Source organism: Ochotona curzoniae, unplaced genomic scaffold (assembly GCF_017591425.1).
Source record: "Ochotona curzoniae isolate NIBS_2020 unplaced genomic scaffold, NIBS_Ocur_1.0 contig_1071, whole genome shotgun sequence".
In the NCBI taxonomy this organism is placed as follows: Eukaryota; Metazoa; Chordata; class Mammalia; order Lagomorpha; family Ochotonidae; genus Ochotona; species Ochotona curzoniae.
This window is the reverse complement of record NW_024464939.1, coordinates 4276464-4348552: the sequence shown is the minus strand read 5'-3', so window position 1 is coordinate 4348552 and position 72089 is coordinate 4276464. Positions and strand designations below refer to the sequence as shown.

Genomic DNA, 72089 nt, shown 5'->3' with positions numbered 1-72089 from the left:
TGCTGACATTGGATCCTGGATTCCGTCATGGTTTCCCTGTCCAGACATTGCACTTGCCTTTCCTGTTATGACATGAGCTACATGGGTTGCTACAATCAGAAAAGCTCCACCTTTTCCACAATTATATCTGTGCCTATCCAAGATAGAATGCTAAAAACTATACTAAAATTATAATCTGTTTCACAAGGTACCCTCCTGAGGTTTAAAAAAAAATACGTGTGTGTAAACGGAAAAGTAATCTAAATTAGTATGTTTTGCTTATAAACTAGGAGAGACTGGTAAGAAAAATTTTGACTTTTGAAAAGAAACTTAAAAAGCAAAACACCCTGTTAAATTCAGGAGCTGAAATTTTAAAATGCGAACTGAGCTACTAGTTGTGTGTCTTTCCACATTCTTGGAAACCTGTCAAGTTAAATATGAAAGGAAATGGAATTTCCCATGAAAACTGTACTACTAATAAATCTTTGTCTGCAATTGTTATTTTTTTGATAGTTGGGAAATCCCCTCGTTACTAAATTTCTCAGACACTATTTATAAAGCGAAACTGAAACTGGAACAATTCACTCACTGGATTCAAGCAGTTCCGGGAAAGATTGGAGTTGGATTTTAAACAAATTTGTCCAGGTATGCTATCTCTGTGATCTACAAGCCATAACTTCCGTCAATTTACCTACTCTCTTTAAAACTCACTTTCATTAAATACTGCCAAGAGCCTTCTGGAAAAGAGCATGTCTCTCTCCTCCTTTATCTAAGGGTACCAGGGACTTCCCCAACAGGTCCTGCACTTCCTTATCAGTACATCTATCACACTGTAGTTATATATTTTGGAGCCAATTTCCTTTAGAATACAAAAAAAAAAAATTTTGAAAAAAGGGGATATGTGCATTTAGTTATCCTTGTGTTCTCAGCACCCAACATAATAACATGTAAAATATCTGTTAAATTTTATTGGTTGCCTTAAAACTAAACTAGAAATCTAGAGTCTGAGGAAGGCTGAATTTTCATTTACACAACTTTCCTGATGTTTCGATGTTTTATCAGATCCACCTGGCTCAAGCATTTCGGTTTGATCAACATTACCTCTACATGAAAAAGAAGAAAAGGAAAATAAAGTTTCGTGAACATAAACATACAAATATGTCAAAATTCCCCCATTCCACTTCCTACAGAACCTGTTTTAGCAACCACCAAGTCCCTGTGTGGAATACTTTAAGGAATTTGGTGGCTGATTATCTTACCTTGAATGACAACAGAAAATTGTTTAGTGTTTCCAAAGGCCTTTTTGTTGTTTCTCTACTTGTAAGTTCACTTTATTTCTGAAAGTAAGTTACAGAGAGAACGAGAGATAGAGATATTTTCCATTTGTTGATTCACTTCTCAGATGTCTGTAAGAACCAGAGCCAGAGCCAGGAGCGCCACCTAAGTCTCCCATAATGGATAAAGGTGCCAAAGGACTTGGGCCATCTTCTTCCGTTTTCCCACGAGCATTATCAGGGAACCGGTTGGAAACAGAGTAACCTAGACTTGAACTGGTACCCATATGGGATGCCAGTGTCAAAGGCAACAGCTTAACCCACTATGCCACAATGTCAGGGTTTCCATTTTGTTATTCACATAACCTAGATCATGCTAACAGGAAAAGTTTGAGTCTGAATTTACATATCAACTGTATGATTTCAATCAAACTGCATTATATTTGTTCAATTTTAAAGGCTTAACAATAAGACCTATTTCAATGAACAAAAAGAAACAGCAACTTGCCCATACTACAATGTGAAAAACAAAGAAATAATTTTATAAAATTTTACAGTCTAAATGAAAACTATTATGCAAAAGTTAACTAACCAGGTTAATTAATTGAGAACCATAGTAACTATCTCTAGATTCTGGAACTTGCTTTGTGCTGGTCCATGCTTTTATTAAGTTAAAAACACAGCAAGTAAAGAAGGAATTGATTTAGAGTGTGTCATACACTCAAACTCTAGAGTGATTCCTAATTACAAATCAGAATAGCAATGTCACAGATGGAGAAACTCACTCTTAAGGAGGATAAACAGGCTACCCAAAGTCAGGTAGTCACAACAACCAATCAAAAAACTGAAATCGGCCTGCACATTCCCATCTGTCTGTCTTTCTAGAAAATATTGGGGTTTTTGTCTGTTTGTTTTATTTTTTAAGATTTAGTTACTTTCATTGGAAAGGCAGATCAGATTTAGAGAGACAAAGAGAAACAGAGAGAAAGATTCTCTATCTGCTGGTTTACTTCCCAAGTAGTAGCAATGGCTGACACTGAGCCAATTCAAAGCCAGGAATCAGGAACTTCTGCTGGGTCTCCACATGGGTGTAGAGACCCAAGGATTAAGATTATCCACCAATGCTCTCTCAGGCCACAAGCAGGGAGCTGAATGGGAAGTGGAACACCTCAGGACTCAAAAATGATCCCAACACTTGCAAGGCAAGGATTTGGCTATTGAGCCACTGTACCAGGCCTAGTCCATTTTTCATTACTACAATGAAACACCTAAAAGCAGCAATGTGGGAAGGAAGAAGATATATTTTGAGTCATGATTTTGGAAGTTCAAAGTTTGTGTTCAGGCAGGTCCTATTGCTTGGGCTGGTTGGTGAGATAATCAGAAGAGGCTATGCAAAGACTTGATCACATGGGAAACCAGGAAGCAAAGACAGCATCACGACCTCACTCCATCATCTATAACTCGCTTTCTGAGAACCACTGTCCAACAGCACATCCCCAGGAACCTAAGGATGCCCCACTGGTTCTACTCCTACACAGCATAACTGAATAAAGCCTGCATTCACTTCATACCACCAATCAGTCCATGACTTTGGGATCTGACTGCCAAGAGTTTCAGAAACCATATCTTCCTCAAATTATAGGCAGCCAATATAGGATACATATTTAAAAGATTTATATAAGACTACAAGGATGACATAGCAGTGTATTTATATGTGTATTACACCTATATAAAAACTTAATATGATTAAGTTCAAAATTGAATGTGGCAACACAAGTGATATATTATTTATCAAATAATTTAAAAATAGAAATACATGCGAAAAAATTGAATTTGTCATACATCTCTGGGGGAATTGTAAAATGGTATACCCACTCTGGAAAATAATATGCACTTCTTTAAAAACTGAATATGTTCTTACCGTATGATAAATCACTTATAATAAAGTGTCTTTAACTCTAAGAAACAAAATTGTATGTCCATAAAAACTTTTGTTCACAATTATTCACATCAGGTTTACCTGTAATAACCAAAAATTAGAAACAATCAAAATTTCCCTCAATGAATAAAAGATCAAGTAACTACAATAATCCATACCTATACCACAGATGGCCATTCAGCAGTAAAAGAAACAAAAAAAGAGCAAACTGTTGATAAAAGAACAACTTATATTTCAAGGACAATCTCAAAATACAGCAAATTTTATAATTTGATTAACATAATTTAATGTAATCTTATTAAAGTCACAAACTATAGAAAAAGAAAATGGATTATTGATTTCCAGAGGTTAAGCAAATGGAAGATAGGGACTGACTATGATGACACGGGTACAGTATAAAGGGTATCTTTGCGACTGAAATTGACCATGTAATCAGGTGACATGAAATTTTACACAATTGATAAAATAAAACAGAGCAACATGCACACATTGGATAAATGACATATCACTGGTGTCAATATTGTATTTTGAAATATAAAATATTCAGAGGAACTACTGGTAGAAGCATACACGAGACATTTCTGCATCATCTTTGCAATTTCCTACAAATTTACCACTATCTCAACATAAAAGTTTTTACAAATTGTATCTGAGCACATTCATTTCCTGGAATAGTTCTAACAAAGAGTCACAATCCAGGCAGCCTAAAAAGTGAAGTCTATTGCCACAGAGTTCTGGAGACTTAAAGTCTGAAATCAGAGAGTTATGGGGTTGCTTCCTGCTAAGGGCCCTAAGAAGAAATCTGTTCTATTACTCCTGCTTTCTGGGAACCTTCCTACATTTGATGTCCTGAATCGCCCTTTGTGCATGCCTTTTTGCTATGTCCAAATTCCCCAATTCCCAAATTCTATTTTTAATTTTTTAATTTGATTTTCATATTGTTTAGATATTTGAAAGAGATGTATGCCTATGTGAGCCTCTGATTAGGGTGGGGAGGGTTGAGTTGTGCAGGAAGGTGAGTGAGTGGGACAAATGTCTCAGCTCTGGTCATTTCTTTCTTTTTCTCTGGGTCCGCTGCAGGGGATCAGCACCCAAGGACGGGGATGGTACTTTGATGACACCACAGAGACCCCAATGTGGAGGCAATGTTTCAGGAAAGTACTACTTGAGTGGCCTTGATGGTTCTGAGACATTATCAGCTTCATTGCACCAGGGTTAAAAAATATTTCTAAGGTCTATTGGCTTAGTATATTCACAGACCCAGATACTAGCTGTAAAGTTTAGCCAGAGTTGTCCAACCTGTTCTTTTCATCCTCTGATGAAACATCCTCTATGGCCTAGATGAGCTGGTTGTCCTGTCCCCCATGTGAATCTGAGCATGTTGTCCAAGGCACAGGCATCAGGAACTGAGGAAGCCCAGTCTTGACATGTGCACTCCAAGATCAGGCCACATGACTTGTGATTTTCCCTGTGGCCAGGCTTTGAGTCCAGTGATCCAGTTGGGGAGTCCCCCAAGAAACCTCACCTGGGGTGACCTCAGTCTTCACTCTTGTGTGTGCCAGCTAGTGCAGGGTCAGATTTAGTCTGTCACTTGCACAGCCAATGAGTATGAATAATGGATAGAGTTGCCTGGTCAGTTCCTCCTCCAGCCCTACTTCTCAAAAGAACTGGTGGGAACTGTAGTTTGACCCAGCCCACCACAGGCCTGGTCTTCATGCACACCAGCTGGTGCCTCAGCCCAGTCAGGGCAACCCCCTATAACTCTCACCAGGCTCACCCCCAGCCCTGTTGTTTTTGCATGCCAGTGTATATTGCAACCTAGCCTGACTGAACCCACATCCCATTGCAAGGGTTCTGTGTGGCTTAGCTCAGCTCAACCCACCCCCAGACCCAGCCCACATATATGGGAGCAGGTATTGCCACTTTGTCCATGCTGAGCCACCCCCAGACTTAGTTCTCCTGTTCACCAGTGTGAGCTACAGCCTAGCAGGAGAGTGCCCACAGTTCCCCGACCATGCTTACTCCCAGCACTGGATCTTGCACTTGCCAGGCAGCTCAGTCTGATATGAGTTGTACCTGGTCCCAGCGCTTGCCAGCAGGTTCTGCACCCTATCCTAGCCAGCCTGTATCCATTCTGGCTCTTGCATACACCAGCAGGTGCTGCAGCCTAGTCCAGCCAAGGACAACCCTAGACCCAGCCCACATGCCAGCCTATGACAGGTGCTACAGCCCTGTCCTGACCAAACTGCTCCAAATCCTGGCTTTCACGCTCACCATTGGCAGTAGCAGCCTATCAGGAAAGTCCCTGAAGCTTCCTCTCAGACCCATTACTAGCCCCAGGTTTTGCATGTGCCAGCGGGCTATAGCCCACTCTGATATGGTGCACTCGCAACCTCCACATTTGCCAACAGGTGCTGCAGCCTAGGCCAACATGGCCCACACCCAGTTCTAGCCCTCATATGATCTAGTGGTATACAGCCCAGCCCGGCCTGGACTGTTCCCTATCCGGGCTTTCACTTATGCTAATGTGTGCTGCAGATTGGCTCCAGCTTAGCCTGCCCCTAGACCCAACCTACACGTATGCTGATGAGTGCTGCAACCTGGCCTGACCTGGCCTGCCACCAGCCTCAGGTCTCACATGTGCTGGCAGATGATGCAACCCAGCCTGACATGGCCCATTCCCAGTCCTGGCACTTACCAGCAGGTACTGTGTCCTAGCCTGACTGTCCTACACCCATCCGGGGTCTTCCAAACACCAGCGGCCGCTGTGGCCTGGCCCAGCCTTGCCTGTCCCCACACCCAGCTCATATTCATGTCAGATTGTATGCCAACCAATGCTACACCTTGTTTGACCTGGCCTGCCACCTGCTCCCACCGTTGTGTTTCCCAGAGGGAGCTGCATCCTAGTAAGGTAGCTCCCAGGTTTCTCTACTCAGCCTGCTTCAGATCAGGATGTCACTTGTGCCAGTGGGTGCCATGCCCCTGCTTATCAGGATCTTTCCTCAGTCCCAGCCTTTGCATGTGCTACCAGATGCTATAGTCTTGCCCAGAGTAGCCTCCTCCCAGCCATAGGCTCCCATGAGTGTTGGTGGGTATCGCAGTCCAGCCTGGCTCATGCTGTCCCCATCCCCAGTTCTCCATGCAAACTTGCAGGTGCTGCAGTCCCACAGAGGCAAGCCCATAAGTCTCCTACAGAATCTGCCCCCAGATCTGATTGTCTCACATTCTGGTGGGTGCTGTGGCCAGCCTGATGTGGCTCAACCTGTCTTGACATCTTCAGGAGAGTACTATGGCCTACCCTTGCCAGGTATGCCCCCCAGCCCCAGTTTTTGTGTGTGCCAGGGTATGGCAGCCAATGCTCTTAGCCCGTCTCACACAGTCTCCCATATGGGCAGAAGTCTTGGCCTGATCCTGACATGCCCTCTAGTCCCCCCACCAACTCATTCTGTCTCAGCTCCCTTGTCTTCTGCAAGCGCAGTGACTTATTCTGAGTAAGCCCCCCAAAGTCATTCCTCACCTGTCAAACATACCCTTTGTGGTCCTTCCCACAGCACATTCCCAAACCCCTTCCCAGGCAATCTGCAGCAGTCTCCAACCTGAAGGCTGGGATTGCATGTCCTTGGCCTGGTGTTCCACGCCTTCCCCAAATATCTTCTTTAAAATGGAATAGGCAATTTTGCTGGCACACTTGTATAGTTAATAATAGTTAACATAGATTTGGCATTAACCAGGACCTGATTGCCCATTGTTTTTCTTCCAGCAGTACATTTGACTAAGTACATGGCAACCACTGTGTCCTTAATATATATTCACATGCATAGCTTGGGTTACAATTTCAGTATCTTTTAGGGTTACATAATTCAACCCATACCACTGGATCTAAAAGAATAAATTGCAACTTATAGGAGAGAAAACTGCAAAGGCAGTATATACAAAAAAAAAAAAAAAAGGAGGGGAGGGAAAGAAAAATTATCTAACAAAACAAAAACTCCAATTTTCGTCAAAATTCTAACCTGAAATAATAATAACAAGACTGCTTTGGGAGAAAAACTCAAATGCTATCCTCCATTGCCTTAACAGATTCAAATCAAAAAGGAGGCAGAGGCTTAATGTCTCCCACCTGTCAGATTGCATCTGGAATTTCCTAATTTGTCTAAATATAAGAAGTACAGATGAAATAAAATGAATTCATGCTACAACCACTGAGGGTCTGAAAATCAGAATGAAGTAAATAGAGATGCCAAAGATTAATGAGGACACAACTGTCTTCAAAGTAATAGTCTTTAAATCCCTAATATTACCTTAAAAATGAGTATGTCCTACGTGGTTTTTTTAAACAAATTTCAAAGCATAAATTCTTGGTAGAAGAAATTGACTAAAAGTACAGCAGAAGCACCAAACATTATGACCAGAAGAACTTAGCAAAATTTAGAAGTAGAGAATTTAGGATTTTAGAATTAGAACTGTAAAATTTTAAGTTAGAGAATTTTAACAAAAACACATCTCTGACTAGTGGAAAGGGATTACTCAACATCTAATGAATTATGTTATGCCAGGAATTATTCAAAAGAAACCGAGAAACCCTTCATTAGGCATGCTAACAGTATGTGGGGGATTGTACTAGATCAGTTTCCATCTTTATTTTTAGTTTCCAGCACTTTCACAAAAACATATGCTAATTTAACCTTTTTGGAAATTTTCTAAATAAAATTTCACTTTTTCCCAAAGCCTAAATTATAAAGATTAACTTTAGATTGGAAAATATTTGAGACGTTTTAGTAAATAACTTTTAACTACAATCTTTACCAATAATTCTAGTATAAGAAATGTTCACTGCTTTCCAACTGACATATGAAAAATTTTGTTTAACCTAACTGTTTAAATTAAACGATTTTAGAACACTATTTTGTTCAGCAAGTTTAAAAATGATATCAGGTCCCATTTTAGAGCAGAATATAAAGGGATTAAATGAAAAATATGACTATTCATTAACTGCAAAAAGATATATTTCCTTAATGTCTCAGAATAACATATTTTAAATATTTATTTATTCATTTATTTATTTATTTTTATTATTTTTTCATTTGAAAGGCGGATATACAGAGAGGAGAGACAGAGAGGAAGATCCTCCGTCCAATGACTCACTCCCCATGTGAGCGCAACGGCCGACACTATGCCAATCCGAAGCCAGGAGCCTCCTCCGGGTCTCCCACGCGGGCGCAGGGTCCCAAAGCCTTGGGCCGTCCTCGACTGCCTTCCCGGGCCACAGGCAGGGAGCTGGAAGGGAAGCGGGGCTGCCGGGATTAGAACCGGCGCCCATATGGGATCCCGGGCGTGCAAGGCGAGGACCTTCAACCACTTGCGCCACCGCGCCGGGCCCTAAATATTTATTTTTAAATTGGAAAGTCAGGTCAGATTTACAGAGAGAAGAAGAGACAGTGAGAAAAATCTTCTGTCCACTGTTTCACTCTGCAAGTGGCCGTAAACAGCCAGAGCTGAGCCGATCTGAAGCCAAGAGCCAGGAGCTCTTCCAGGTCTCCCAAGCAGGTGAGGGTCCTAAGGCTTTGGGCCATTTCGACTGCTTTCCCATGTCACAGGCAGGGAGCTGGACGGGAAGTGGAGCAGACAGGGCACAGACTGGTGCCCATATGGGATCCTGGTATGTGCGTAGCACGCTATTCCTCCTCCTTATGGTGCCAGCATCCCATATGGGCACCAGTTCTAGGTTTGACTGCTCCACTTCTGACCTGGCAAACTGCTTTTAGTCTGGAAAATGCAGGGTCTCTGTATCCACATGGGAGACCCTGAAGAATCTAATGGCTCCTGACTCCACAGATCATTGTGGCGATGTTGGGGTCACTGAAACCAACAAATGGAAGATATCTCTCTCTCTCTCTCTCCTTCTCTCTATGTAAAATTTGCCTTTCAAATAATAATAACAATAATAATGGATGTGTTGGCAGTGAAAATCAGAGCAAACGGAGACTTTACAGTGCACTATGTCAACCAGTGGATTCTGCAGCGATTTCATCATGCTTGGAATGGCAAGATTGGCAGCAATTCATAACTGTTGAATTATCAAACCACTTGAGCAGGACCCTTGGAGCATGCCCCACATCAGGCACCTGGGATGGGTGGGAGGCTGGATGGGGCTTTACACTTTATTTCCCCCTTTACTCCAGATACAGAAAAAAAAAGCAATAATGTGGAAACAATAGTTTTACCCACTTTCCTGTAGCTCTTGACCCTTTGTGCCCTAATCATCTATGTAAAGATTGTCAAAAATAAAGGTGAAAAACAAATAATAATAACAATAATAATAATTTTAAAAACAGAAGAGGAGCAACTAGGACCAAAAATGACATTTATATGGAACAAAAGTGTCATAGGCAGCACTTGAACCTATTTTGCCACAAGGCCAACCCTCAAACATCCTGTTTTATTTCCAATAACAAATGTTTGAAAACAAATTCCAGTGTACACCAATTTGGGATAACCTACAATATTATCCATCATCCCTTAAATAATGATAAAGGATGAGAAAGTCTTTAAATGTATTCATATGGGAAGATACTCAACATATATTGTTAAGCAAAATAAAAAAATAGGCAAAATGACAAGATGGTGCTACCATATTGTAATTAATTTCATAAAAATTGAGAGGTATCGTACACAAACTTATTTTTACTGATACAATAATATTTACAATTTTATGCAAGTATAATAAATGTATAGGAAGTACACTTTAGAGTGTAACCACCATGAATTTTCACAAACTGAACACAACCAGGCAATTAGCAGCAGGAGCCTAGAACCTCAATTAAGAAGCAGAACACTTTCAACCGAGAAACCTCTCCTAATTTTTTTCTAGTCACCACTTCTCCCCTACAAAAGCCACTATCCTAATTTCTAAAAACCTATTTTTGAACTGTATGTAAATGAACTCTCGAAGAGTGTACAATCTTCTATATTTCAGTTTTTGTATCCACCATATTTGTGTGATTTGTTAATATTCTTGCACATGGCTAATCTCCTTGCCATTTGATGTTCCATTGCATAAATCTGCCGCAATTATTTTACTCATTGTATTATTTGTAAGCACTTGAGTGACTTCTCCTTTGAGACTCTTAAAGTAGCTACGCTAAAACATGTGCATGTCTGTGTTCACATACTTAATTGAGGAACTTTTGGTTCACAGTCTGTGTATCTGCCATTTTAACAGATACTGTCACAGTTTGCAAAATCCGTTGGACCCTTTGACACTTTCCATCAGCAGTGTATGTGAGGGCTGCATTTGCTCCAAATTCCCGTTTTTATTTGGAATCTTCTGACAGTAATATTTGGATTATAATGTTGCCTAGGATTTATCAGCAGCACGCTCTAACCAACTGAGCTAACCGGCCACGCTTGTTGCCTTGGATTTAATTTAATCTCTCCTTCACCTTTTCCAAATCCTCTTTTGTAAATTATGTAAGATATCTGCTTCATTTTCTACTGGATTAGAAAGACTAGAGACATTCTGCTTTAATATTTGCATATAAGAAATACTTGTTTGTCAAGAAATCATAACAATTGTCCTTGAATTTTTAAAACAATGCTAATTTTATCACAAATTTCATTAGATCTGCTAAGCAGCTATCATTATAATTTCTCAAATACAATTAGCTATATTAGGATTATTAAAATGAGGTACTATAACTACTGTTAATTAAACTTTTTTCTCTTGAAGCCTAACTTCTTCCTGCTTCAACGAGAACCAGTTTCTCTCTAATTCCACCACAATCACTTTTCCCAGGGTTTTCCTTCACATTTTCCTGGCCTTGTTTTCTGTATCCATTATCTTTCTCTTTTTAGCTTACTCACATGTTTTGTTGAAGCTCATGCTCTAGTAGCATTCTCAAAAATTTTAAAAGGGCGAACTTAGCAGTAAGTGTAGTGATTAAGACACCTGTATCGCACAAGTGCTGGGTTAGATGTTCAGCAGCAGCTCCTGATTCTAGCCTTCTGCTAATTCAGCCCCTGGGACTTGGTGACTCTAACAGTGGGGTCCCTGCCACCTCTAAGGAAGACCTGGAGAGAATCCCAGGCTCCTGCTTAAGCTGCAGAGCCAGCAGCAAGTACCCAGGAAGTGAACTAGCAGGGGAGTGTGTTTACTCCATTATTTCTTGCCTCTCAAAGTTAAAAAATAAAATAAAGCAAAAGAATTGAAAGTCAGTGTTTGCATCTATGCAACTGTATTTGTAAAAATGCTTCTAGTTTGTCTTTGTACATGATGGATGGTTTGATGGACTATGGCATTCTAGTTTGGAAATTACTGTCCTTCAGATCCATGAAGATACTTCCCTTCATTGTGTTTTACAACCGGAGTTTTAATGTTAAGAAATACAGTTCCAAATCACTGCTTTTCCTCTCCCCCAGTCCTTCATGCCCTTCTTTTTCAGCTAGGTGCTGCTAAAGGTTCCCCACTAGGGAGCTGGAAGATGGGCCATTTATGCCACTAATCAAGTGTTAATAGAAGAATATAGCACCAAAATTCAGAACATGCCCATACAGCAAGCTTCAGGAAATGGCTCGAGGATAGTCAAAGATTTGGGAACTTATTATGAAAGGAAATATAGACTCCAGATGTGGGCCCTGAAACCAGGCTCAAAAAAGCTTTTAGGTGGCCCTCAGCGTGGTAGCCTAGCAGCTAACGTCCTTGCCTTTCACACGCCGGGATACCATATGGGCACCAGTTCATGTCCTGGAGGCCCTGCTTTCCATCCAGCTCCCTGTTTGTGGCCTGGAAAAGTAATAAAGAACAGACCAAAGCCCTGGGACCCTGCACCTACTTGGAATACCTGGAAGAAGCTCCTGGCCCCTGCTTTCGGATGGGCTCTGCTCCCGCTATTGTGGTCACTTGGAGAGTGAATCATCAGATGGAAAATCTTCCTCTCTGTCTCCCCTCCTCCCTATATATCTGACTTTCCAATAAAAATAGATAAATCTTTTAAAAATGAAACGTTTTTAAGGACACAGAAATAATGAATAACCCATACTGTATCCAAATGAGACTGTTCCAAAAGACAGAATGCAGATGAAGATTTCCAACATCCCCACTTAAGTTATCTGTGTACTCATCACTGCTTTCAAAAACCTACAATGAACATGGGTAAGAACTAACTAGATTGTCAAAGAAAGTTATAAGGGGCCAGAGTTGCGACAGTGTAGATGAAGTTACCACCTGCAACAAATGTACCCCTTTTGGGTGTCTCTTTGAGTTCCTGATGCTCCACTTCCAGTCCAGTCCCTTGCTGATGGCCTGAGAAAAAAACAGTGGAAGATATAGCCCAAGTGTTTGGGTCCCCTTATCAGTGAGAAAGATCTGGTTGAAGCTCCAGGCTTCCACCTAACTCAACTATAAAACAAACAAAAACATCCAACGCTATTGTAATTTCCATCCTTTCTTCTTATTCCATCCATCTGAACACTTTTTAAATGGCGTTTTAGTGCTTTCACTTTTTTCTGACATGTTTTAACGCAGACTGTTTAGTAATTGAGTCCTTTCAATATAGTCCTTTGTAGTGCTGGCCCTAGAAAACTGCTAGAATGTTCTCTGCATTCTTAGTGATTCTTCTTTTAATGATGTGCTTTAACATAGGTCTTCTTTAAGTTGGAGTCCTTTCATTGTGGACACGTGTGTCCTTCACTCCTGGAAAAGCCTTTTAAAGGATCAGTTTGACCGTTGTCTGCCTTTATGTTATTTTTGTTTTCCTTCTGTAACTTTTAGTTTTTTGATTGACATTTCAAGCACTTTCTTTTTGAGCATAAAACTTATCAAGCAATAAAGCAGACTGTCAACTCACATCTTTATTTTTTCCACATTCTAAAGTTTTTTTGTTGTTGTTGTTAGATGACGTTTATATATTCGATCAGGGTGGGAAGGATCTAGAGTTGGGGAGGAGCGGGTGTGATCATTGTTTCCAAGCTTTCTATTTCTTCTTCCCATTTCGGGGAGGGGGGGTGTCAACTCACATCTTTAAAGCTGAGTATCTTCTCCTAAACTATCCAAAATCTTAAACACATTATCCGATGAGAACTTCCCCTATTGTAAAATGTAACATTGCTGCTGCCATTCCAGGTACTGCAGAAATACAGGTCACTAGTTCTCAGTGGGACAAAATCCTCTGCTCAAATTAGAGCTTTCTTACTACTTTTGTTGGAATTGATTAAAGCCCCGCATTACTGGTGTATGTACACTCAGCCTGTTGAATAATCATCTAAGCAGATAGGTTTCTGTTCAGGGTAGAAAGAGGGGAAAGATGTTGGCATTGAACACTGATGGCTTTCCTCTGAGAACGTCTCAATAGCACCTGCAGTCAGAGAGATGGATTCTCTGTACTTTTGGATCCCTATACATATTCAGAGAAGTAAGAAAGTAGAGGAACGAAAACAGATCCCTGGTCTGGTAACGTGTAGAAGCTTTTAAACACCTGCACTTACTCCGCCATAAAAGTTCATCATCCACTCCACACTCCCAACCGAAGTGGCTGGAAGCGAGGAAGCACTGATATGGCAGTAGCCAGGTGGACTCACAGCCCCCACAAAGCGTGGAGACCTGGAAGTCAACCACGCCCCTGCCACCCCCTCCAAAGCACTTCCCCGCGCAGGCGCAGAGTCGGGGGCACGTCTCCCCTGCTGCCAAATCCCACCCCGCCTGGCCTGCCTCCTCTGGGGTCCGACCGCTCCTGGAAGGCGCGCGGCCCACAGGAGAACCCTCCTGGGTGTTAGGGCCAGCTGCCCAAAGCCACACCGGGTCAGGAGCCCGGCTGAGAGGGACTTTCCCAAGAGGAAAACTTTTCCCAAAAAGGGAGGGGAAAGGAGGCAGGGGAGCGAAGACAAAAAGCGCTGCCCGGGGAGTGCGTTTCCACAGCCCCTGAGGTGTGCGTCGCGGGGCGCGGCGACTGGACCCCCGGCCCGGGAAGGCAGGTGCCCCCAGCCGGCCTCCCCGCTGCCCTCAGCGCCTCCCCTGACGTCGCTGGACTAGTTGCCGAGGGAGGAGCTCCGACGGCCGGGGCCGGGGCGGCGGCGGCGGCGGCGGCGCGGGAGGCCTAGAGGAAGCTCCTCCTCGGAGCGACGCGGCGCCGCCGACTGGACCCACTCTCCGGAGGAGCAGAGGCCGCCGCTGCCGCTGCCGCTGCTGCTGCTGGAGAGGAGCGGCGTCTGACCTCGGCCGCCCGGGGAATGGCCGGGCTGGACACCTAGCGTCCGCGGCGAGGGAAGGGCCCCGCCGGCTGCCCGCCTTCAGCGTTGGATCTCGCTGCGAGCCGCGGGCACACACCCGAAACCGGCCAACGGCCCCGAGCGCCCGTGCCTCCCCACACCATGAACGAGGACGCCATCTGCAGCGCCCTGCCCACCATTCCCTACCACAAGCTGGCCGACTTGCGCTACCTGAGCCGCGGCGCCTCTGGCACGGTGTCGTCGGCCCGTCACGCGGACTGGCGCGTCCAGGTGGCCGTGAAGCACCTGCACATCCACACCCCGCTGCTCGACAGGTAGGGCACCAGCGCCGTCCCATCCGACGCGGAGCCAGAGGATTTTTGATGCCGAAGGACAAGGACCTCTTGGATTCGGTCCGACTCCTCATCACCTCTGCGCAGTCTTGCCGGGAAGAACCGGCCGCGTTCCCAGAGCAAACACGATTCTTCCACTAGTGTTTCTTTCTCCTGCTTTCTCTCCTTGGCTCTTACTCTCCCAGGCGTCTGCTGTCCATATTCCAGAAGTCAACATTTTCTGTGAATTATAGTGGGTGTGAGTTTTGTTTTTATCTTTCTACCTGAAGTAGGGTTGTGGAGCTGGCTGGTAGATAACTCTCATCCTTCTACAGGGGGTGGGGAAGTTGGACATTTGCGAAGTACTCTCTGAATTGAAGCGTGCTGTAAGTGTAAAACACACACTGAAGTTTTACACGCTTCGAGAAAAAAACTTTATTATTCATATCTTAATCATTTTGCATGCTGAAATGATATTATTTCGACATGCTGGGCTAAATATAAGGTACTGTTAAATCATTTCACGGGTTTCTTTTTACCTGTTTTATAATGAGACTACTAGAAACATGTAAAGTATGTTTGCTTCACATCGTATTTTCATTTGTGCTGCAATATAGTTCGCAATACTCTGGTTTTGGTTTTTGCTGTTATGGTTTTGTTTGTGGTTTGTTAGCGGTAATGAAAGTTTAACTATCAAACTCCACTGAGCAGCTCAGTTCCTTCCTCTGTTGTAGGAATGACTCCCCCCAGAGGAAATGTGTGTTATTTTTGCTAACCATTCATTGAATTAGAAGACCGGTAACAATGGCCAAAACTTGTGAAACATTTTTAGTGTAACGTTCAGGTTTTAAAGGAAAATTGGCATTATTTGCTGTTTTGTTTTCAGAAAAACACTGCCATCATCTGCTGTACACCTGTGACTGATGTATCAGTGGGTCCAATTACTAGTCGATGTATTTTCTTCAAGGATATAGCTAGGCCTTGTGTTTACTTATGGAGCTAACACCCTTAGGTGCAACATTCTCCTCTGCCCCATCTCTGATGACAGCATACATCCACTGCTACATTTGGTACTATCTGTTATCACATAATTTCCAGCTTCAGCCCTGCCAAACTGTTGGACTTTGGTCTGTCTTTGCTGTCTCTCACAGTTAGTCTGCCGTGAGCCAGATCTCCAGGGAGATTTGGGACTTCTCTAGAGATGGCTTCCACTTTTTGTATACAATGTTCAGTAGTATACAGGGTGCGCTGTTTACCCTGGATCTTATGGAGCAAATGCCAATCAATTCTCATTTGCAGTTTTCATAGTCTAAACTGGGTAGGAAAGGATCCTCAAAGAAGCCTTACAACCACTGAAACATGGCATTACCAAATCTCATTTTTTCCCCATTCATTTGTAGGCTAAAGTGGTTACATTAGCAGGACTTAGGCAATGTGGGTATAGGGCTGGCTATGCACTATCTCACAGTGTGCCTGAGCACGTCCTTCCTGGGCTGTTGTGGACAATGTTTGCATTGTGTGTTGAGATCACCTAAGAGAAAAATGAGTTCATGTGATGTGTGCCCTGATTTTCATGGTTGGTGAGTCACCATTCTTAACTCCCCAGAGAGTGGATCTCCCCTTTTCTCTTACGAGATTTGCTATTCATATGCTGGCCCTGTGGCTCAACAGGCTAAACCTGTGCCGGCCAGTACTGGCATACTGTGTAGGTGCCAGTTCTAGTCCCGCTTGCACCATTTACAATTCAGCTCCTTGTTTATGACTGGGAAAGCAGTGGAGGATGGCGCAAATCCTTGGGCCTCTGTACCCATGTGGGAGACCCAGAAGAAGCTCCTGACTTCTGACTTTGGATCAGCTCAGCTTAGGAAGTATCCCGCATTTGAACCAGCTGATAGAGGATCATTTTTTCTCCTTCCTCTCTCTGCAAATGCTTTTCAAATAAAACGAATAAATACACTACAGATGATATTAGCTTTATTTCATACTTTAATTTTGTTGTTGTTTTTGTCAAATCCTATCTTTAAAATCTATTGGCTTGGCACCAGCACTGTAGCATACCAGGCTAAGTTGCAGTCTGTAGCAGCAGCAGCCCAGATTGGTATTCTTTCGTGTCCTGCCTGCTCCACTTCCCACCCAGCTCTGACTTTACATTTTTTTTTAAGATTTATTTATTTTATTGGAAAGTCAGATTTACAGAGAGGAGGAAACACACAAAGGAAGATCTTCCATCTGCTGATTCATTCCCCAGGCAGCCACAACGGCTGGAGCTGAGCTGATCCAATCCGAAGCCAAGAACCCGGAGCTTCTTCTGGGTCTCCTGCCTGGGTGCAAGGTCCTGACACTTTGGGCCATTTTGGACTGTTTTCCCAGGCCACAAGCAGAGAGCTGGATGGGAAGTGGGGCCACCGGGACACAAACTGATGTCGAATTAGGATCCCAGCAAGTGCAAGGTGAGGACTTTAGCTACAAGGCCACGGTGCCGGGGCCCCCAGTTCCCTCTTAATGGCCTAAGAAAGCATTGGAGAACGGCCCAAGCACCCATGAGCCCCTGCTCCCATGTGGAAGGCCCCTGCTCCCATGTGGAAGGCCCAGCTTAAGTTCTTGGCACCTTGCTTCAGCCTGACTCTATGCTGGCCATTGCAGCCATTTGGGGAGTGAACCCAATAAATGGAAGCCCTGTATTTGTCTCTCTCTATCCATAACTCTTTCAAATGAAATAAAAATAGGTTTTTTTAAAGATATCTGTTGCATCTATTTTTCCAATCTTGTTAGAACCTTAGAACTTTCCTACTTCTCTGATTAGAGAGAAGTTAGGGTTTAGTGTCCCATGATTGCAGTTCAAATGTGACCCAAATTCTGCTGCTTTTTTGTGTGGCCATTAGAAAGTATGCTTCTAGGGATTCATGTTTGGCTTAGTGGATGGATATAATCACCACCTGATATGGCAGCTTCCCAAATAGGTGCCAGTTTATGTCCTGGCTGATCCCCTCTTGGTCTAGCTTCCTGCTGATGGCCTGGAATAAACAACAGATGATGGCCTGAGTGTTAGGTCTGCTGTCACCCACGTGAAAGACCAGGATAAGGTTCATGGTTCCTGACTTTGGCCTGGCCCAGCACTGGCTGTTAAAGCCATTTGGGGGAATGAACCAGCAGATAGACTATCTCTCTATTTCTGTCTCTCTCTTTCTGTCTGTAACTCTTTCAAAATATGTAAATATTTTAAGAATTATTTTTCTGAACCTTAGTACTCTCCGATACCAAGCAAAGCTAATGATAGCTCTTGGAGGATTGGTCATAGGATAATAGTGCCTATAAAGTGCCTGACACATGATAAAGTCACAGGAGAAGGAAGAATGTGTCAGGCTGTTGGTGGGAGGAGGAAGCAGTACAGTAAGCATCACCGAGACTTCCACAGCATGGCTTCTAGACATTTTTCTCCCTGACAATCTGCAGGTTGACACTGTGCATCTTTCTGTTAGGGTGCCACACAAGAACTGTTTTGTGGGCCACTGTGGTCATTTCAAGAGTAAACCAGCATGTGGGAAGAAGGCTAGCACTCTCTCTGTGTCTACCTTGCAACTAGTTTCAAAGTACAGGCTGAAGTAGGGAAGTTGAACCCTTGAGTTTTGAAACATGTAATGTCCATTCAAACATACATATCCAAGATTTGACTGGGGGGTGGGGAGAGCTTGGTTTTAATTTTTTTGTCAGTTTTTAAAGCAAACGTCATATTCTGGTATTAGAATATCTGTTACTATATTCTTATTTCCACTACAGCATGAGTGGTTTAAGAGTCGACTAATTGTTGCTCACTTAATAGACATGCCCTGGAAATATTTCTGTTTCAGTTACTGCTACCAATACCCAATCATCCAGGGTGAAACCTGATGACATTTCCAATTCCCTTCCAATTTTGTTTATTCCCAGCGATCAATCAGTCACTATGGCCTGCATGTTCTATTCGGCAAGTACTTTTCTTTCCATTTCCACTGTTGGCTTTCTAATTTTAGACTCTCATTGCTTCATCTGAACCAGTACTAAAATTTGCTAACACATGACTTTCAGACTACCTCTTTTGGCTGATCCTGCATCTCTGCTGCCAGGTAAATCATGCTGAAATGGACTGTAACTGCTGCTGAAGTGCAGTACTATTGTAGCAGTATGGGGGGAAAAGAGTGGTTAGGGTGGAAAATGGCCAGGGAGGAAAGGGAGGTTGGGGGGAAGTCCCTATACCTATAACACTATACCATGGAAAATAACAATAGCAATAAAATATTATTTTACAGCTGTTATTCTGATGCTCAGAAATCTCCATTCACAGCTCAGTGATTACAAAATAGATTAATACTACCCTACTCTTGCTTAATTCTGAGAAATGTGGCCCAGCCTTATATTTTCCTTCACCCCTTTTACATACTCTGTTACATATCGTGCTCTATATTAGATAATTCACAATTTCACAAATATAGCCTTTACTTTAATGATACATGTCTATTGGACATCTACTGTGTTAGTGTGTGTTATGTGCTATTCCAAAGTCTGGGGCATGCTTAGCTAAAAATGAAAAGCCAAGTCCTCCTCTTAAGGTGGCTTCCCCCATTTTAGGTCTCCTCTTTGCCAATACTGACATTCTATCCATCGTTATGATACAGCTGGAATTCTCATGTTTTTCTGAAAACCACAGAAATCCCCCAGGCCATATAATATTCTATTTTCTCTGAACTGCCCATGGTTTCTTTCTTCCCCTCTCTTTTTTTTAAATGACATTTAGCACATTGTACCTTAGAGTATTATTTTTTTAAAAGGAATTCATATGCAATTTGGAAACAAGACTATATATTTTTTCAATTATCTGAGCACAGTTTTGATTCATTTTAAAATATGTGTTTTATGTATAAATAATTAAGTAAACCTAGGACTGAAGTTAAAGATCTGTGGTTAACATTTATTTGCTCCTAGTGGTCTTTTCATGCATTTCAATGTATAATATGTAGGCTTTATTGACCTTGATGCAGCTGTTGTCATCTAATCATTTAAAATATACAGTATCCAAGGTCAGCGCTTACATCCCATACAAGCACCAGTTCATGTCCTAGCTGCTGCATTTCCCATCCAGTTCCCTCCTTATAGCCTGGGAAAACAGTGGAGAATGGCCCAAGTCTATGAGTCCCCGCACCCATCTGGGAGACCTGGAGGGGGCTCCTGGCTCCTAGCTTTGGATCAGCTCAGTTCTGGCAGTTGTAGCCATTTGGGAAGTGAACCAGCAGATGGAATTTCTTTATCTTGTGTCTCTTCTTCTCCCTGCAAACCTACCTTTTCAGTCAAAATAATTAAATCTTTTTAAAAATTAAAAATAAAATGTACAATATTTACATCTTATATATTTGGAAAAATTTTACATGGCATATAATCACAGAATTTTAATTGATCCAGTAGATTTAGTTTATGTCTAACACCATCCTAACATGAATAGGCTTACTCTAATGCTGCGTTCTTTCCCTTCCCTAGGAAAAGTACGACAATAATAACCTCTGTATAGCACTTTTACCTGTCAGTGGTTTATAGAAGTTATTTTGGTCTCTAGGCAGACCTGAGGAATATATAGGGTAGGTACTATCTCTGTTGAATATGTTGAAACTAAAGGACAAAGGAGTTGCATTATTTGTATGAAGACATATAAACATTTTTTTTAGATGTAGGGTTGCTTTATTTATGGGCATGATAATTATATATTTTTCGTTACTTGAAATAATTATGCATTTTTTTCCGTAGTGAAAGAAATGATGTCTTAAGAGAAGCTGAAATTTTACACAAAGCTAGATTTAGTTATATTCTTCCAATTTTGGGAATTTGCAATGAGCCTGAATTTTTGGGAATAGTTACTGAATACATGCCAAATGGATCATTGAATGAACTGCTACATAGGGTGAGTACCGTCTATTTTAGTTGTTATAGTGACTGTTTGCATTACCCAACCATACTGTTGTTTGGTTAGGTATTCAGTCAGATTATTTAGGGGTGTATAGATGAATCAAAGTAAGAATAATGAAAAACAACTGCGTTGGTAAAAGTTATGTTTTTTGGCTTCTTTTATCTTGTTAAAACTGCTGTGGAGTCAGACGTAATTCTCAAGGGGCTAGGTTGCTTAGGTTTTTGTTACTAACATTTACACTGAATTCTAATATCCACATGCATATGCACAGGTAGGAATGGGAACAAGAAAAGATAAACTCTGTGTGATATATTATCTGTTGGTTGCACCGTATTTTATTTTATATGAATGACAATTTAGGATTCAGATGTTACTAATATAGGTTCAGTAAGTTTTTAATAAAGCAAATAAATAATCTGATTTATAGATAATGTTAGCTTTTGCAGTAATGGGCAGCAGTATGAGCAATTTTACTGTTTTTTAATTTTGAGTCTAAACAGTAAATAAATTCAAGGGTCCTCATTCTTAAAATACATGTACTGTTGCTATTTGCTTGACATTATATTATTAATATCAACTGCTATCTATTGTTTCTCCTGAGAAATCTTGTTAAAATGCTTGGCCCATTTTGTGAGGGTTAGTTTAGGTAAAACGGACACTCCCCAATTATAATACACCGTAGTATTCCATAAGTGACCAAGAGAAAGTGGTGCTACTGTCAGCCACTCATGGAGTAAACTTCCTCTTTGTTTCAGAATACATCGCATTCTATTCATGACTTGTGACCATCTGAAACAAAGATGGAGTGAAGTAACTCGTGTCGATCTGTAAGGTTTGTGTAACCACAACAATCAAGATGCAAATATTAATAAAGCAATCTTTTAAAAAATGAATATAATTAGAAATATTAATGTTTGCTTCCTACACCCCACTATGCACTCTGGGACTCAAAATTGGATCCCACTGGAAATTCCATACCTTTCTCCAGGAAACGTTAACTCCTAGAAGAAATCATACAGAGTGAGCATTCTTCCAACCTTGTGTCTCTGATTAGAATTCTACCCGTATCCTCTCTGTAAAGTTACACTGCAGAGAATCCTGGGTCCTCCACTAAATAGCATAGTTTTCAGGGAAAAAAATTAGTTACCTTCTTGCAAATTAAAAGATTCAGTTATTCTAGGGGTCAGGGTTTCTATATATATATATAGATATATATATATCAAATAAAGAAATGTTTCATATTAGTGTTTTGTGTTTCTCTTGGCTTCCTGTATTATAGTATTTAGGGTAGGATTTTTCTTGAGATACCCTCTCCAACCTCACAAAAGATCACTGAAAAAAGCCATGTTGTCCATAGCACAGTATTCTGAGCCACTGCCTTGGACAGGTGGGTCACTGAGCTTTCCTCAGACCTGTTTGAAAAACAGTTTTAAATAGCATGCTTTTACACAGAATTTAGAAAATGTATACAGGAGCATGGTGCCTTAAGGTTCACTGTCTCTTTCGCTGAATTGTCTGATTTTTTTTTTTTTTTGGATATTGTTATTTTCCTGGGAAGCTACATTAGTTATAATCTTAATACTGATTTTTACAAACCTCTAATGGGAATCAGTTGTAAGTATGAGGAAATATAAAACATTATACTTTAAATATGTCTGTACCATATGGGCTTACAAGTAAAAATTTTTATCTCCTCCATAAAACACTCTGAAAAATTAATTTTTCAAGCTAGCATTCAGATAAATTAACATTATGATTTAAAGACATCAATATAGAATGATTATTTTCATTGGTACTATGAGTATATTAAAAGTGTATATATGGATTTTTAGAAAAATTAAAGTATAAATTATAAATGAATGCTTTGGTATATACTAGATGCATTTTTTATATAATTTTGTGTGGGTAAAGGGGTGCATTCTAACTTGTTTGTTTAAGCCTTAGAAAGGAGAGATGGTTATGAACATAGGCACATGTTTCTAGCTGTAATTCAGAGCTATCTCACTTAAAGAAGATCCAACACCACATAATTGCATGAGAAATATAAATGAGAAGGAAATATTATTTTTTCTCTAAAATGTAAGCAAAGTAAGCTACAAAAGTATGAATTTCAAACTGATGTGATGTTATAAAACTTAATATATATATTTAGTATATTAGTCTATAGAATATTGCTTCATGCAGTATTTGATTTCATAAATATGCAATCCAGTGAAATTGGAACACTAATTTTTATTTTATTTCTTTTCATTATTCAAAGAAAACTGAGTATCCTGATGTTGCTTGGCCATTAAGGTTTCGTATCCTGCATGAAATTGCACTTGGTGTCAATTACCTGCACAATATGAATCCTCCTCTACTTCATCATGACTTGAAGACTCAAAATATCTTACTGGATAATGAATTTCATGTTAAGGTAATTGCTTTTTGTAGGGAAAAAAAAAGGCTTATCTGTATGTTGTACTTACTAATTTAATAGTTTTAAAAAGACTTCAAACTGATTCCTTCCACTTAACCAATTTAGTATGATTCCCTTTTCTCTACCCCTTATTCCTAACTTGTGACCCACTTCTTCTGCTCCTTAGTTATCCCTAAACTACGGAGATAGATAGAATGATGCTGTGAAATGCAGTCAGGACTGGCACTATGGCCAACAATACTGGCATCCCTATAGAACCTGCCGCCTGCAATACTGGCATCCCTATGGGTGCTGGTTCACGTCCCAGCTGTTCCATTTCCAATCTACCTCCCTGCTAAAATGCACCAGGGGAAGGAGCAGAGGATGGTTCAAATCCTTGGGTTGCTATACCCATGTGGGACTCCGAGAAGAAGCTCCTAGGTGCTAACTTCAGATTGGTCCAAGTCTAGCCACTGTGGCCATTTGGAGAGTGAGCCAGCAGATGGAAAGATCTCTCTGTCTGTCCCTCTGTCTGTATTATTCTGCCTTTCAAAGAAATAATTAACTCTAAACATATATACAATTTTTCCCTTTTAGAATTTTTTTTTGAATGTATTACAGATTCACAAGAAATTTCAGAGATCACAAAGAGGTCCCATGTTGCTTTCATTCAGTTTCTTCTGGTTATATCACATGTTATTTTAATACAGTTTCAAGAATAAGAAATTTATATTAGTGAAATGCATTAGTACAGTTCTCTTTTTTATCTTCTGAACATTTGGTACATCTGCTGTTAGCAGTCAAGACACAGTACCATGTTGTCACTGCAAAGATATTGCTCATTCCCTTCCACTATCTCTTGGTCCTGATAAATATTGTTTTCATCTCTCTGGTCTTGTAATTTTAAAGATGCTATTTAAGTAGAATCATAATGTATGTGATTTTTTTAAAGATTCTCTTCTGTCAACATAGTACCCTTAAGATCCATCAGAGTTGATATTGCTGTCAGAAGTGGTCTTGTGTTGTTGTTGTTACTAACTGATTCCATGAAATGGATGAATGCCCATTATTTAACCATTTACCTACTGGGGGACATTTTGGTTCTTTCCATTTTTTTTTTTTTTGGCAATTACAGTAAAGTTGCTATGAACAGTCCTGTACAAATTGATGAGTGAATGTAAGTATTTCTGAGGGATAAATTCCCCGAGAACATACTGCTGAGTCATATGGAGATGGTAGGTTTAGGTTTTTTAAAAGAAACTATCAAGTACTTTCCAGAGTATCTATACCATTTTGTGTTCTACCAGTAATGTATGTGAAATCCAACTTTTTTACATTTTCACCAGTGTTTAATTTTTACCATTATAAATACCAGTGTAACAGATCTTCCGTCTGTGGGATCACTCTCCAAACAGCCACAAAAACCAGCTCTGGTTTGGGCTGAAGCCCAGAGCCAAAAGCTCCAACCTTATCTTCTTCATAATGGCAGAGGCCCAAGTATTTGGCCATGTTCCACTCTCTTCCCACATGCATTTGTAGGAAGTTCTATCAGAAATAATGCAAGCAGGTCTCAGTCAGCCCTCTGGTACAGAATACCGGAAACTTAAAGACAGTTTAACCCATTAGGTCATAATTCTCACCCCCTAGTTTTTTTTAAGCTTTATTTATTTTTATTAGAAAGGCAAATTTTATGTAAAGAGAAAGATCTTACATCGGCTGCTTCACTCACCAGGTGGCTGCAACAGCTAGAGCTGAGCCAAGCCTGAAGACAGGAGCCAGGTGCTTTTTCCAGGTCTCCCACACAGGGAGTAGGGGGTTACAGGGTCCCAAGGCTTTAGGCCATCCCCTACTGCTTTCCCAAGCCACAAGCAGGGAGCTGGATAGGAAGTGGAGCAACAAGCAAATGAACCAGCACCCATATGGGATCCCAAGGTGTACAAGGCAAGGATTTAACCACTGGGCCATTGTACCAGGTCTGCGCCCCAAATTTCTTAAAATAGGGCTTTTTGGGGTTTTTTTTAAACATTTATTTATTTTTGTTGCAAAGTCAGATATATAGAGAGGAGGAGAAATAGAGAGGAAGATCTTCCATCTGATGATTCACTCCCCAAATGACCACAACAGCCGGTGTTGTGCCAATCCGGAGCCAGGAAGCAGGAACCTCCTCCGGGTCTCCCACACGGGTGCAGGGTCCCAAGGCTTTGGGCCGTCCTCGACTGCTTTCCCAGGCCATAAACATGGAGCTGGATGGGAATTGGAGCTGCCAGAACTGGCGCCCACATAGAATCCCGGCACATTCAAGGCAGGGACTTTAACCACTAGGCCATTGTGCCGGGCCCTTTTAAAATGGATTTAAGGGTAGTCTTCTACCCTTAAATTTGCAAGTCAATGTAACTTTTGCACTCTTTAAAGGTTAGACTGGGGTTGTTGTGAAACAATAGGTTAAGGCACTGACTGCTAAGCCAGCATCCTATAAGAGCACCTCTTCAAGTCCTGGCTGCTGCACTTTCCATCTAACTCCCTGCTTATGTGCCTGGGAGGAGCAGTGGACAGTGTCTTGTGTACCTGGAGCCCTGTCATCTACATGGGCCATGCTGATGGAGTTGTTGGATTCTGGCTTTGGCCTGGTCCAGCCCTAGCCACGAGAGCCGTTTGAGGTGTGAACAAGGGGATGTAAGATCAGTGTGTGTCTCTCTCCTTCTTCCGATCTTTGTCTCTGTAACTCTGCCTTTAAAATAAATAAATCATCTTTTTGAAGGAAGGAAGGAAGGAAAGAAGGAAGGAAGGTAGTTTCAGATACTTTAACAATAATTAGACTGACATTACCTTTTGCGACATCCTACACTACCTCTCCATTCTGTCCCACAAAAGAAAACTATAACATGGTGAAGGGATCTTCAAGTTCTTTCAATGACCCAAAATGTAAGAGATTTGCATTTTACAAACCTTTCAGTCTTCTTGGACTTTTTTTCTTTTGACTCAATACTGAAACTATGCTTGGTACTGAAACAAGAGTTAAATGTTTGTTCTTGACCTCTGCTTTGTATTTCATTGAGCAGAAGGTCAACCTTGGTCTTTCTTTGCTATAACTAAAATGTAAAATATTCCTTATTTTGTATATTTTTTGTAATTTTGTTTTAACACACAGAACAGTGACTTTTTGGGTGCTCTCTTTTAAATTATCATCATCCTTTTGTAGCTGTACCTTTATCATTCTGTTGCTTATTTTTTAGTGTTCCTTGAAAGTCAGGGTTCATGAGCAATTCATGAAAAAGTAACAGTTCTTTTTTTTTTTAAATTTTACTTCTTTTTATTATTATTATTTTATGATACAGTTCCATAGGCCCTGGGATTTCCCTTATCCCAGCCCCAATTCCTCCCTCCTCACTGAGTTCCCCTATATCACTACTACAGTGTAGTTCTTCATGCACAATCATATGTCCACCATTGCAGGCATGGACAGTGGCAGAGAGTCCAGCATCCTATTGTCAAGATTGGGAGCCCATCTTTGTCTGGAAGTAGAGGTGCATACTGCATTGTATCCTCACGTCTGGATATGATGGTCTCCATTACACAGTCACTGTACATCTCCTTAAATGAAAAGCCACAATACAGAATCAACAACAGGAAGAGAAATAGAAATTTACAGTGCCATGAAGTTAAATAACATCTTACTAGATATGATAGTCTCCATTACACAATTACTATACATCCCCTTAAATGAAAAGCCACAAATCATAATCAAAAACAGGAAGAAAAAAAAGGAATTAATAATACCTTAAAGTTAAATACCATGCTACTGAATGACTAATGTATAGCTGAAGAAATGAAAAATTAAGAATCTTCTTGAAGAAAATGATGCTACTGTATGATCTGTGAGTCATTGAAGAATTTAATGAGTAGAAAGTGTTTTGAAGAGGTTAAACTGAGAAAAAAAAGTCAAAATCCATGAGATACGTTTCTGCTGATCTTTGTTGGTGAGATATGTCTCCTGTAGGCAAAAAACAGATGGGTTTTGTTTTTTGATCCAATATATGACATTTGATTGATGAATTTAAGCCATTTACATTCAGGGTTAATATGAATGGGTGGTACTTTGGTCCTGTCATTTTAGGAATGGGTTGTTCATTGATTTAATTTTCTGTTTTTATTTTGCTGGGATGTTCTTCCCATTTGCCTTTGGTTTTGGTGGACGCTATTTCTTTTCTCTTTCAAGAGAACATCTTGAAGTATCATTTGTAGGGCAGGTGTTAAAGAGGTAGATTCTTTTAGCTTTTCTTGACTGTGGAAGAATTTTATTTCATTTTCAAAGACAAAGGAAAGTTTTGCTGGGTACATTATCTTGGGCCAACAATATTTTGCTTTTAGAATCTGGAATATATTGCTCCATTTTCTTCTTGCCTGTAGAGTTTCCTGTGAGAGATCTCCTGTGAGTTTAATTGACATTCATTTATATGTCAACTGATTTTTTTGACGTGCACATTTAAGGATCTTTTCCTTATGTTCAATTGAAGAGAGCTTGATTATCATGTGTCTTGGTGAAGATTTCTTTTGATCAACCCTGTTGGGAATTCTGTGCCCCTCCTGTATGTTGTTTCCCAATTCTTTCTCTAGATTAGGAAAATTTTTCCCTTATTATTTCTAGTAACATTTTAAAACTCAGCTTCTCTTTCTGCACCTTCTGTAACTCCTATAAGTCTTATATTTATCCTTTTAATAGTGTCTTTCAATTCTTGAATACTTGATTTAACTTGACCCAGCTCTGTTTCCAGATTTTTGTTAGTTTCCTCCTGGTGACAGGAGGTATCTTCCAATTCTGAAATTCTTTCTTCTGCTTGTTTCATTCTATTTTGGAGACTCTCCACTATGCTTTTAGTTTGCTCCACTGTATTCTTCATTTCTGATATATCGGCTTTCATTTTATTTATTTCCAGTGTGACATATTCCTTGAATTCCTTGAATGCTTGCTTTACATGCTTCTCATTGTTGATAAAAGTTTTATAGCAAGTGTTTGAATTCTGTATCTGCTATTTTCTTGATGTCTTCCTCAGTGAACTCTGAGATTGGCAAAGGGTATTCCTCCTGTGCAGGGGAGACTTCAGTAATATTCATTGTGGCTCTGTCTCTTCTTTTGCTCTTGGTCATTGTACTTCAGGTTAGCAGATTCTTCTCCTTGGGACAGGTTTCTTGTCACCCACAAGGCTACAGTTCGATTTTACTTATTGTAGTTGGTACATGACTTTTTGTTTGCAGTCACTTGTGCCACTCCCTCCAGCAAGTTCCAGGTCTGGGTTCTTATGTTCGATTTCCACCAAGGTCTCCATAGAGACCATGCTCCTAGCGCACCACTCTTTACCTCCTGTGATACCTTGCTGAGGCTGCACTGTTGTCTGTAAAACCTTTCTCCCACTTATTAGAGCAGTTCCCAGGATTAGGGAGACACCAGGTATCCTCTATAGTAGGTTGTTGGTGGTTCTGATCTTGCTGCAACCTGTTGGACGTTAGGTCTGAGGGCCACATGGGCCTATTTTGACGCGTGCAATGCCATGGTCGGTATTATTTTCCTGTGGGACAAGTGCAGTGCACTAAGCTCAGTGAGTTGTTCTTGAGCTCAATGCATGCACAGCTCACGGTTATTCTCTGCAGTCTTAAATTCTTTGCTACACTATAAAAAATGGCACCGGATGTGCCACTACTAGAGTTCTTGATCTGCTGGCTGTCAGGTCTGAGGGCTACCGGAACTTATCTTAGGTAGAAGCTGTAGAATGCCACTTTGTTGCAGTTCACTGAGTCAGAAATGAGTTCACTCCCAGCTTAGTGCATGCGCAGTCCTGCCCCATAGCCCTTGCCTCCTTAAACAAAATGGCAACCCATACAGCTCTAGGGGACGGATTGAAGTATGAAATCCACCCTGTTCTCACACCGCCCATCTGGGACCTGCTGCTCTGTCTTTGTTCCTGGTCAAATCAAGTGGACCAACAGGACAGGAAGTTCTTGTCTGGGTTCACCTCCTGAGCTCCAGGTGAAATTCCCTTTAACCTGGTTGCTGGTGGAGTTCCAGCTGCTGGTGGAGTTCAGATCACCATTTGCTGGATGCTGCTGGGATTATGACTTGCTGCAACCCCACTCTGCTGTGTCTGCTACTTTTCTGAGTCTGTCAGCCTCCAGGTAGTCCTCTGCTGTTGTTCTGACCTCTTCTATTTCCTGGAATGTGCCCTCTCTACCTCATACTGGCTAATATTTCTCCATCTGTTTAGTAGCGTCCTTATCCTATTATGCCATCTTGATTCTTCAAGTAATAGTTCTTGATGTACCTCTCAACAAGTACTTTTCATGAAGTGCACATAAATCTGTAAGAATAAAATAACAGAATTAACTTGAAAGTCACATCAAACTTCAGTTTTTTGGAGTCAGTTTTATAAGTGGAAAGCTAACCAGTCGCTTAATGTCTAAAAGAAGAATGTGCACCGCTAATTAAGGTCAACTGAGGCTTTTCTAAAAGCTTCTAACGGATGCACTCGGGGTTGGCATGATGCTACAAGAGGTCCAACTGCTGCTTGCAATACTGGCATCCCATATCAGAGTGCCTGCTAGCTCCCTGCTACTGTGCCTGGAAAAACAACAGGAGGTGGTTTAAGTACTTGTGTCCCTGAGCCCTTGTGAGAGACCTGGACGGAGTTCTAAGGTCCTGATTTGGCCTGGTCCATTACAGCCATTTGGGGACTAACCCCATGGGTGAAATAGTTCACTCTCTCTCCTCCCACCCTCCCTCATTGTGTAATTCTGCCTGCAAATAAAACTTTTTGAAAATGCAGTTAAGTTCTTTATTCTTTGTCAATCAAGTGTCTGATAGTTTACCTGAGATGTAGATGAACTACTGGCATGCTTCTTGAGAAGGAAATGTTTATGTGCACCTTATCTTCTTTGCTGCTCTGCTGTCAGTCTTATGTGGAAACAGAAAACAGTTGGTCTCTGATTTAACCACGATTCACCTTAAAGATTTTTGATTGTTTAATAATAAAAAAGCATAAGCAGGAAGTAATTGAAATACAATGTCCCAGATGGAGTTCTTTCCATTTTGTTGACCTTTAAAGTCTAAGTAATTTGTTTTTCACTGATTCCAATATTCATTTGTTCACTAAATATCATTTCTATTCTTTCATCTTGTTTTATTTTAAATGTGTTGAGTTAAAATGTTGTATAAATTAAACAAGATTTACACATAAAGTAAAACTAAGCATCTGAGAGGTTTGTTACAACAGTTGTTTATCTGTGCTTTGTCATGGACATGTTCTATATGCTAACTTTAATGCTGCTACTAGAACTAGATACCATTCCTTTTAGTAGTAAACATAAGACATAGAGTAATGACTTTTTTATATTGGAATCTTGCTCACTTCAAACCTTAAGAATATGCTCTTCAGTGAATCATAAATAAAACCTTAAATAAAGCTGAGTTGCACCAATAACTAATCGGTGACAACGATGATCAGATTTAGCAGTTCTGTGCAGTGAAGGTAAATTTCAATAGCACATGCTATCACACTGCTAACCATAAAATTTAAAGTGTTTGGTGTGTATTATCACTTGCAAAGAACTTACAGGAAAAAAAAAAGCACTAGTCTTTTGACATTTCTAATAATGTATTAAATATCAAGTCAGTATGTATTGCTTCTAGAATAATTGGGTTCAGTGTAATTGAATTTTGTTTTTGCAAAATCTATAGAAAATATAGAAATAAAATGCCCGTGTAACGTTTTCTTTCATCTAATACCTAAATACACAAAGACATTCAGTTCATGGACTTGGTAAAGAAAATGTTAATCCAATTATTTACTGTTTTTCTCATACAGATTGCAGATTTTGGTTTATCCAAATGGCGCATGATGTCGCTCTCACAGTCACGAAATAGTAAATCCGCACCAGAAGGAGGCACAATTATCTATATGCCACCTGAAAACTACGAACCTGGACAGAAATCAAGGGCCAGTGTCAAGCACGACATATATAGGTACAATGTGTTGGTTTGCTCAGAGTTAACCTTACCTAAAAAAAATATAAAATTAATCAGCAAGGATTTTACAGCTCTCATAACTTTGTTATAGGTACTAAATCAAAGAAAACGTTATATAAACATTTTATTTCTGTATTTTCTACAAGGAGGAATTATTGTTCCTTGATTTGGCTGAAAATTCCCTGTGTAACCTTCAGTTTTCTCTCTATGATGATGTGTTGCTTGGTTACCATTCAAGTGTATGTGTCTGTTTTGAATGCAAAGCTAATTTGGGTATATGGAAAATTCCTATACCCTATTTAATCATATATCGCAAATATAAACACCTGTATCTGAAACAGATGATTTATAATTGATGTTAAATTTTAGGCAGAATACTTCTACCTTAAGGGTGGACAGTATTAAGACCACTGGTTGTTACAGCAAGACTTCATGAGACAATGTTTTTATTTCTTTGTTCTATATTTTAATTAAACAGTATCACATAATTAAAAGAGCTTTCCTTAGGTGAATGTTTAAGAATGACTATGAAGTTGGGCATGGCACAGTAGCCTAACAGCTAAAGTCCTTGCATTTCACATGCTGAGATCCATATGGCGTTCGTTCTAATCCCGGCAGCCCCAACCAGCTCCCTGCCTGTGGCCTGGGAAAGCAGTCGAGATGGCCCAGAGCCTTGGGACCCTGCACCCGCATGGGAGACCTAGAAGAAACTCTTGGCTCCTGGCTTCGGATCAGCTCAGCTCTGGTCATTGCAGCCACTTGGGGAGTGATTCAATGGATGCAAGATCTTCCTCTCTGTCTCTTCTCCTCTACATATATCTGATTTTGCAATGAAAATAAATAAATCTGAAAAAAAAATGAATGACTATGAAGTTACTCTCTCAAAGAGTATGTAACTTTACACTTTATAACAATAATTTCCTACTTTTTTTGAAATATGAAAAACAGAGCTTCCATCCACTTGTTCATTCCCCATAAATCTGCAACGATCAGGGCTTAAGCAGACCAAACCAGGAGCTAGGAATTCATCCTGGTCTCCTACATGAGTGAGAAGAACTCATCAACATGACCCATGACCATTGTGCCTAGGATCTGCATTGGCAGGAAATTAAATATCAAACCAGCACCTCAACCAGCATCTTAAGTACTAGGCCAAATGCCATCTCCTACCTTTCCAAATTAATATTCATTGCTTTTCCAAACAAAACAATCTTGAGCAGTTATCATCTTGATTTCTTATTGGTAATTCTTTATGTAGCATTTCACTACCTTATCATTTTCTAAAATAGCATTTTGACAAATTTTTATATCAGCACAGTTTTGGCTTATTCCAATTTCATTTATAAACATAAAGTTGACATAGATGAAATGTGTTCTTGTCTTAAACAGCTATGCTATTATCACATGGGAAGTCTTATCCAGAAAACAGCCTTTTGAAGGTAAGTTCATGTTGACATCCTTACTTGAACATCATGTTGGCAAGCTACATTCTGGCATTGGTCTTATTTTAAGTATACCTGTCATTCATTTTGCAAAATACAATATGAAAACAAGTATCAATTGTGAAACGACCATACTCAGCAAAGAACTAGACTAAAGGTCAAAAAGAGTAGACTAGTTTTAATTTTTTTTTTTTTTTTACTGCTAAGAGTTGCATTCAAGACTAGGGGAGAAAGAGAGACAGAGAGAGACATCTTCCATTGCTAGTTTACTCTCCAAAAAGTTGTAACAATGGGGTTTCCTGTGAACGTCGCAGGAAACCAAACACCTGGGACATCCTTCATTGTTTTCCCCAGGCCATTAGCAGGGAACTTGATCACAAGTGGAGCAGCCAGGGTTGAAACGAGTGCCCAGATTGGATGCCACTGCTCCCTGAAAGCAGCTTTACCCACTAAACTATAGTGACAGCCCTCAAACTCTAGATTCTTATTTCTTGTTCTCACGATAATAGTATCTTGTGAGAACAAGAAATAAGAATCCTTTTTATCTCATAATAATAAGGTATATTATGGAACCACTGAATTTTCTTAGGTCCTCATTTTCCCCATATGCAAAATGAGTTTTGAATTAATATTTGCAAGAACCATTCCAGGTGTTAAACTGTGTGAATACTTAACTATGTATACAGCCCAGTCAACCTTGAAAAATAACTCTTTGTGTATATATGTGTTGTTGATGTTGTTTTAATTTTCATTACTTTGAAAAATAACTCTTTTGGGCATGGTCCCATGCTTCAGTGGCTAAATTCTTCCCTTGCATGCACCAGGATCCCATATGGGAGCCATTTCATGTCTCAGCTGCTCCACTTTAGATCCATCTCCCTGCTTGTGGCCTGGGAAAGTAAAGGATGGTACAAAGCCTTGGAACTCTGTGCCCCCATGTGAGAGACGTGGAAGAAGCACCTGGCTAGTGGCTTCAGATCAGTTCAGCTCCAACCATTGCGGCCACTTGGGGAGTAAGCAAGCAAAAGATGATTTTTCTCTCCATCGTTCCTCTCCTTGTAAATCTGCCTTTCCAATAAAAATAAGTAAATCTTTACAAATAATAATAATAGAGGAGAAATAAGATGCCAGATAGGGTAAAGACACATTTAAACAGAGTGACAATCACTAGCCAGGGAGAAGCATTCTTGAGAAGCTGTAATACCAGGAAACAGGAGAGGACAGGCCAGTAGCATTGGGACAACTGGAGACTCATGGACACAGGAGAGCAGCAGAGATAGTGGAGCAGTGTTGCAGTGACAGGATACCCATGTGGTGGTCGGCAGCTGGCAATCAGAGAACCAATAGTGGCCAACAGGGAAGGGGAGTTGACTGGGATCTCAAGAGGTGAACCCCAAAAGAACTGTCTGTCCTGCTGATTTGCTTTAATTGACCACAAGCAGAAATGGAGTGGCAGAGCCTAAGCATGGGGGTGCAGGAACAGGGTAGATTTCACGACCCAAATCCCCACCAGTGCAACATAGGTGCCATGTCTTATAATGATGAAATGGCTGTGAGGCCAGAGAAACAACAGTGAGCTCCACAAGCACTAAGCTGGGAGAGAAGCAGCATCTGGCTCAATGCATTGCACTGGTGCCAAGAGCAAAAAGGTACCAAGATGGTATCTTACAGGTTCCACTGAATAGGTCCAAGTGACCTCCAGACCTAATTGCTAATAGGCCTGACATCCACCTGTGCCACATCAGGCATCATTTTGTATACTGAAGAAGAAAAGGCTCTGACACTGGGTGAATAACAGCTCCATAGGCACTGAGCCAGGAGAAAACTCACTCCCAGCTCAACACATTGCACTGGTCTCACATGGGGAAGAGTAACCACTTGTCATCCTACGGGTTCCACACAAAATAGCTCAGGTGTCCCTCAGACCTAACAGTCAGCAGGTTCCAGCAATACCAGCACCACTGACAAGCCAAGGACTTAGGACAGCTGGTGTCTCCCAACTCATGCACACTGCTGAAATCAGGAGTGGGAGAAAGATTCTACAAGCAACAGTGCAGCCACAGCACTGGATCACAGGGCGTGGAGAGTGGTGAGCCAGAGGCTGGAGCTACAAAGATTGTGGTGGAAGCCTAGCATAAGAGCCTGGACTGAAACTCACTGGAGGGAGTGGCACAGATGAACTGAGTGCAGATGAAGAACCGGATACTGAACACACAATCAGTGAAATCGGCCTATGGAGAACCAGCCCTAAGGAGAAGAAACTGCTAACCAGAATAGCAATGACCAAGAGCAAAAAAAAAAAGAGACAGAGGGGCCTGGTGCAGTAACCTAGCAGCTAAAGTACTTGTGTTGGAAGCACTGGAATCGTATGTGGTCACCGGTTCTAATCCCAGCAGCACTGCTTCTCATCCAGCTCCCTGCTTGTGACATGGGAAAGCAGTTGAAGATGGCTCAAGGCCTTGCGACCCTGTACCCAAGTGAGAGACCCAGAAGCTCCTGGCTCCTGGCTTCTGACTTCAGATCAGCGCAGCTCCAGATATTGTGACCACTTGGGGAGTGAATCAGTGGACAGAATAACTTCCTCTCTGTCTCTCCTCTCTGTATATCTAACTTTCCAATGAAAATAAATAAACATTTTTTAAAAAAAGGAGCGACACAATGAATATTACTCAAGTGTCCCCTACAAAGGAACAAAAGCTTTTGCCAACCTCAGTGTTAACTGAAGCAGGTAACAAACAAATTGTGGATGAAGAATTAAAAAAAAAAAACAACTTGTTATAAAGCTTCTTAACAAAAAGCAGCACCTAAAGGAGTCCAAGGAACTTAAGGAATATGTCACACAGGAAATAGCAACACTGAAACAAAATCAAGCCAAATTATTAGGAATGAAGGTCACTATAGAGCAAATTGAAAAACATTTCCTTCAATAGTGGGGGAAAAAAATCAATAAACTGGAAGAGGAACTGAGTCAAGCTCAGAAAACTATTTAAGAATTAAAGGCACTAAAGTATTCAAGAATTAAGGGACACTATTTTTTTTATTTTTATTTTGAATTTTGAATTTTATGATAACAATTCCATAGAGCCTGGGATTCTCCCCCTGAAATCCACACACACACCCAACTGGCTTTCCATAAGCAACACTACTTAAAGGCTTAGAATATAAGAGTTATGGGGCTTTCAGAAGGCACAGAAAGAGAAGCCGGGTTTAAAAATATGTTTAATGAGGTAATAAAGAAAAACTTCCCTAGTTTGCTGAAAGAATTGAGAAAAAAATACAGGAGGGGCACGGAACTCCCAATGGGGTTGACCAAGAGCAGTCTTTGCCATGACACATCATAATCAAGCACTCTTCAATTGAACACAGGGAAAAGATCCTTAAATATATGTATGAAAAAAAATCAGTTAACATTTGGAGGAACCCTAACCAGACTCACAACTGACCTTGCAGAGGAAACTCTACAGGCCAGAACAGAATGGAGTAACATTCCAGATTCTAAAGAAAAAATGTGAACCAGAATAACTACCCAGCAAAGTTTTCCTTTCTTTGAAAATTAAAGAAAATTAATTTACAGTAAACAAAAGCTCAAGGAATTCACCTCTTTCAGACCTGCCCTACAGATCATACTTAAAGATGTTCTATTGACAGAGAAAAGGAATAGCACCCACCAAAACCAAAGGAAAATATGAAGAACATCCCAGTAAAACAAAAATCCATCACTAAAATTATAGGACTAAATAGCCACTTATTTATATTAACCCTGAAAGTAAATAGCTTAAACTCATCTGTTAAGCATCACAGGTTATCAGACTGGATCAAAGAACAATCCCATCTGTCTGTTGCCTATAGGAGACATATCTAACCAACAAAGATACATGAAAAGCAAAAGTAAAAAGATATTCCAGGCTAATGGAAAGGAAAAATGAGTTGGTGCAGCCATTCTGATATCAGATAAAATAGACTTTGATGTGGAAAATATTAAGAGATGAAGGAGGACACCATGTGATGATACAAGGATCCATTTGTCAAGAAGAGTTCATGTTACTAGTTTTTTGGGATGTTTTCTTTTTCATCCCAAATATACTGGTTTTCTCACTTGCTTTTCTTTGCTAATGCGGGAAGAATTTTCTTTTGCTCATCTTCTTTTTAAAAAATGGCTCTTGTAATTTGTGGTTTTTAATTTCAATTCCATTCATTTTTGCTGTGATATCATTTTTTAAAAGATTTATGTTATGTTGTGTTATGTTATGTTATGTTGTTATGTTATGTTATTAGAAAGTCAGATATACAGAGTGAAGGCGAGGCAGAGAGGAAAATCTTCAGTCTGCTGATTCATTCCCCACATGGCTGCAGTGACCAGAGAACTATGCCAATCCAAAACCAAAGCCAGGAACATCTGCCTGGTTTCCCATTCGGGTGCAGGATCCCAAAGCTTTGGACTGTCCTTGACTGCTTTCCCAGGCCACAAGCAGAGAGCTGGATGGGAAATGGAGCAGCTGGGTCTTGAACAGGCACCCAGATGGGATCACAGTACATGCAAGGCGAGGACTTTAGCTGCTAGGCTACTGCGTCAGGTCCATATCTTGCTTTCTGTTCATTTTTTTCTTTGTTAATATGTCATTGAGATGATTTATTAGATCATTTATTTGAGATTTTCTATTTTTGCCCAGCACCTGATGTTATAAATATCTCTCTCAAAACTGTTTTTGCTATGTCTCATGGGTTTTGGTATTTTTGTTTTTATTTTCATTTCTTCAAAAAAGTTTTGTTGGGCCAGGCGGCGTGGCCTAGTGGCTAAAGTCCTTGCCTTGAATGTTCCGGGATCCCATATGGACACCGGTTCTAATCCTGACAGCTCCACTTCCCATCCAGCTCCCTGCTTGTGGCCTGGGAAAGCAGTTGGGGACAGCCCAAAGTTTTGGGACTTTGCACCCATGTGGGAGACCTGGAAGAAGTTCCTGGATCCTGGCTCCGGATTGGCACAGCACCGGCCATTGCGGTCACAGTGAATCATCAGACGGAAGATCTTCCTCTCTGTCTCTCTTCCTCTCTGTATATTTGACTTTCCAATAAAAATAAAATAAATCTTTTTTAAAAAGTTTTGTTTTCTTTTTTCTTCAGCAGCACATAGATCATACAAGAGCACTGTTTTCTTTAAAGAAGGTTTTTTATTTTCTTTTTCATTTCTTCAACACATTGGTCATTCATTAGTACGTTATTTAAGTTCATATTGTTGTTAATTTCCTATTTTTCTTACTGTTGTTGATTTTGTTTTATGCCTTTTCATTTAAGGGGATGCACAAAAACTGTGTGATAGAGCTTATAGATTATTATAATTATAATATAGATTATATTATTATAATTATAATATAGATTATTATATCCAGATGTGAAGATACAATGCAGTATGCATCTCTACTTCCAAATTCAAGATGGACTCTCAATGCAATTGTTAAATATATCTTGACAATAGAATGATAGTTTGTAATATACTTATAATGAATGAAATGCTTTTTTTTTTTTGGACAGAAGTCACCAATCCTTTGCAGATTATGTATAGTGTATCTCAGGGACGTCGACCTGACACTAACGAAGAAAGTTTACCTTTTGATATACCTCATCGAACACTTATGATATCTCTAATAGAAAGTGGATGGGCACAAAATCCAGATGAAAGACCGTCTTTCTTAAGTGAGTATAAAGGTTTGATCTGGACCATTTGAGATATGTGAATACCAAATACACAGTGAATACGTGTTCATTAAATGATTATACTAATTAGGTGACTAGCTGGGAGTGTTTGTTTAAATTCTTCTAATTCTTTTTATAACATTTACCATTGGGTAACTGCTTCTGGAACAGAATTGAGAATTCCTAACAAAAAGAGATCTTTATCTTCTGAAAGCAGTGATAATCACATTCTTATATTGAACAGCTTTTTATTGAAAACCTGCCAAGGGATGTATCACGAATAGCAGATTAGTAAACAAGATAGCCTAAATTAGGGCCTTGCAGGAGCCCTTATCCTTGCGGACAACACAGAGACAAAACATAAATGAACAAGGAACAAATCATTAAGTCTAAAGACAAACAAGGTAATAGGGGAGAAAGAAGATTTTTTTAAGGAGTAAACATTTAGTTGAGATTTGAAGCCTGAAAAGGAGCCAGTCATTCAGAAGTGGAAGAACAAGTTTTTCAGGCAGAGAAAACCCGCAAGCTAAAGGACGCATGCTGGAAGAGGAGCAGATGTTGTTCATGAAGAACAGAGAGGCCTTTATAGCTGGAGTATGCCTAGCAAAAAGGACATAACGGCAGGTGAGATTGGTCGGAGAAGGCCATTGGACATAATCCAAAGGTTAGACATTCAGTCCATGTGCAAGGGAACACTGTGAAAGTGTGCTTTGAGGGGGCTCACAAGGTGCAATTGAAGTTCAGGTGAAACCACTCACTGCCACATAGAAATCGATTGGATAAGAAACTCACTCGGGACTTTCTAATGGAGGTGGTGATTCTTGAGGTAGAAAAATTACACAGAAGTTTCAGAAGTGGAATGTGAACAGATGAGATCTTCAGACGTCTTGTAACATTAAAAAAAATATAGAGAGCAGTAAAAGATCCATACAAAATAATTGGTAACTGGGCTTCAAAAACATTTAGAAACTTTTGCACTTCAAAAACCTTATTGAGAAAAGATCTAAAAGGCATGCCGTAGTCTAGAAAAACGTATCTGTATACGATGTATCTGCCAAAGATTTGTATCTAGAAACACAAGAATTCTGTCATCTCAGCAGGAGGACAAATAACCCAGTTAGAAATAGTGTTTGGATTTCATCACAGGAAGTATAATATACACGTGACTAAAAAACATGTCTTGATGCCATTAGGAAATGCAATTTAAAACTATAGTGAAATACCTGTATATAACCTCTAAAATGGCTATTGAGACTAAGACAAGTATTAAAATAATAAGTTTTGACAACAGTGTGAAGAATTGAAGTACTTAGACATTGCTAATGTGACTGACAAATTATGTACCCAGTTTGAGAAGTTCAACAGTTTGGCGAAAATGAAAGATAAATTTACCATACAACTCACAATTCTACCCACAGGTATTTGCTTAAAAGAAATGAAGATATAACATTGGCCAGTGACTTGTATGTGAATTATTGTAGCTCCGTTATTCAGATAGCCGAGAAGGGAAGGCAGTGATAATTACATCTACCACTGCAGCAGTGGATGGATTTGTTGCTCACAGGATATGCGCGATTCCCTGACAAAAATTGAGCATTGCTAACACGTACACATTGTAGACTGGATCGCCCAACAAGAGAATATAGTTAACAAAGGGAAAGGCACCCCTTTTAGAGCTCTGAGCATTCCAGTAGAGGAAATTTAGTAAGGGGTAAAAAAGAATTATCTTAGAACTATACCTATAAACAATACTGAATCTAAAAAATAATCACAATTTAAAAGTAAAAACCTTTAAAAATCTGAGTAGAGGAAAAGATATTGTGAAAGAGATGACAATAAAGAGTATAATTTTTGTGTGTTTTAGAAACTCCCAAAGGGATCAACAGTCAACTGGTCAGTTGGATCTAATCTGCAAAGAGGCTGAGAAAATAAGCAGAGATTTTTAATGCTGTCATTTGTTAACCCATAGAATTGTAATTTTGTGGAGATACAAAAAAAAAAAAAAAAGACTAACATTTAAAATACTAATTGGGGAGAATAAAGTGAGCTACAAATAACTCCAGTGAATCCTTATTCACTTAATAATTGCAATACTGATCCTGTTGTTGAATTCTCAGAGTTCTTTATATACACTTAGACACATGTGCTTTACCAGAGAGATGCAACTATTCTCCCAGTCTGTTATCTTCTTGTTTCAGTTAATACTGTCTTGACATGCAAGAGTTTCCATTTAAAAAAAAAATCAGTTATCAAATTGTTTTCTAAATTAAAAAGACTTATTTGATTGGAAGAGAGAGAATATACTTTCACTCACTAGTTCAGTCTCCATTACTCACAGTGAGGTCCAGCTGAAAGCACTATAGAAGCTAGGAACTCAATCCAGGTTTCCCACCGAGTGCAAGAAATCCAACTGCTTGAGCCATCACTACCACTTTCTAGAGTCTTCATTAGGTGGAAGCTGGAGCTGAAGCAGAGCTTGTTGTCAGATCTAGGCATTCCAGTAGAGTACACAGTTCCCAACTGCTGTCTTAGCCACTAGTCAAAACACCCCAATTTTTATGGGCCCTGTTTTATGCTTCCCTAAGAATTCTAACTCAAGGTAAAAAAAAATGTTCTCCTATTTTTTTACATTCAGGGATGTGATCCGTTTCATGTCAGTTTTTATATGACATGTGTAAAGTGAGAATTTATTTTCTGTGGATATCCAACAGCCTTAGCACAGTTTGTTGAGAAGACTGTCACTGACGTGGAACACCTTTGTTGCAAATCAATTGACCACGATTGTAAACAGTTTATTTATATGTTCTGATTTCTTTTCCTCTGATCCTATGTCTCTTTATGCCAGAAATAAAAAGTCTGAAGACAGTTTAATGTCATTAATTTGTGGTTAAATTGACTTTGATTTTTACCAGTTAAGTGTATTTTTTTTTCTGGTTTAGAATGCTTAATAGAACTTGAACCAGTTCTGAGAACATTTGAAGAGATAACTTTTCTTGAAGCGGTTATGCAGCTGAAAAAAACAAAGGTAGATTGCACAATCGACAACTTACTTATTACTAAACTTTGCTTGCCCCTTGCTGCTTACTGGCACTATTGACATAACCGTCAGTTTGAAGGGAAGTACGTAAAGGAAATCACTACCCATAACTAAAATAAAAACTGGTGTTAGCAATTTTAGCGCCTGAGCTTTATGAGGAACTCAAGAACTTGAAGTTCTTTTGTTACCTTTTCACTAACTCCCCCAGTCCTTGACCTGTGCATTCTCCCCATTTCTCTACTTTCTAACAGATATGAATGCCTGATAACATTCCTTTTTTTTTAGTTCTGTGTTTTCTCCTCAAAACTTTCTCTTTTGTTTCTGTTCTTCCTGCAAATGTAAGTCGATGGGAGAGCCTGTTGTCTTGGTAATGAAGGGACATAACCCTGAAACAACTTAAACACTAGATCCTATATTTAAAAGTTAATCTTCGCAAGAATTTGGACTGCTTAAGTAATGTATTTCTAAATATTTTGATATCATTTAATAAACATATTACTCTACTCAGCATCTTATTGTTACTTTTTTTGGATCCTTGTAGCAATTCTGTGAAACTGCTAAAGCAAGACTATCGTCTGATTTTTATAAGTAACAGGTTCTCAGAAGCCACTCTTATAACACCTCACATAACTAGCTAATGACAGAGCCAGCAATATCATAAAGTTTCAAATGCTCTTTTATTTGATGAGCAGAGACAAAGGGAGAAAACTCCCATCCGCAGGCTCAATCTTCAGATGCCTCGCGCTTAGTTTGGGCCTTGTCCAGTCCTGACTGTTGAGGGGACTGGAGGATGAGCCAGTGGGTGGGAGCTCATAAAGTCCCTCCCTCCGGTCCTCTCCCCTCGCCCTCCGTGTGTCTCTTAAGTATATGCATTTTTAAATGCTTTTTAAAATAAATGATCTGCTTAGCAATGATCACTTACTGAGTATTTATACATAACCTCAGGTTTTTTTTAACCATGTATTACTTCTGATTCTCCTTACAGCAGTCCTGTAAAATGAATATTCTTGTCTTCAATTTTTTTTTTAAGATTTATTTTATTTTTATTGGAAAGGCGAATATACAGAGAGGAGAGACAGAGAGGAAGATCTTCCGTCTGATGATTCACTCCCCAAGTGAGCGCAACGGCCGATGCTATGCCGATCCAAAGCCAGGAGACTCTTCCGGGTCTCCCATGTGGGTGTAGGGCCCCAAGGCTTTGGGCCATCCTTGACTGCTTTCCCAGGCCACAGGCAGGGAACTGGATGGGAAGCTGGGCTGCCGGGATTAGAACCAGCACCCATATGGGATCCTGGCGTGCAAGGTGAAGACCTTAACCACTGCGCCATCGTGCCGGGCCCATCTTGCCTTCAATTTATAGAAAAGTAAACCCGAGTAAATCTCACACCCAAAGCCAAACACATAGCCCAGATGTAGTTGACTCTACATCCCCAGGATTCCATTATGACACACTTCCTCCTTTCCTTAGTGTAAGTCTTAGTTCCTTCCGTAAATGAAAATAATAGTAGTACTTATAAATATGAGACATTTCACACTTATTCTCACTGTTGAGGACAGTTTTATATTTAGGCATTAAATATATGTTAAAAAGATGAAACTCTGAGAGATAATAATTTGTTCCAGGTAACCACTTAATGTTGTATATATCCAGTCTTTCCTCTGTTCTGTTTCTGCTTTTATCTTTTATATCCTTCACTAATTTAGACCATTTAATTTTGCATAAGTACATAAAATATGTTAAGTCCATTGTATTTTAGTTTTATAATTTCCTAATCCCTTCCAATTAAAGTACATATAATGTATTCATTCCAGTTACAGAATGCTTTAAGTACTGGTCACGTATGTAATGAGAAGAAAATGGAATTATCTTTGAACATATCTGTAAATCACGGTCCACAAGAGGTAAATATATACATACATATATGTGTATGAATGTACACATTAATTCAAAATGAAAAAGAATATGGGAAATTTAGTCTAACTCCTTTTATGGGTGGAAAAACTGAAATCCGGGTAGTGTGTAGGATTTGTTAGGTAGCCCATGGTAAGCTTGAAATCCAGCTATTATAATTCTCTATTCATTGTTCATCCATCAATTGACAATCATTGATTCTGAGTTTGGCATCAAGTCATGTGGTTATCATTGTTTTATACAATGAATAGTGTTCCTGGAGGATCACTGATTATAGTTCTAATAACATTTGTGCTACCAGGTCCTTACCTAATTAATGAGGAAAAAGCCATTTTTGTTGATCTGCAAGAAAAATTTCTGAAGTAGCATTCATTCAGACTTACTTCCTATTAGTCATGCCTGTAAGAATACTTACAGAATCAGAAACCTAATAGTTCATTTGGCAGACACTTACAGCACAATGTGTAGTGGTTGAGTCACTTTTATACATACTACCTTATTTGATCCATGTGCATTTAAAATAGATAGTACAAATGTTACAGACAATAAATCCAAAAATCATATCTTAAATGGCCTTTTGAAATCCAGTAATTCTATGACAGAACTGAAGGAGAATTCAAGTTCTCTCTTGCTTTTTCCCTGGTTTCCCATCTTAAGATATTGAGAGCAAGAATTTGTTCTAAGCCTGTGGTTTTAAATTTCTCATATAACATTCAAACCACTGGGCAGGGTCTCTGAGGTCATACAGGAAAACAACATGAAAATTGGTAGTTCTAACATGCTATTATTTTTGCTGTCTCCCTGTTTGAGTTGGTAAGTATATCTTTGTCGATTGTCATATGTATGTGTATCATTCTTTAATTATTCAGAGTCTTGAGCTATTTGTAATAAGCTATTTAGAAACTAACATTGTATAGCTTCTGGACTGATTTTTAAAAACCCTGCATCTTCTAAACCCATTGACTTTATCTGTATCTGCTTAGGAATCATGTGGATCCTCTCAGCTCTATGAGAGTGGCACTTCCCCTGGCACCTCAAGATCCCTGTCAGCACCTCAGGACAGCGATTTTTTATCTAGTATGTTAATTTTCCAATCATTGTTGACCTTTCAGTTTTCTGGGATTTTTTAGGAACATATTTTTTTTTTTTACAAGCAGTGATGGTTTGTATTAAACATATCTTTCAATATCACTCAAAACTAATTTTTTTAAAAACATGAAAATAGTTATGCTACATGTAAGAAATTCATTGAAGTATTAGATACTATGGAAAGATAGAAATTAAAAAAAAACTGTGAAGAATGGGAACTGTTTCTTAGGAAGCACAGTATGAGAAAGGCGATTTATTTTCGGAGAGAGGTCTATATAGAGCTTGTGTAGTGCACTGCAGCAGTGGTATTCTTCACAGTATACTGGCAGCTTGTTTTACAAACTCAGAACCTTCCCAATGACAGAGCTAGTCACTTGCAAATCTAAGATTTGAAACCAGATGCAGTATTAAATGTTTCATCAATCCATTGCACCCTATTGGCATGATGAGAAAATCTATCCAAAGACCTGACCTGTAGCCATAAAGGGGAAGAATTTCAGGCAAATAAAATAGTACATGAGCAAGAAAGAACAATCAGTATTCTAGTTGGTGAGGGGAGTGAATGAAAGAAGATAAAAGATAAGAAGGGTGGATTTGTTATGAATGCCAACACTCAGCCAAGCATTTGAGGGTTTTATTGCTCTTGTATTTTTTCACTTGACTAAGGAATGACTTGAAACATTTTGTTTACTTTAGGAAGATTCATCCTGGCTTGAATATGTAGGGTATTTTGAAAGGAAAAGGAGATTCTAGGTGAGGAGTCCTGGTAGTATTAAGAAAGAAATTATGAGAACTAATGCAGAATAAAACAGAGAGGGTGGAGTAAGAGATAGTGTGCAGCACTTACTGAGAAATGGAGTTGAAAGAGTAAGGGTAGAAATAGGTTTTACCACTAACAAGAGTAATGATTAAGCTTTTATTATTATTTTTTAAATTTCAGATTCTACAGTGCAATAAAGGTAACACCCAGTAGGCTGTTAAAAATGCAAGGCAGAATATTCATGGAAGCAAAAATTTAATTAACATTTTAGATTTGAAAAATAGAAATATCAGTTGAGGCTCTAAAGTTGAAAACCATGGCCAATGAAGAAAATGGAAAATGCACATCAGAGATAGATTAAGAGGACACCTTTAAAGTTCAGAGGAGAGATACAGAGGAAATAAGAGACTATGTGAAGTAAACTTCCATGATCAGAAACACGCATAGGACAGGCAAGAATAGAAAAAAGTGCAGTGGAACTATTCAGCATAATCTAAACTAGCTAGGAAAGCCAGTGAAAAAGTAAAAGCATTACAGCCTGTATTCTATATGATACAAATGTTGATATTTTAGCTGATAGAATATCTAAGGAATACTTGAGATGTCTAAGTAACATGAAGATGTTTTGTTTGATAGGAAAAACGCAGGACTATTCTGTGAAGCTACATCAGTGCCCAGTAAATCACAGTTGGAATAGCACTGTGCCTCTATCTCAGAAGACACCCTGCTGTGATCACAAAACCTCCCCATGTTCTTTAATATTAATAAATCCACTCCTGGCTGAGCAAAATTCAGGCAAGTAGCTACTATAAGAAATACTATACATGATAACTTTTCCTTCACAAATACATAATTTAGTAGATATGCCATATGTAGAATGGTTTGTATTCAATTTTTCAAAAGATTTAGATATTTGTTTTTATTGAATGGAAAGATTTTCATAGAGAAGCAGAGACAGAAAAAGATCCATCTGCTGGTTCACTTCCCAAACGGCCTCAACAACCAGCCAGAACTGAGCCAATCTGAGGCAAAAACAAGGAGCTTCTTCTGGGTCTCCCATTCAGCTACCAGGACCCAAAGCACTGGGCCATCCTCTATTGCTTTTTCCAAGGCATTAGCAGGGAACTGGGTTGGAAATGGAGCAGACAGGACATGAATCAGCACCCATATGGCGATGCTGTTGCTTGCAGGTGGAGGATTAGCAAGTTGAGCCGTCACACCAGCCCCTCCGTATTCAGTTTGATAGCATGCATATTTAAATAGGAAACCAGCCCCAGTCCTGAAGACAGCAATATAGACATGCAAAATTAAGTAGACCAGAGTAGTATTCCCTGAACTTAGGAGCGATTTAATGTTAGTAGAGCTATTATGCTGACTTATCAAACATATGCAAACATCCATTATATATGAAACCAAACAAACAACAAATCCAAAAAGTAAAGTATTTTCACTGCATTGCTTACAGTGTATAAAAAGGCAGTGCTCGGGACCAGTGTTGTGGCATAGTGACTGAAGCCACTAACAGCAATACTGGTATCCCATGTTGGTGCCAGTTTGTGTCCTGGGTGCTCCACCTGCGATCCCTCTCCCTGATAGGTGGCCTGAGAAAAGCAACAGAATCTATTGCAAATATTTGGCAACTGCTACCCACATAGAAAATCTGGAAGAAGCTCCTGACTCCTGGCTTTAGCCTGACCCAGCCCCAAGCCAGCTGGCAAATGAACCGGTGGATGGAAAAATCTTTGCTCCTTGCCTCTCCCCACCTGTGTGATGCTGAGTTTCAAATAGATAAGTCTTAAAGAAAAAAAAAAGGCAGAAAAAAAAATAAGGCAGTGCTTTTTCTAGAATGCAAAGGAGATGTTCCATGTCTCTTTTCCTGAGAAACAATAGCATCCTCTAAACCACTGATGTCCCATGTTAGCACCAATCATGGGGAAATTTGGTTTTATGTCATATTTGTTTAATCTGTCCTCACCATTTTGACTGTTCATCTGTTCCTCGTCTACAGAACGTGTACAGCCTGGCATAGCTCAACTATGGATCCAGAGCAAAAGGGAAGATATTGTAAACCAAATGACTGAAGCTTGCCTTAACCAGTCACTAGATGCCCTTCTGTCCAGGGACTTGATCATGAAGGAGGACTATGAACTTATTAGTACCAAACCCACAAGGACCTCAAAAGTCAGACAGTTACTGGACACTACTGATATCCAAGGAGAAGAATTTGCCAGAGTCATAGTTCAAAAGTTGAAAGACAACAAACAGATGGGTCTTCAGCCTTACCCAGAAATACCTGCAATTGCTAAATCATCAACTTTAAATTTACCTCCCAATAAAAGCTTATAGATGGGTCTTTTTCAAGAAGAAAAGTCAGTTTATCAAATGATATTTATCTTTGTTGCCTTTTTTGTAAAATCCATTTGAGTATTCAAGCTTTACAGAAGATTCTTCTTTAGACAAGTGTTAGTCTCCTTCATGACGATGCAATATTTCATAATATAAGTAAAGGCTTGCAGTTTTGCTACACAATTTAATTTGAATGTCTTTCAGTAACTAAAACATTACTAAGTGTAATAATTATATTCTAGTCCATAACAGTGCTTTAAGATATTAAGTGTTTCTAATGGAAATCACTTTCATATTCACTTTCTTTGTGGATTATTTATTACTGGTCTAAGATGCAGTTTGTGCCTTTCCACAGAGGTCATATAATTCAGTACAGAATTCTTGCCTTAGATTCCCAGGTTTAAATTCTCTTAAAAAGCTCACTTATTTTAAATCACTTTATTTAGATTACACTTTACAATTTTGTTCATGAATTATTCTTTAACAGTGTTTCAGAAAACACAAAGTACGTAAAGAAAAAAATGAGCCTTTCAAAACCAGTTAGATGCCCCCATTTTTAACCTCAGCCTTCCCCCATCACAAGCTAACCAAAATGACTAGCCTGATGTGTAGCAATATATCCTCTAAAACCCTTGCTTCTGCTTATATTTAAAGCATATGCTCATTTTAGAGAAGATCTTTTCTTAATATTATTACTAGTATTATAATGTATCATAATACAACCTGCTTTTTTGCACTTATTATATACAGCCCTCCAGATCAGGTAGCGGTCTGAGTCATTCTTTTTTGTTGTTGCATAATGTCTATTCAGTGTTTTATATTTTCTTAGCTTGTTTACACCAAAGTAAACTCAAACAATAAAGGTACCATGTAAGTTCTTTTCTTATTGGTTTGTCGGTTATATCACTAGATATAAACCTACAGGAGATCCTTTTTCTGAGAAACGTTTAGCAGTCAACAAAAAAGTGAGATATATTTTAAGATCCTAATCTTCAACAAACATTAGACTTAAACAGATTAGCAATTAAAATATTTTATTAAAATTATTATAGAATATTTAGATCTCCATTTAGAGTTTTACATTAGTCTATTATTGTACTTGTTGGAAATATGGAAATTTATAAGGAAAAATGAAAACTAAATGTATGAATTATCTATTAAGCTTCAGTTGAGTTTGAAAAGTTTAGTTTGTGACATAGGTAGAAAAAAATATATTCTAGTTTTTCCTTTTCCTCTATATCCTTAAAAGAGTCTTTTGACTATTAATGGCTTCAAATTCTATATTGACTTATTTGAATTGAAATTTATTAATTAAACAAATATATTTTCTGCAAGGAACAAACTCAGTCTATATGCTTCTAACCACATGCTTACCAGATATTAGTACATCTTTGCAAAGTTTTCTACAAGAATAATAGCATATTAATGAATAAGAAATTTATGTCACTAATCATGAATCTACATTGAATTTTCATTCCTAGTTTCATTACAATCTCTGTAATAGCACAGTGATGTTTAGAAGGTGAAACAAAAGTGCCAAGTAGGACCAACTGATACAAAAACAGGGTTTGGTGCTTTCCAAATATCTCTTCAAGGAGTAGGAGCAAAGCTGCAGAAAGAAAGATTCCTTTAAAACACATTTCCCAACATGTGGTGAAGTACATTAGTAGTAAAGTGTGATTATGACTGAACTTCAGAAAGTTGCAAAAAAATGATATTAACAAATATTTGCAGCAAGATAACAAAAACTATACATATGAAAGGTCTCCAAAATTTTCATGAAAAATGCTTGTTATGAATAAACTATGTATAGATTTCAAAATTACTTTGCACCAAAGCAAATTTCTTTTACTTCCATCTTTCCACAAACATTTTGAAATGCCTGTATTTTAGGTAATATGTAGACAAAGTGCTAAGTAAATGTTTGAGTTCATAGAAAGTATGTTCTTACCAGTAACTTTTCAGATCTTCTGATTAAGTGGAATGTGTCCGTTTTGTGTTTGCTTAATTCTCCTTGTTAGTCAAAAGTAGATTCAGACCCAACTTGAGAAACAAAATTTTTAAATCAATTGTGTTTTTAAAAATACATTTATATGATAAATGGCACTGCTTTTCTATTTATAATACAGGAAGCTTTGTAGCATTCAAATTAGAGAATTTGAAGCTCTGTTAATAAGTAGTACATGACGATGTCAATATTTAAGTGGTAGAAATACAGACTAAAATTCAATCAATCTAGAAAAATTAATAGTGTTTTTTAATTTTATTTTTTAATAATGATTGCATGGTTGATCAGGGAGGAAAGGATAGAGGCTTAGGGGAAATTGGGTGAATTCATTGCTTCCAAATTTGCTATTTCTTCTTGTTATTTCTGGGGGAAGAGGAGAGACAAAGGGGGAAACCACTCATGACTTTCCACACATCCCAATACCAAGAGATGAGGAACTGCCACCTCATATCAACCCAGAGTCTCAATGTGTACATATTCTGAGGGCTCTGTCCAAGTGGCTTGGATAGTTCTGAAATGCTGCCGATTTTACCAATCCAAGGATGTTGTCACCTTCCCAATGTCCAAAACGAATAGTGTTTTTAGCTACGCAGAATGTGATAAGGGTAATCATTACCTAGACAGTATATTTTATGACAGTGCAACCCAGAAGAGCAACCCACAGATCAAGCTGTATTAACATTGGCTAAAGGTTACTGGACAGGGAAATTCATGGACCCCATCTCTCAGAATTCATCTTTAAAATGAGGTCCAAAAGTCATAATCTTTCAAGCAATGTTTACTCATGGTAAAGTTGAAAAGCCTATGTTTTTAAAGATATTATAGAATTCTGAATAAAATACTTTTCCTAAGATTCAAATTCTGTTTTCTTTATGTTTGATGGCCACACCTGTCTTTAGGATATATCATTTGAGTTATGCTTTGATGTAGGAAATTTTACTTAGTTACAACTTGAATGCCCCAAACAGTTTTGGTTATGATTTTCATTTAGAAAGATCACTTCAACACAATAACCATATATATCAAATCTGCAGCTAGGTTCTTTAAGGAAGAATTTTAGGAAGGACAACCATTTGAAGTATGATAGCAAAGGAGCTGAGCAGATGCAGAAGAATACTGCAAGAAGCAAGAACCAATTGTGCTAAGATACTTACATAAACAAACTGGTATATCTAGGAACAACTTGCCACTGGCAGCATATCAAATACTGTTGGAAATGTGTAGACAATGGGATGCTGGACTGACTTTCTGGACCAGCAATGTCAGGGCACACTTAAATAACAGACTGATGAAATCATGACTCCCTATCAAGAACTATACTACTGCAGCAATGCAGGGAAAATCAGAGGGTGTGGGGGGAAATCCCAGTCTCTGTTCCATAAAATTCAAAAATTCAAAAGAAAAAGAAAAAAAACATCACCCCTCCCCAAAAGTAATATCAAATAGAAGGGTTGCTTTCTGTTTCTGTTCCTAAATCCTCTGCCTATTATTAACCCCATTGGTCAAGTACAAAGTTTCCTAATTTGTGAAGAAAACATTTGGTCAGTTGGGAGAGGAGAGTCGGTGAACTTCCATGAAACACTGTCCTCAGAAACATTTTGGTTTTCTTTGAAATCACAGCCCTTACTTCCTCCAAACACTAGTTCTCAAACTGTCTCCTGCTTTGTCTCTCTCTAATACATCACTGCTTTTATAACTCACACATCCATATTTCCTTTAAGGAACAAAATTGCTTTGCTTGACCTATTTATCCCTTCCACTCTCCTAGAAATCATTCTACATTGCTGCTATTTTTTGCTAGCACTTTCTATTTCATAGAACTAATAAATATATTAAAAGTAAAAATTTTATTGTCAGATCCTCAAATTACTCTATGATAAAGATGTTATTCTATCTCCAAGTATTTGAATATCTTCTGGGGTATTTTGACTTGTAGGTTCCCAGTTTCACTCCATGATGGTCTGCAAAGATGCACGCTATGATTTTCATGTTTTTAAATTTGCTGAGGCTTGTTTTGTTGCCTGTAACATGATCGATCCTGGAGAAGCTCCCATGTACTGATGAAAAAAAAAAGTGTATTCTCTGTAGGATGAAAAGTTCTGAAAATATCAATTAAGTCCATTTGCTCTGGTGTTCAGATTACTCTGTTTCCTTGCTGAGTTTCTGTCTTATAAATCTGTTCATTGAGGTTAGTAGGGTGTAAAGCTCCCCTACTATTATTATGTTAGAGTCTATTTCTCCCTTTATATCCACTAATGCTTGTTTCACATAGCTAGGTGCCCTGGCGTTTGGTGAATACACATTTATTATGATGATTTCTTGTGGCTGAATGGATCCCTTGATCGTTATGTGGTGTCCTTCTTCATCTCTTTTAATGTGTTTCCACGTCAAAGTCAATATTATCTGGTGTCAGAATGGCTACCCAGCTTGTTTTTCCTTTCCCTTAGCCTGCAATATCCTTTTCTTTCACTTTCCTTTCAGTTTCAATATCCACATATCTTTGTTGGTGAAAGGTGTCTCTAATAGGCATACAAAAAATTGCTCAGACTCCCTAGCAGTCAAGAAAATGTAAATAAAAACCACATTTTAGTTCCACCTAGCTCCAGTGAGATTGGCATACATTCTACTACATTCTACTAACAACCCCTACTGGTATAAATGTGGGGAGAATGGTACCCTACTCCATTGTTGATGGGAATGTAGACTCATGCAGCCATTATGGAAGTCAGTATGGAGAGTGCTAAGACAACTGAAAATTGATTTACCATATGACTCCCAGCTATTCCAGTCCTGGGAGTATAACCAAAGGAAATGAAATTTGCATATGAGAAAGTGGCCTGCAATACTTTGTTTACAGTAACACAATCTATAAGAGCAAAGGTAAGGAAACAACTCAGTTGCCCATCCAAGCAAGAATGGATAAAGAAACTGTGGTAAATCTACTGTATGATATACTACTCAGCCATTAAAATATAAAATATAAAATATCCTTCAAATTGCCTATTTATATTTTGCATGAAGGCTGCCAAATGTCAGAGAAAATATGGTATTTGTCCTTTTTGGATTAGCTTATGTCACAGAGCATAATGGTTGGGATCATTTTATAGCAAGTGATAGAATTTTACTCTAAGTAAACATGTGTATACATACATTCACATAGAGGAACTGTAGAATGAAGACTAGTATACTGGGAAGTGAAGACACATTGCAATATACATCTCCACTCCTGAATAAAAGGAGGACTCCCAATGAAGCTGTTAAATACATCTTGCTGAAAGGATCTGGACTTTCTACTATTGTCTATACCTATAATGTCATGATAGGTTTAAATAACAGAGTTTTGGATTTGTGACTATTGCTGAAGGACTATATTATTATAACATAATTGAAACAAGTGAGATGGGGAATAGGGGAGGCGGATGGAGGAAACCAACACTGCCTAAGGAACTGTATCATGAAAAATAACATAAATAAAATGTTTTTGAAATTTGTTTAAAAAGATACTAATAGGCAAATATTTCCTGCTTGAACACACCCATTAACTCCTAATAGTTAAAGAAAAGTCTCTGCTTCCATTAAATTCAAAGTCTTCTTAGAGTGTAGTACGCATACTTGAACATTATTCTTCTATTTAGGTCCAATCAACACAGATGAGGAGTCCTTCACACTGAAATAATCTATAATCACCTATTTTTAGTGATAACATAGTGAGTTGATATGCATCAGCTAAAAAATACTTTATCCTTAACATCTGTGTTTCTCCTTGTTTTTCTTTTATGCACGTGAGGATCTCCGTTTGATATTTTAGGCAAATATAGACTCTTTTGCATTTATCCTTCAATTGATTTTTCTAATTCCAATAATTCAATAAACAAAAGTAAAATTCCAATAATTCTCTATATCCTTGAATTCCTGAATAAAGTCTGCAAAATGCCATAAGACTTCCTTCTTTCAACTTGACAAGTTTTGATTAATTATCACTATTTAGTGCTTAAGTACAATCATTGACTAATAATAACTAATTAATATAATTTAAATATTTATAACTTTAAATTTTGGGTGATCAAAGAATATGGAAGCCACAAGTTTAACCCAGATGATCCCCATTTCAATAGTCTTAAAGGCTTGTTTTCTCCTGAATGTGTATATACATATTTCAATGAAATGTGTGTATTTCATTGTCAACATACTTTTTCTGCTACAAGTTCATTAAAATATTAAAATGGGATAAAATATTGTTTCACCTTATATAGAAACACATAGTATTGTGGAGGCTCTACTTATGAAATTCAGTACAAGACACTTACACATCAAAATCTCATGATTAGGGACACCAATTCAATAAAGAATCTGCAAATTCAGTATCTGAAAAAAATCAGACTAAACAGAAGATGACCTTAAATAAGCATAAATAAAACCCTTAGAGAAATTGAGCAGGTATATCTATAAAGCTGGAAAAAGTTAGAAACAACTAGACATCTAGAAAATTTACAAATACGGTCTCGCAGTAATACGCAGAACCTTTATATTCTTGAAAGCATTTCATCAGTCCTACCACCCAGTGTATTTGTGATGGTAGACAACCAGTCTAAGCCTCCAGCTTCATTCCTCTTCAGTCCATTCAATTTGGGAGAAATGAGATAAATCACGAACAACAGGGCTGCCCACTCAGCTCACTGCTAACTCAAATCAGCTTGCCTTCACTCAGGTCTTACTGATTCTCCCTTCTTTTCACTCGTGTCTGAGTTGATCCCTCAGTGCTTTTCAACCCTCAAAGAAGGATATGCTCGGGTAAGACTCTGGACTGGCAGGATGGCAACCACCATTACTTCCACAAAATTTGAAGGAGCAATTAAAAAAAAATGTTGAAATGTAGTCTCCAGTTTTTTTAGGCATAACTATTTTTCTTACTATTTTTGATAATGTTTACATAGTTGACCTGGGTGGGAAGGGTCAAGGATTAGGATAAAATGGGTGAGAAAATTATTTCCAAATTTTCTTTTCCTTCTTGTTATATCTGGGGAAGTGGGGAGTTAAGGGCAGAAGCTGAATCCAGCCTCCTAAATGCCATAGTACCTGGAGATGGGAATCAGCCACCCAATGTCATCGCAGGGTCCTCTATGAGGAGCATGCTCTGAGGGTTCTGCTCAAGTTTCTATAGTTCTGACATGCTGTCGATCTTGCAGATTCAGGGATGAGGAACTTCTTCCAAGGTCCATTGGCTGAAATAGTCCACCTTAGTGTTTCCATTCACCCAGAAATTTGCTGTCAAGCTTCTCTGGGGTAGTGGACCAATTTATTCTGCACTCTCTCCTCCACCTTGGTACTAGATATCTTCTGTAGGCTCCCATAGCTTGTGATATCCTCCATGTGTAACTGAGCATGCCATCTACTGCTCTATCTAAGCCACTGAGGAGACCCAATTCTAACACATGCACTGTATGGTCAGGCTACAGGTCCTGCCATTCTCCCCATGGTTGGTGTTCTCAGTCCAGCTGTTTAACTGGGAGGGACCCTAGAAGAAATCTCATCTGAGGTCCCAGACCTGACTCATACGTGCCTGACAGTATGGGGACCAGCTCATTCTATCACCCACATCAGCCTACACACACACTGCCAGGTCAGATCTATCTCCAGATCCATGTCTTATGCAAACCAATGGGGCTTGTGGCCTAGCCCAACCCTGCCCACCACACACTCTGCTCTCACGTACAACATCAGGAGTTGCAGCCCAGCCTCTCCAATAACCTCCATTGGGCAAACCCCAAGTCCTGCTCCCTGTGCTTGTTAGTATGTGCAACAGACGGTTCACTCCAATCCACATCTCATTCAGCTCTCATACACATAATTGGGCGTTTAAGCCTAACTACCCTCCAGCCATACTTGTGCCAATAGGTGCCACCAACTGTCTTGCCAGGCCCACCCCCAGCCCTAGTTCTCATGCTCACCCTTGAGGATTGCAGTCAATCAGAGAGATGCCCATAGTTTCCCTTCTGGACCCATGCCCTATCCTGGATCTTGCACTCTCCAGGTGGTTCTGCAATTTAGCTCAACAAGACTTGCTCAAGTCCAAGCCCTTGCAAGCTGATGCTACTGCATAGCCCAACCAACCTGCCCTTACTCTGGCTCATAGGCATAATGCTTAAATGAGAGTTATTACATTGAGGAACTTCCATGCAGGTTGAAAGAACTCTGAATTCTGAGTTGCTTTCACCCAACACCATACACCTTTATAAAAGAATAGTTCCAGAACAAGCAAGCTAAATTCACCCAAGGGAGGAATAGGAAAACTAATATTGGAGGCTGGACCCTAGAGCCTATGAAACAAAGTTTTGTAGGAGAAAAACAAGATGGCAGAGTGAAGAAACAGGTGGAAAATTATTAGCGAGGGGGAAGCAGAGAGGCTGTGCTACCAGGAAATAGAAGAGGACAGGCCAGCAGCAGAGGGACACCTAGAGACTCATGGACCCTGGGAAGCTGGGAAGTAGCAGAGATGGCAGAGCAGTGTTGCAAAGCAGGGGGTTGCAGGAACAGGGTGGATTTCAAGGCTCAGCCCCCCTCCCCATGGGCACCAGTTTGTGTACTGAAGAAAAGCCTATGAGGCTGGAGGAACCACAGTGACCTGCATATGCACTAAACCAACAGGGAACTCATTTCTGGATTGTTGCAGTTCATTCTTGTCCCCACCAGAAAAATAGTACCATGTGGCATCCTATAGGTTATAGATAGGTCCAGATATTCCCCAAACCTGACAACCAGCAGCTCCGAACCCTACCAGTGCCACATCGGATACCATTTAGTGTGATGAAGAAAAGCTTGAGGGAGGGGAACCCAAGGAACAACAGTGAGCTCCACATGTGCTAAGCTGGAAGAGAACCCACATCCAGCTCAATGCATTACATTGGTCTCACAGGGAAAATAGTACTGATTTGGCATCCTAAATGTTCCATCCAAGAAAGTTCCAGGTGGCCTTCAGACCTAACATCCAGGAGGCCCAGCCTCCACCAGTGCCATATTGGGCTCATTTTGTGTACTGAGGAAAAGGCTGTGGTGCTGGAGGAACAACAACAAGCTGCACAGCTGCTGCTGAGCGGGGAAAGAACTCAATTTCAGCTAAAAACACTGCACTGGTCTACAGGGAAAAGAGCACCAACTTGGATTTCTACAGGTTACACCCAAAACAGGTCTGACACTCCTTCAGATCTAACAGCCAGACCTCCACTTGTGCCACTTCAGGCACCATTTTCTGTCTTGCAGAAAAAGCTGGTGGAGGATAAGATGCTGAAGGAGCAAACAGCAAGCTCCACAGGCATTGAGCCAGGAGAAAACTCACTCCCAGCTCAACACATTGCACTGGTCTCACATGGGAAAGAGTAACCACTTGTCATCCTACGGGTTCCACACAAAATAGCTCAGGTGTCCCTCAGACCTAACAGTCAGCAGGTTCCAGCAATACCAGCACCACTGACAAGCCAAGGACTTAGGACAGCTGGTGTCTCCCAACTCATGCACACTGCTGAAATCAGGAGTGGGAGAAAGATTCTACAAGCAACAGTGCAGCCACAGCACTGGATCACAAGGGGTGGAGAGTGGCGAGCCAGAGGCTGGAGCTACAAAGACTGTGGTGGAAGCCTAGCATAAGAGCCTGGGCTGAAACTCACTGGAGGAAGTGGCACAAGTGACTGCAGATGAAGAACCGGATACTGAACACACAATCAGTGAAATCGGCCTATGGAGAACCAGCCCTAAGGAGAAGAAACTGCTAACCAGAATAGCCATGACCAAGAGCAAAAAAAGAGACAGAGGGGCCTGGCACAATGAATATTACTGAAGGCTCCCTTGCAAAAGAACAAACACCTTTGCCAACCTCAGAGTTAACTGAAGCCAATAGCAAATATATTGGAGATGAAGGATTTAAAAACTTGTTATAAAGCTTCTTAACAACAAGAAGCACACACAGGAGTCCAGGAACTTAAGGAATATGTCACACAGGAAATAGCAACATTGAAATAAAACCAAGCCAAATTATTAGAAACGAAGGACACAATAGAGCATATTAAAAATTCAGTGGAAAGCCTCAATAGTAGAATGAGGTAGACAGAAGGAAGGCTCTCAGAATTAGAAGACATTTCCTTCAATAGTGGGGCAAAAAATCAATAAGCTGGAAAAGGAATTGAGTCAAGCTCAGAAAAATATTCAAGAGTTAAGGGACACTATTAAAAGGCTGAATATAAGAGTTGTGGGAGTTCCAGAAGGCACAGAAAGGGAAGAGGGATTTAACAATAAATCTATGAAATAACAAACAAAAACTTCCCTAATTTGGTTAAAAAATTGGGAAACAAAATATAGGAGGGGCACAGAACTCCCAATGGTGTTGACTAAAAGCAATGTTTGCATAACAAATCATAAACAAGCTCTCTTCAGTTGAACACAAGGACACAGTCCTCCTTAGAGCCTTCATTCAACCAGATATTTGTGGTCATATTTGGGCTGGGGTAGTTATATAATATTTTCTGTTCTCCTTCCTCTGCTATGGCAAAAGATATCTTCTGAAGACCCCGAAATGGACTGCCATGTTGTAATAATATAGTGGAAAACAGCAAAGGGCTGGGAGGGAATGAGGATGGTGGGAAGGAAAAAGCCTGAGCCTATGGAACTCTATCATGAAAATAAAAATAGAATAAAACATTTTAAATAAAAATTTTAAGATTTAGTTGTCTATTTAAAAGGCAGAGTAGAAAGTGGGAGTGACACAGAAAAGCGACAGGAGTGCTTTCATGCACCAGTTCATTCTCAAAATGTTTGCAACTGCCGGAGCTATGGCAGGTCAAAGCCAGAAGCCAGGAACTTCATTTGTGTCTATTGCCACAGTGGTAGGGACTCCAGCACTGAACCCATCACCTGCTGCCTCCCAGGATGAGCATTTGTAGGAAACTGGATAAGAAGTGGAGTGGCCATGACTTAAACCAGGAACTCTGATAAAAGATGTGAGTGTCCCCACTGATAGATTAACCAGCCATGCCACAATGCCTATCTTCCAAATGAACTCGTTATAACTTTAAATTCTTAAAATCAACACACACAAAAAAATCTTAATAACAATGAATACAACTTGAATTATATTTGTCTTCATAAAAATCCAGTTGTAAAACAGAATTTTCTTCAATTTTTTAGGAAGGAAGGTGCCCATGAAGGTATACAGGCACAGGACCCACAAGCATCCTAATATTGCCCAACGATGAAGCAGCTTCCCTGATGATGATTTTGGAGTTTTGCTTGGACAGCAAAGAGTGTACCCACACAGCACAGCATTACAAAATGTCTAGCTAGGATTGAGGAGCAGTGAGCAACAGTAAATTTGGGCTGCCTATACCAGGAAGGACCAGCATCCAGCAGCACATGCAAGTAGCAGAAAGAACTAGTGAAATGACAAGGGATCCAGAGTCTTGCGTGAAAGAGCAGTCTCCTCCTTCTACCTGCCAGCTTTAGTAGAACCCCATGACACTGGAAAAACACTGCCATCCATGTAGGAGATCTGGAAGAAGATCCTAGCTCCTGCCCAGCTGGGATTGTCGTGGCTATTTGGAGAATAAACCAGAGAATAGAAAATTTCTCTCTCTCTCTCTCACTCTTTCTCTCTCTTACTCTGCCTTTCAAATAAACAAATAGTCTTTTTTTAAAAATGATAAATGATTCTCAAGTAAAAGGTCTTGATTCTTCTTAAGTACCCCTGTCACATAGAGTTCACTGTAACTACCTGGTTAATTGATTTTGGCCAAAGGCAAAATGAGTCCTATTGACCTGAAAAATAGGAAGTAAGTTGGCAATTTGGAGCCAGGTCCCTGAAGTGAGGCTCCTACTCTCTCCAGAACTCGTGAACCGGGGACCTAACCTTTCCTGATGAATGCATTTCAAAGAGATGGTCCCAAGATTATGTGATGAGTGTTTCCCAAGAATGCTGACCATAGACCCATCTGCTCTCCAGATGGATTCATCCAGAGGGGAGAAAATAATTACAGTGCAGAGCTTTCTAAAATGAATGTTCTGTGCCAAAAAGGAAAAAGAAGAAAAATATTTTGAACAGAGAGAATTAAGCCTTTTATTTGCAATTTGTATTTGTTCTTACACTAATTATACAAACATACCGATCTGTGAAAGGATGGAGACTCAGTGACTTGCTTCATAATGTACACACAATCTATTTTTTTCATAGAATGTCAATTACCTGCTTGTGACTAAATGAAATAAGGAGATAATTACAGATTATGGAAAGAACTCAAATGAATAAAGTTGCTTGCGATATGGAAAGAACTGATTTGCACAGTGCGGTAGGAAACACCTCATAAGGGCTGCTTACAGTGTAATACCATGGACAAACCCACTAGGCTGAATGGTGTGGGGAGAATTTTCCATGCCTAAGAACAAGGGCTGTTGGTAGGAGTGCTGTGACATGGTAGGAGAGAAAATAGAGCCGAGAATCTACTTAACGCATGACAGAAAATGTTTCACAGACTTGTGAAAAGGGACTGTCCGGAAAAGAGTGGCAAGAGGCTCCGTTTAGAAGGCTTGTACTGACTGGAGTGGTGCAGTACTGGAGCGGAGCTGACTCAAATATGCATTCTAGAGTGAGAATCATCACAATTTGCTAATGGTTTAGATATGAGAGAAGGGGAAGACTCAGGAATGACTATGACCAGTTGGTAACCTAATATCTGGGGAAAAAAAAGAGTAGGAAGAAGTTTAGTTTTTATATTATTTTGTGCAGAAGTAGATTGAAGATATTTGTTTGGATATAATAAATTTGAGTCATTCTGGGGCACCAATCAGTAAGGGGGCAGTTGTCTGGAGATCCCAGAGATTTAAATATAAGAGTCATTTGTGGGCCCAGCACAATTGCCTAATGGCTAAAGTCCTCTTCTTATATACACCAGGATACTGGTTCATAGCCTTTCTGCTCCATTTCCCATCCAATTCCCTGCTTGTGGCCTGGGAAAACAGTGGAGGATGGCACAAAGCCTTGGGACCATGCACGTCTTGGGAGACCCAAAAGAAGCTCCTGGCTCCTGACTTTGAATCAGCTCTGCTCCAGTCCTTGCAATCACTTGGAGAGAGAACCAGTGGATGGAAGATCTTTCTGTGTCTCCTTCTCTCTGTAAACCTAAGTTTCCAAGAAAAATGAGTAAATCTAAAAAAAAAAAAAAATCGCTTGTAAAAAGATTTTTTAAAGACTGGAATTGTTTAAAAATATAGAGGCTCACTTTTGTGAATACTTACGCTATATAATTTATCTTGTCCAGTTTGTTGCAAAACTCACCAAGTCCTGAAAACAACACTAGGAGGCAGATACTATTATTAGCACAACCACAAAGAAGAGGAAACTGGGGGTTGGCCTGGTTACTGAGGTTTGAGATCTCCCTGGTTGACTCTGCTAGCAGTTGGCTATCCAGCCATTAGCCTCATGATCTCCTTCATTAGCTGTTAAATCCTTCCTCTTACCACACAGAGCGGTCTTCTTTCTTCAACCAGTCTCAAACGACACGTGGTCAGCAGTTGCTACCATGTATACAATATTGTGTTACTTTACACTAAACCTGTCATTTCTGCCAAAGGGAAGAAATCTATGAAGATGACCTATGCTTAAGTCAATCAAGAGTGTTATTAGAATTTGCTTCTCTTTATTAAGACTTCTTTATGTAGAATTTCTCTTTTTTTTTTTAAAGATTTATTTATTTTTAGTACAAAGTCAGATATATAGAGAGGAGGAGAGACAGAGAGGAAGGTCTTTCGTCTGATGATTCACTCCCCAAGTGAGCTCAATGGCTGGTGCTGCGCCGATCCAGAACCAGGATCCAGGAAATTCCTCCAGGTCTCCCACGCAGGTGCAGGGTCCCAAGGCCTTGGGCCATCCTCAGCTGCTTTCCCAGGCCACAAGCAAGGAGCTGGATGGGAAGTGGAGCTGTTGGGATTAGAACCAGTGTCCATATAGGATCCCCGCGAGTTCAAGGCAAGGACTTTTGCTGCTAGGCCATGCCGCTGGGCCCTATGTAGAATTTCCGTGATTGAGATGGCATTGCCAAGAAAAAAAAAAAAATCACGTGGACCTCTGTCTCCACACTGCTTATATTGTATTTGTAGGGGAAGATACAGAAAAGCTGAAATGACATTTACAGCTACACAATTACATGACACATGCATGCCAAAGAAAAAGGTGGTGATGACAAATTTTTCACTCATGAAACAGTGTTTATTGAATATGTTCTGACACAGTTCAAGGTCCTGGTATACAGAACATCAGGACAGAACCCAGGCACAAGAAGCCTCTTTGCTATTGCTTATCATTTTATTTTTGACAGCCGACATGTTTCCCAAATCACGTACGTTAGAAAACACACGATCTCTAACACTCACCAAAATGACCACAATTCACAGTCTGCTGGCTGGGAACCCAGAATTTATTTTTCAGTAACTACACACACTGTTCTGAGATCTGCTTACTAAACGTTTGTACATCAGGACATAAGATTTGCATCATGATCTGAAACCAGCATGTCATTCCATTATACAGTGTTACCAATTTTAACCTATTTCCTGCTGAAGGACATTTTCATTTTTCCAATATTCTGCTACTAGTAACAATCTGAGTAACAATATGAGTAGTGAAAATGTGTAGTTTTTTTCTAGTTTTAAGCTGGTTGTTGGCAAATTTTCTCCTAAGAGCTTGCATCAATGGATTCTCCCACAGTAGCTTCTGCAAAATATACCAGATTTTTGAAAGAATTGCTTACAGCAATTCTCAGTTTGGCACCTCTTTAGTCACTCTGTTCACTACAGAGCCATTTAATAGGAAATAGTCTGAACCACGCCTCTGAAAATGCTGTATAGAAAAAAATGACACACCCCTTGGGTCTCTAAGTCTATGGGAAGCTTTTCATTCCTCCTATTTGATGCGCCTCACGCTCTCGTTATTTAATAGTTGTTTTCCCTTTTGTGACATCATACAGTCCTTTTTTTTTCTTCTACATCTTGATTCTCTCCTAGTCAAACCTTTCTATTTTACGTTCTTTCCTCAACCTATTTCATCCTTTTCCTTGGTCTTAATTCATCGAGTAGTCAATGACTCCCAATGTCAGTCATTTCTCCTGAATTCCACATTCATTTCCTAAAATACCTACCCATTAGAGTACTTTCTAGAAAACTCCACATGTCAAAAGCAACTTTTTCAATTCTGCAACGTACACTCAAATTAGCCTTTCTTCCCTTGTTTCATAAGGTTAAAAGCAATACCACTATCTATCAACAACTGACAACTTTTTCTCCAACCTCTCAGACTCCTCACCATTCATATCCAATTACTCAGAAACCTTGTCATTCTGACTTCTGAAAGGCATTTTTAGTATGATGCCATTTCCCATTCCCACTGTGTGACCATACTGCGCTAACTGTACTAACCTAAACTTTCCTCTGGTATTTAAAAAGTAAAATTGCCTTTATCACTCTCTGGTTTGAATGACTTCATCGGTTTTTTTTCCTTGATGTACCAGAAAAACAACGTGCTGGCCTTGATCTGTCATATCACTCACACTGCTCACACCCACTGCTGGCTGGCTCCCCTGGGACTCACTGCCACCCTCTTCCTTCCTTTCACAGGAGTGTCTTTCTGAACAGAAATCTTCTCCTGGCTTCTTCTCATCCTTCAATTCTCATCCTAAATCTCCTTTTCTCCAAAACGACTTCCTGAACACAAGGGTTCTCAGGTTCTCTCTTACCTATCACCCCACATATCAAAACAACTTTGTACCCATTCTCAAAGTGTAAGTACTTGGCTTGATTATTTATTGTATATTTGCTTTGCCATCACTAAAACTAATTCCAAAAAGTCAGTAGAAACCAAGTCTGATAAGCACTTAGATACCTTGCAGTTTGCAAAAGGAGTTGTTGAATAATGATTGCTGTTTTTCTCCAATCTTTTTTCCACACAAGAATCAAAGATGGCCTTCTAGAGCCCGAGCTGGCCCTAGCTCTCTATCTTTAAAAACCCCTTGATGGGGGCCCTGCGGCATGGCCTAGCAGCAAAAGTCCTCACCTTGAACACACCAGGATCACATATGGGCACCAGTTCTAATCCCAGCAGCTCCACTTCCCATCCAGCTCCCTGCTTGTGGCCTGGGAAAGCAGTCGAGGACGGCCCAAAGCCTTGGGACCCTGCACCCATGCGGGAGACCTGGAAGAAGAGGTTCCTGGTTCCCGGCTTCCGATTGGCGCAGCACCAGCCGTTGTGCTCACTTGAGGAGTGAATCATCGGACAGAAGACCTTCCTCTCTGTCTCTCCTCCTCTCTACATATCTGACTGTAATAAAAATAAATAAATCTTAAAAAAAAAAAAACACCCTTGATGGTTTTGCATTGCCCTAGGACACAAAGACCATGAAACTTCAGTTTACACTTTCCCTTTTTTGCTTTCTTTTCCCCAAATTCTTCTTATTGAAACTGATTTTACTGGAGCTACCAGCAGTTCCCCAAAACCCCAGCTACTCTTTGGCCTCAGCTTCTCCTGGTGTCTTTTACTTTAATTAAAGAGAACTTCAAGGGCCCGACGGTGTGGCCTAGTGGCTAAAGTCCTCTTCTTGAACATGCCAGAATCCCAAATGGGTGCCAGTTCTAATCCCGGCAGCTCCACTTCCCATCCAGCTCCCTGCTTGTGGCCTGGGAAAGCAGCTGAGGATGGCCCAAAGCCACGAGACCATGCACCCGCGTGGCAGACCTGGAAGAATTTCCTGGATCCTGGTTCTGGATCGGCATAGCATCAGCCGTTGTGGTCACTTGGGGAGTGAATTATCGGACGGAAGATCTTCCTCTCTGTCTCTCTTCCTCTCTGTATATCTGACTTTCCAATAAATAAATAAATCTTTTTTTAGAAAAAATTAAAGACTATATTTTATTTTTCCTTTAAGGCTAAACTGGACTTTGCTGAGAGGTCATGACGTTGACTTCCACCATTGAGTCCAACCTTGCCTGAGCCTGAGTTAGGGATCTCTTCCCCAGTCTGAGGCCCTGATTCTCCTTGCCTGTTGCTAAAAAATTATCACCAAAGATATCCAGATCTCTTATTTGACAAAAAGATTTTGAAGCTGGGATTAAATTCAGGGTTTTGAGAAAGATTCCCCTGGACCTAAATGCAATCCCAATTGCCCTTGAGTTTATAAGAAACAAAACAAAGTCTGTGACCAAGCAAGCAGAGATTTGCAGATGCTATGCTGGAGCAGGAAAACGCAAGGAATGCAGCTCCAGAAACTGATTTTCCCTTCAGAACCTCTGGAAACCACCAGCCTGCCAGCACTTTTTGGGGATCCCAGTGAAATTGATCTTGGACTTCTGGCTTAAATATATATAAGAAAAGAAAACCAGTATATCCACCACCTGTCACAATCATACTGCTTTATCTTGCAACTGCCTGATATTGGCCTAGATCCTCAACTATAATACACATTCTTTGAGGAAACGCTATGTTTTATTTACAGAGAAATACTATGGCTTACTTAAACTCAGCCTAGCAGAGTACCTGCTCTATCTCTAAGTTCAACTGATACGTCTTGAATATTGTTTACTAAATTATGACATATTCTATAATGGAATATATATTCAAAATTCACATGGAATTACCAAAAAGTATTTAATGTAATTAAATAATGAGTAGAATATATTCAATGAGAGCCAGGCACGGTAGCCTAGAGGCTAAAGCCCTTGCCTTAAACACGTCAGTTCTAATCCCGACAGCTCCACTTCCCATCCAGCTCCCTGCTTGTGGCCTGGGAAAGCAGTCGAGGACGGCCCAAGTCCTTGGGACCTGCACCCATGCGGGAGACCTGGAAGAAGAGGTTCCTGGCTCCTGGCTTCGGATGGGTGCAGCACCAGCCGTTGCGCTCATCTGGGAGTGAATCATCGTATAGAAGATCTTCCTCTCTGTCTCTCCTCCTCCTCTATATATCTGACTTTGCAATAAAAATAAATGAATATTTTTTAAAAAAGAATATATTCAATGAAAATTTTGAGTTTCAATAAAATACATATAATTCAAAAAGCACGGGACCGGAATTTGGCTCAGCAGTTGAAACATTGGTTGGGATGCCTACATTCCAAATAAGAGTCCCAAGCTTCACCCATGATTCCTGCTAATATGACTCAATTAGTTAAGTCCTATTCACATGTTGGGGGCTGGGATCGACTCACAAACCCCCAGCTCAAATCTGGTCCAACCTCAGACATTGAGAACATTTAGAGAGTCGATCAATGGATGGGAGCTCTGCTTTCCCTCTCCAATTAGTATCTACTATATTATATATAAATTTTCTATTTACTATGTGGTGACAATACTGAAAACAGTGTTCCCTAGACACAGAGATAATAATCATTTTATTTTAACCTTCTAAATGCTTATATTTAAATTTGCTTATCTTGCAAACTGATATTTGTCTTATGATAGAAAGGTCACAATGCTTCTATTTTAAATGTTCGCTAACGTTACTGAAATGTTCCATGATTCAGTAACCTAGTGCTGCTCTTAAAATGGTGAATTCTAGTACAAGAGATTAGAATCACACAGTATGTCTAAAATCAAAACAGTATAACTCTTCAGATTATAATGCTAATTTAAATGTCTACATGTTAAAGCGTCATCAAATTTTTTCAGTACTTTTATACATTCCTTATTTTCATAATCACAAAATGGATATACACTACCTATGTAAACACAGCTTGATGCAAATGTGCAATATTGTTACAGTAATCTTAAAATTATTGTGCTGAAAAAAATCAAACCTAGGATGTAAGATTATGGCATGAAGTGAGAGTGCTAGTATTATTTATTAATGAATATTTATTGATTCCCCATTATTTATCACTCAGTCATCTGGTTTCAGTGGTAAGAGTGAGAAACAACATCTGTGTCTTTAGGGAGCATTAAAGTAGAACAAACAGAAAACAAGTGCATTCAACACATAAAGCAATTATAAAGGATTAGTAGAGCTTGGTGATCAAGAGGAAGTAGCAGCAGTGACTAATAGGAAGACTTGCATCAAGAAGAGTAATTCAGGAAAGACTCTCTAAGAAGATGTCACTGGAGTTTAATCCTTAGTAACAACCAGGATCTAGCCTCCCTGGGACATGACCTTTTAGTCTGAAAGAACAAGAAATGCAAAATCTCTGAAGTGGAAAAAGCATGGTTTTTCTGAGAAATAGAAAGGAGGCCAGTGGACCAATAAACAAGAGGAGGAAGGCAGGAGAAAAGATTAGACAGGCAATAGAGCCAGGAGAGGAATTTGTGTATAATCCCAAATGCAAGGGAAATTCTAGAGGGTTTTTAGAAAAGAAATGATGTGATGATTTAACTTTTTAAAGTATCACTCAGATTGCTATGTGCATATATAAAATGAAGGTCAGAGGACCAGATGGGAGTCCAGTTCAATTGTCCATATGAGAAATGAGAATGACTTAAAGGACGAAGTTGGCAATGGGAACATAGAGAAATGGCAGAGTCCAAATAGATTTTGGAGACAAAATAGCAAGACTTGTACACATAATGACTATGAAAATATCAGAGTAGGAAAGAAAATAGGGATTAACATAACTTTCATAGTTAGTCTAAAAAATACGGTTGAATTTTATTATTAATAGAGATAGAAAAATTGGAACAATTTGGTCTGGTATGAAAAACATTGAGAGTTTATCTTGTGGCATGTTAAATATGAAATTGAATTGGGAACTCCAAAAACTAAGCACAGGTCTGAGCTAGATAATTGAGTCATAAATACATAAACAACAGATAGTATTTAATATTACAGAGACAGATGAAATTACCAGCAATGGGAAGAGACAAGATCTACTACATAAGTTCCTTGAAAAGGACTGAACAGTGAGTTTGCACAGGATAACAAATGGAGGCAGACCAGTTCCTCTTCTCTGCTATCGACACGTACTCTGAGATATTGTAAAGCTGAAATACCTTAAATTAGTCATGTTTCTAGAACCGTATAAAAAATTTTGAGAAGTGGAATGACATTGTATGTTTCACAATAGGGGAGAGGACTCTATCTAAGGAATAGACACCGATGTCCAGAAGAAAGAGCTGGATTTTTAAGAACTTGGGTTTTTTGTGTGTTGTTTTTTGGTTTGTTTTTTTTTTTTCAGTTCTCTTTTGAGTATTTTCCATGATCATGAGTGATGGATGATGACTAAACACAGCTTTGCCAGTCTATGTAAACCCTTACCTTCCTCATGAGATAAGAAATCCCATGCCTTCCTTGTGATAATAAATGTTTGGGGCTGGCACTGGTGGAGCGCTGAATTGGGGCAATGCAGGTGACACTGGCAACTCAAAGGTGCACTGGTTTGTCTTGGCTGCTCCATTTCCGATCCAGTTCCAGTGAAATGTGCCTGAAAAGGCAGTTGAGGGTGGCCTGAGCACTTGGGCCCCTGCTCAGTAGGAGACCTGGATGCTCCTTCAGCCTAGTCCAGACCTGATTAATGTGGTCATTCAGAGAGTGAACAAAGGATGGAAGAACTCTGTGACTTTCAATAAATAAAATTAATTTAAAGGTAAAAATAAAAAGCTTATTCTTTGCTGTTACTTCTTTTGTCCTATGCATATATAACACAGGACAGAACCAATACATTTTCCCCTAGTAGGATTACCTCGGGCAATAACAACCATTCTTAGTAACCTCTAAAGGAGACTTTTTTTTTTTTCAAAAGTCAATCCAGAGACTAGCATTGTGGCATAATGTGCTAAGCTTCTGCCTGCCATGTTAGCATCCAATATGGGCACTGGTTTGTGTCCCAGCTGCTCCACTTCTAATCCAGTTCCCTGCTAATGCACCTGTGAAATCAACTGTGGATTGCCCAAGTGCTTGGATCTTTGCACCCATGTAGGAGACTTGAAAGAAGTACCTGGCTCCTGAATTCTGAATTCCCAGGCCATCAAAGCCATTTGGGGAGTGAACCAGTGACAGAATATTCATTCTCTCTCTCTTTCTCTTTCTCTCTCTCTCTCTTTCTCTCTCTCCCTCCTTCCCTCCCTCCTTCTGCCTTTCAAGTAAACAAATAAATATTTTTTTTTTTTAAAAAAAAGTGAATCCAGAAAGGCTGAGATTGATGTGGAATTCCAGAACAGAACAAACAGGAGGAGGACGAGAAGGAGGACAATGAGGAGAAAAGACCTCATCTTCCAGTTAAGAGAAGTCATTACATCCCTAAAAAATACTTTCACAAGTGGCAATTGCTTTCTTCACACCAGTAAACCTTTTCACTAACCATAGCCATTTCCCATACAGAAAATTCATCTTTCTTTTCTCATTCATGTTTCCCATTCCAAAGCACAACCACCTTCCTCAAGCCTTTTCCCTAAGCACAGGTGCAAGACACTTCTTGCCTTGTTGAATTGACATATGGACCAACCAGACACAATGCGTTGGGCTTTCCAATCACATCATGGGCAGAGCCCGTGCTTTTCTCAGGCCAAGTGAGAAGGCAACTTTACATCCACTAACCAAAGAACTCCCCTGTTGGCCCCACACTGCTGATGACTCACCTTATGGCATATTCAAAGTAGATGGGGCACGCCTGGATTTTCCCCAAAAGAAGGAAGTTGGTACACTTTTATCAAACACCAGACCTAGTAACATAATTCTTCAATTGTCTACTTAGAAAAATAGAAGGGGTATAACTTTTTTTTCTGGAAGAGCATTTCCTCAAAAAAAAAAATGCCCAAAATATCCAAACCCAGTAACATATTTAAAGTATTTGTTTTGTGAAGCCTCTGGTTATCTTCTTAATGCATAGATTTACTCTGGTTTCTCTTCAGATTGCATAAATCTTTCACCTTTTACTAAGTGCATAAGTTATTTTTTTAATGATTTACCATGTGTTTAGAGAACAGGAGTACAGCTTACATGATCAGGGGCTTTGATTGTTCAGAAAGGACTTAAACATGTTGGATATAATGTGAATGTATTTTCCTGCGCCTGAGCAAGAGACATAACATTCAATCCTATGGGCCTTGTATTTCTGTGTGATTTTTTTAAAGGATAAAATTGTGTAAATTTCATGCTCTGTATTTTCACAAAATGGTGCTTTGCAGAGGCAGTCAACCCCAATTATTTGTAATAATGAAAATTATGTACTTTCTTCACCATCGCTACCATTTCTATAGCTATTTTAGACTTTCTTTTTTACTTGCAATTTGCTTTCCAATAGCATCCCAATCAATGAATCTTCAGTGATCTATATGGTGTGCCAAAATATCTTTGAGCCTAATAAATACACAGGGCTTTCAAGGGCTTAAAAAATATCTTCTGTATGCTTCCATACATATCTTGCATTTTGGAATAATAATTTTGCTTCAGTTAAACATGTATACAAAAATATTTCCCAGAATATTCTTTGGACTTCAAAAATAATAAAACACTTAACATGCTAATATGGAAAAAATGAAATTCAGTGAGTGAATTATAGTGACTTGAATATCTTCTGTGGGAAAATTGCCTTTCAGTAGCCATGGGACATCCTACACCACTATCAAAAGCTAACTTATGATTTCAGATTATGGGCTTTCTACCAAAAAAAAAAAAAAAAGCAGAAATCCCCAGTGGGGTACTAAAGGTAGAAATATTTAAAGTGGTGGCCTAGAAGCCACCTTGGCACATTTTGCTGAGAGAAAAAAAAACACTTACATGCACAAATGCCTCAACCAGGATTACCCACACTGAAATTTACCATTCATTCCTTCTAAAGTTGCTAGTATACATTGATCATGTGTCAGACAGTGTTCTAAGACCTAGGGATTCAACAAAAATGATGAAATTGCTGTCTTTGAAAAAGTTTTATACAATAGTGGGAGAAGAAGGCATACCAAGGCAAGGAAGGCATGTGCAGATGTAACTAACTTAGCAGATTGTGAGCAGTAGTATGAAGAGATCAAGGCAGAAAAATTGGCTTCGTGGAGATCAGGGGTATGAAGACATATCTCTGACGTTTTCATGCTTAGGGGGAATGTGAGTATAGTCTTGCAGCTGAGATGTCTGGGTTAGACTTGTGGTTCCAGTTTCTAAAAGCACCTGACTCCAGCTCTGCACTATGCAAACCCAGGTGATGGCCCAAAGAATTGTATTGCTGCCACCACATGGGAAACCTGGGTTGAGTTCTCAGCTCCTGGCTCTCTGGCTCTGGACGAGCCACAGCCATTACAGGCATCTGATGAATATGCCAATGAACTGAAATGCTCCCAAACTCCCTCCTCACTTCCAACCTCTCAAGAAAAAAAAAAGTTAAAAATTTTTTTGTTTGTTTAGAATACTTTTCTACAAAACAAGTTCTAACAATTCCCTCTAGTAAAGAGAAGTTTGCCAGAGCAAGATCTGAAGGGAAAGCTGTTAAAAGTAGAGCAAGGACTGATACTCTAAGAGATGAGCCTCTCATGTGTAAGGTCCAAGAGGAAGCCAGTATTATTGGAGGACAGCGAATGACAGGAGCTATGAGAGGAGTTCAAAGCTATGTGCAGAGATTGAGATCAAAAACGAGCCTCTTAGTAGGCCCGGTGCAGTAGATAGCAGCTAAAGTTCTTGCATTGCATGAACCAGTGCACCCATATGGGCACGAGTTTGTGTCCCGGCCACCTAGCTTTCCATCCAGCTCCCTGCTTGTGGTCTGAGAAAGCAGTCAAGGACGGCCCAAAGCCTTGGGACCCTGCACCTGTGTGGGAGACCAGAAGAAGCTCTTGGCTCCTGGCTTCAGATTGGCTCAGCTGTGGCCATTGCGGTCATTTAGGCAGTGAATGGATGGGGAGATCTTCTTTATCTCTCCTCCTCTCTGTATATCTGATTTTCCAATAAAAATAAAACTAACCTTTAAAAAGAGCTTTTTAGGTGAAAAGTTTGAATTTCTAATTATGTGCAATGGATGTAACTGGAGAACTTCAAGCAGAAAAATAAGCGATCAAGTGACACATGTGCTTGAAAACTGCTGCTGCATAGAGGATGACTGGTGAGGAGCAAGAGACACAAGGGCTGTTTACTATGGTGGTGGGAATGGAATCACTAGGCGTCAAATAGATTTGCTAAGATTTGGTAAATTCCTTTAACTGCTAAAAAGAAATATCCAGCTATTAAAACTCAGGCTCCCCCTATCTTTCTAAAAGATAGTTCATTATGTCACATTTGTCTAACCTTCAGGGACCCACAAATAGGCTAGTGGCCAATCTCTTTATTGCATGTAACCTTTTGAAGTTCCACTCTTGGAGCTCCTCTTCTCTGTGCCTAACCCTGGCTGCTTCAGAATACTAACTGTCTTGTGTCATCAGTATGCTCTGAACATCACCTGCAATGTCCCTTTCTCATTCTCCTACTTGTACTGGGAAACTCTGCATCATTGTTCCCTATCCAAAAGACACCTCTGTAACCCCAGAGGCAAGCAGTTACTGCTGTCTCTAGGAGTTTATTGCAGCTCAATTGATCCTTGCATTGCAATCAAATCTCTCAACAGGCTGGGATCCCTGAGGACAAGGATTATTATGCTGGGGCATTTGCACTACAAGAGTCTACATCTGAGTTCACTAACTGTGATGCAGTGGGGGGACTGTCAGTAATTCTTTGTAGTTCAGCATGTTTCAGTTTAGGAATGAAGTAGGTCATGGCAAGCTGGGAGCAGGTGTGAGGCTTTGTGTCTTCCCAAGGCTGGGCATTTCCT

The 72089-nt window shown here is 39.6% G+C and overlaps 1 protein-coding gene across 2 annotated transcripts; it reads left to right on the top strand.

Annotated features, from left to right (window-relative positions):
• The first annotated feature begins 14333 nt into the window (after nucleotides 1–14333).
• Nucleotides 14334–48233, top strand: RIPK2 (receptor interacting serine/threonine kinase 2). 2 transcript variants are annotated; one of them, XM_040993558.1, is made up of 11 exons: nucleotides 14334–14729; nucleotides 20499–20652; nucleotides 22919–23074; nucleotides 30910–31067; nucleotides 32460–32509; nucleotides 38042–38203; nucleotides 41143–41228; nucleotides 43053–43142; nucleotides 44136–44229; nucleotides 45638–45796; nucleotides 47010–48233. In XM_040993558.1, exons 1-11 carry the CDS (start codon nucleotides 14557–14559, stop codon nucleotides 47345–47347), a joined length of 1620 nt encoding a protein of 539 aa, XP_040849492.1. In that variant the 5' UTR covers nucleotides 14334–14556; the 3' UTR covers nucleotides 47348–48233. The 2 variants fall into 2 exon arrangements, with proteins under 2 accessions (XP_040849492.1, XP_040849494.1); XM_040993560.1 differs by lacking the exon at nucleotides 14334–14729 and adding an exon at nucleotides 21414–21490 and having other exon boundaries at nucleotides 20565–20652.
• Nucleotides 48234–72089: the final 23856 nt, after the last annotated feature.

Coding starts and splice junctions, on each gene's coding strand:
- RIPK2 (XM_040993558.1), top strand. CDS start 14,557: ATGAACGAGGACGCCATCTGCAGCGCCCTGCCCACCATTCCCTACCAC. Junction 31,068..32,459: donor GTCAAGCACGACATATATAG/GTACAATGTGTT, acceptor TGTCTTAAACAG/CTATGCTATTATCACATGGG. Junction 38,204..41,142: donor TGAAAGACCGTCTTTCTTAA/GTGAGTATAAAG, acceptor TTTCTGGTTTAG/AATGCTTAATAGAACTTGAA.